Source organism: Paramisgurnus dabryanus, chromosome 10, assembly GCF_030506205.2.
Source record: "Paramisgurnus dabryanus chromosome 10, PD_genome_1.1, whole genome shotgun sequence".
Classification (NCBI taxonomy): domain Eukaryota; kingdom Metazoa; phylum Chordata; class Actinopteri; order Cypriniformes; family Cobitidae; genus Paramisgurnus; species Paramisgurnus dabryanus.
The window spans coordinates 39,669,938-39,742,026 of NC_133346.1; the positions used below are offsets into that span (position 1 = coordinate 39,669,938).

The window sequence follows — 72,089 nt, forward strand, 5'->3', positions numbered from 1 at the left end:
CCAAGTCAAGCCCCAGTCACCTGTAATGTACTTACCTTCTGCTAACAGCTAAGAGCCAGCAGACTGTGTGGTACGCCCGCTTAAAGTGAAAGTAAAGCCCCAGTCACCTGTAATGTACTTACATTCTGCTAACAGCTAAGATCCAGCAGACTGTGTGGTACGCACGCTTAAAGTGAAAGTAAAGCCCCAGTCACCTGTAATGTACTTACCTTCTGCTAACAGCTAAGAGCCAGCAGACTGTGTGGTACGCCCACCTGAAGTGAAAGTAAAGCCCCAGTTACCTGTAAAGTACGTACCTCATGCGAACAGCTAAGAGCCAGCATATTGTGTTGTACGCCACCTGAAGTGCAAGAAAAGTCCCAGTCACTGTTGTATATCCACCTGCAGGCCAAAGGAAACCCAGTGTCCGTCCCTCAGACCCATTGTGTTGCATACTTACCTGTTGTTCCATCGCAGATCTAGTGGTCTAGATTCTCTCGATTCACAGATCTTAAGTAGCATAACAACGACCCTCCCGACACTGGCATCAAAAATCCTAACTACAATTGGGTACATCTTAATGTCATCCATGTCTGTGTTCCCATCTGTGGCCAGGCTGAATGCAGACATTTTCTTAATGTCTGTGAGACACTCATCGTCATGGCTGGCCAAGGTTGTCAGTATGAAAGTGGTCTTCGTTCTACCGCAGCCATACTGTTTTGCTAGCTCACTGTCAGGAAACATTTTCCTGAACAGTGGACCGGCATGATCTGGCACAGCTAAAGGTATATTGTGCTCTGCTAGGTGCGTTGTATAAAATGTTTCTGCTCATATAGTTCTGAGGTCTTGGGTTTGAGAGAAGAATGTATTCAATCTTGGCACTGAATCTGTGGCTTCTACTTTTTTTTAAATGCTTTTTATCCTCCACATGGTGTCGGCAGTCTGCAAAATACGCACGCATTCTAAATCTTTTTATCATAAATTTAGTTTTCACTGCCAAATATTTTTTTTCACCAGATTCTCTTGTTCTTTAATACACTTTAAACTTCAATACACATTGAAATTGAATATTTAGAACACCTGAATAAAAATATTTTTTGGTTTCTACAATATTTATTGAATGTTACAACCCCTGGCAAAAAGTATGGAATCATCCCTCTCAGATGATGTTCATTCAAATGTTTAATTGTGTAGAAAAAAAACCAAGTACATATATGCCACAAAACAATTTTTACTCAACAATCCAAACTTCTGGCTGTATAAAACACTTAAAAAAAAACAAAGAAAGATAATTATAGTCAATTACAACTGTTTTTACAGATCAAACAGAGGAAAAAAATATGGAATCACACAAATCTGAGGAAAATTATATGGAATCACCAAATAAAAACACTACTAGTACTTTGTTGCACCACCTCTGGCTTTTATAACAGCTTGAATTCTCTGAGGCATGGATTTAACTAATGACAAACAGTATACTTCATCTATCTGTCTCCAGCTTTGTCTTATTGCAGTTGCCAGATCAGCTTTGCAGGTTGGAGCCTTTTCGTGGACCATTTTCTTTAATTTCCACCACAGATTTTCAATTGGATTGAGGTCTGGACTATTTGCAGGCCATGCCATTGACATTATATGTCTTTCCTGTAGGAATGTTTTCACAGATTTTGCCCTATGGCACGATGCATTATCATCCTGAAAAATGATGCTACCATCACCAAACATCCTTTCAATTGATGGAATAAGAAAAGTGTCCAAAATCTCAACATAAACTTGTGCATTTATAGGAGATGTAATGACATCTCTCCCATTCCTTTACCTGACATACAACCCCATATCATTAATGATTGTGGAAATTTGCATGTTTTCTTCAGGCAGTTGTCTTTATAAATTTCATTGGAACGACACCAAACAAAAGTTCCAGCATCATCACCCTGCCCAATGCAGATTCATCACTGAATATAACTCTCATCCAGTCATCCACAGTCCAAGATTGTCTTTCTTTAGCCCACTGAAACCTTGTTTTTTTTCTGTTTAGACGTTAATGATGGTTTTCGTTTGGCTTTTCTGTATGTAAATCCCATTTCTTTTAGGCGATTTCTTACAGTCCGGTCACAGACATTGACTCCACTTTCTGCCCATTTGTTCCTCATTTGTTTTGTTGTGCATTTTCTGTTTTCACAGCATATTGCTTTAAGTTTTCTGTCTTGGCGCTTTGATGTCTTTCTTGGTCTACCAGTACGCTTCCCTTTTACAACCTTTCCATTTGATTTGTACTTGGTCCAGATTTTAGACACAGCTGACTGGGAACAACCAACATCTTTTGCAACATTCCGTGAAGATTTACCTTCTTTCAGAAGTTTGATAATCCTCTCCTTTGTTTCAACTGACATCTCTCGTGTTGGAGCCATGAGTTATGTCAATCAGCTTGGTTCAACACATCACTAATGTGTGCAAGCACTCTTTTTTAACTGCAGACTAATTAGCAGTTGTAATCAGATACAGGTGTTTGTTTTAGAAATGCAAAGTGCATTCTGATTCCATATAATTTTCCTCAGATTTGTGTGATTCCATATTTTTTTCCTCTGTTTGATCTGTAAAAACAGTTGTAATTGACTATAGTTATCTTTCTTTGTGTTTTTTTAAAGTGTTTTGTACAGTTAGAAGTTTGGATTGTTGAGTGAAAATTATTTTGTGGCATATATGTACTTGGTTTTTTTTCTACACAATTAAACATTTGAATGAACATCATCTGAGAGGGATGATTCCATACTTTTTGCCAGGGGTTGTATGTGTGCTCATACAAACTGATAACCACACTTACAATAAATTGTTTAAAAATAATGAAAATATATCATACTATGGCACATCCTATAATATAGCCTTTGTTATATTTACAGAAACATATAGCAGACAGTATAAAAACAACATGGTAATTTATGAAAAGCAGCTGCAGCTTATATAGGCACACATAATGGCCTAATTTGGTTAAAAAAATAATGGCCTAGGTATAGAAAAAGCATGTCTATGTAAGTAATATTATTACCTGTAGCTCCTTGATGACTAACGTCAAAATCATAATTGCACACTGTGCAAAACGCATGATTAGGCAGTTTAGAGGGGCGGAGGCATGGCCATTGATCTTGATACTTTGTCAAGAACTTCTGAGGGGCATAGACTCGCTTCTTTTTAGATTTGCTTCCTTCCCTCTCTCTCTCTCTCTCTCTCTCTCTCTCTCTCTGTCAGTATCCTCATCTGACATCATGTGTATTATTAACTGCAAGGCACACACATACACAAACACACATTATCATCCTCATGTTTTTCATAATAGACTTCCACGCGCATTTGCATGAAAACCCTTTGTACGCTGCTCATAAGAATCTCACATGTGTGACATGTAGTTTGGAAGGTCTTAACGCACAGTCTAGCCAATCGGTTAATTGGATGGAAACGTCAGCAGACTACCACATTTTTGTCACTTAAGGCTTTGCAATATTGTTTTGATATAGGTCTGGGTAAAATATCAAAACAAGCTGAAACCATATAGTTTGTTTTACCTCCCTCATCATTTCTCAAAATATGATGCCCATCTACAGGAGCCTGTAACAATTGAGTCAAAATACGATTAATATTATTTAAAAACGTACTTTAGTTTCGTCATGTTTTCTCGCATGAGTGAGTGGTGACTGCGTGTTATGAAATGCATACACAGACGCTCGCGCCAATTTGTCTTTTCCGTTAAAGTGCGACTGCAAAGCATTTACAAGCATGAATTACGTTTCCTAAATAAATACTAAAACTTGAGGCACAACACAGGACACTTGGGGACATGCCCCAGTAAAAGGGCTCTACGTCTCTGGTTAAAATGGATGCAATACACAATTCTTATACCCTGGTCATTTACCTTTGAAACGATGTTAAGAAACGTCCTCACTTGTACAAATCAGTCACTGTATGAAAATTTTTGAAGATGAACCGAGAGGGATGAAAACAAATTTCGTATTGACGGATCTCCGCTTGTAACGTTGAAGAGTTTAAAACTAGCGCTATGATTGGTCGAATTATTATTTTCCCAACAGGTTGCTTTCCAATGCGGTTACACCCATAGACGAGTTGCTTAGTGCGCAAATGCACAGACAGTTGAACTCAAATCCATCAAAGGCTTTCCGCGTATTTTGAAGTGACAAATCGTAGCAGCGTAGTTTGATGTCTAAATGCGTATCTGCTACGCAAAATGCGTAAAGGTCGGCAGGTCTGTATTAAGAATATTAATAAAATGACTATCAATTATAATTAACATATATATACTTATAATAATGAAAAACTGAGAAAAACATTCTTTATAGCAACAAAGGTTTAATATAAGTAGGTTTCACACTGAACAATTCTAGAAAAACTAATTTTACCACAAGGCCATGTTTCTGGTTGGATTTGCATTGCCAATATGAACTTGAAAGTGTCTGACAGCTGTGAGCATAGCAAGTATAGCATTTATACATGCTAAAAACTAGTGGATGGAGGATGCTGTGATTGGAGCTGTATTTTTTGTGTGTTGTGGAATAGTCCTTTTATTTAAAAAATTTTTTTTAATTTACAGTTAAAAAGGATTCGACAATTGTTAAAGAACAATTATTTGGTACTATTCAAAACAATTTTGTTAAGACAATGCAACTAATACAAAGCTTAAGTTTATTTTAAATATTCTTCTGAAAGTAATAACATTTGTGACAAACTTACCGGTCATTTTCTGAAGCTTTGAACTGGCTATGTAGTGCAGGCCTAAAGACTCTAATGGAGCAAAATGCATCCTTTTCCTGAACCAAAGAATCAAAAAAGAATTGGGGGGGGGACCCTGTTTCAGATTGGTTACGTTGTGTAGATAGCAAGCTACGGATTTTATTTCTTTTGCACTTGTGCTTGCCATATCTAAAAGAAATATAATATTTCCAGAGACATGAAACATGTATATAATGAATAGGCAAAGTAAGTTTATGTATCGTATCAATATAATCAATATAATGTGGTTTATCAGACATGTTTTGTGATGTACAATTAACTTTAACATACACCAAAAACTATCAAGAAAATATTAAACTCAGTATTAAAATAATAAAACATAGATATACACTAACCTCTGATAGTAGCCTATATTCAACTTTCAGATAATTAAATAGGGGAAAAAAAACACAATTTTCAGTGACTTTTAAAGTGTTTCATAATATGATTCACCTGATTAAGTTCAGTAATTATCCAGCTAACGTTAGCACTTGGTTCCCAGAACGTTCCCAAAACAGATACCCTAACGTTCCCTGCTGGTTTTTCTAACCTTGTGCAAATGTTAGGGGAATGTTGCACTAATTATCTACTAACCTTGCCTCAACATTCTGATAACGTTCCCCTAACCTCTATATTGTGATATGCCTGAATGCAAATAACACGGTGTGTATTGTTCAGGGAACATGAAATGGAGCTTATTTTTTATAAAAAATAGCTCAGCATCACATATTGTGTTTAGATAACGTTGTATTTCATAAAATATATAAATAATGACTTTAATACAATACAGAGGACTTAAAACTGATATTTATTGACAGGTAAATTGATGTTCATTTCTAAAAAAAAAAAAACTAAATTATGCTAGTTAAACTGGGTAAAGAACATATTAAAATTATTAATTCTGAACATACTGTAATCTTAATGTAAAAATATTATGGTGTTTTTGATACTTGAGTAGTTGAGACCCTTATGAAAGGAAAATATATTTACCAATATATTACTTGAAATATATTCTAATATATTGCAATATATTATTTTACTTCCAATTTTCCAATATATTATATATTGGCAATACATGGAATAATATATTGATGGTACATATATTCTATATATGCGTAATATATTGCAATATATACAAATTATTTCCGCTTTCAATATATTGTACATTAAATATAATATATGTGTTTATATATTAAAAAATGTATGCAATTTTATATTTATAAATATCCGCAATATTGTATTTCGATTTATATGCGAAAATGTATTAACAATATATGTACAGATATAGTGTCACATGTATGTTTACTATATGGTAGAATATATTTCAAATATATGTAAAATTATATGGAAAATACATGAAATATATGTATATATGTGTTCGATATATTGTGGAATACATTTTAAATATATGTAAAATTAGATGGAAATATATGTACATATTTATTGTAAATGTATGCACAATATGTGTACATATATGAGAACATGCACATACAATGTATGGACATATATGGGGATGTATACAGTATATGTACATGAAACATATAAAATATATGAATACTTAAATATGCAACTTGCAATATACAAACATTTACACAACATATTAACACAGACTGATGGGTAATCTATCAAAAGCCACCTTTATTATTATTTTTTAATCAGGCACAGACACTAAACCTGTCAGGAATTAGGACACAGAAAACCCAAATGCCAGATCCTTGTTTGTATTTAGTAGGGGTGACCCCGAATAGTCGAAGATTCGATGCATCGATAGGAGAAGCCTGATTCGACTACCAGTCTCACAGTCGAATCGTCGCAGATGTGTTATGAAATGAGGATCATTCAATTTTGGCCGTATATGTGCACACATTATCTGATTTCACATATAACAGCTTTCTCACAATATATTAATATACTGCATATTATGATAATGCTGCAAATAATATGTGAAGTAGCAGCTTTCAATAAATATTTTTAAAATGCGTTAATAAATCCAACAACCCCTGTGACCGGGCTACACGTCCAAGAGGTTTCTATGTTAATAAATAAACCATTGCCTCTTTGTTTCTACATTTAAAAGACAAAGCTGGCAAATTATATTATGCCTTTCGTTCTTTTAATAATTTCTATATTTTATTTTATTTATAAATCACTTTGGGTTATCTGATTTAACTACTTGCTTGTGTTTTGTTTCCGTGCACTTGAGGCATTTTGCATATTTGTTCTGCACTTTGTAACTTCTGACCTTATTTTATTTAAAAAATTGTATTTATTATAAACGTAAATTTTGATCTAATTTAAGTATGTACATTTTGGATAGCTTTTCGTTGTATCGATGTTGCGCTATTGCGTGCTGGCCATGGTTGCGCATGTAATTTAGCCGAACGGGATAGGTGCTCTGCGTCTCATATTTAGGAGTTCATCAAACTAAACATTAAAAAACGGATGTTTTTCGACGAGTATACGTTTTTAAAATGTATTTAAAACATAGTGGTTATCTTGTCAAAACAGGTAAGCCGTTTTTTTTATTTCGGTGATGAAACGGAAGTATCTGCACCGAACCTATTTCTGCCTGACACGAATGTCTTTCTTGTGATTTAATAGTATGGTGGGTCGGTGTTCACTTTCAAATGATAGCAAAGAGATTCCTGAAATAAATAATATCATCCGGTCTTTCTGTATCTAAAGTTAATACAGAATCATCCGGTCTTTCTGTATCTAAAGTTAATACAGAGATGATCAAAGTCAAAGCAAGCAAGGTATTTCTGTGCTAAATAATAACGCATAGTGTCTTTAAAATCATTAATTTCAGTGTTTTTCTTGTTATAAATTAACGTTTAATTAATTGTATATAAAGATTAGTTTTAATCATTTACAGTCACAATCACAAATTATTTGTCATTTCTCATTTGTCGTTTTTTTTTTTGGTCATGACTGCTTTGACGCGCTATCTCCAAATTAAATAAAAACACTGAATTGTAGCCGGAGTTTCCAAGGCAGGATCACCTTTGTTATTTTTTTAGGTTTAGTTATCAAAATGTATTTTTGTGTGATGTTCTGTAGATCGTGGCTTTAAAATGTTATGAGGAATAATTAAACAAATGTTGCCTTACATTTGACCTTAAATATATATATATAAATGCATCGTCAGTTTTGTCTTCGTTTATTACTTGAAAGACAGTTTTGGTCACTTTATCAGAAAGTTGTTTATGTGTGCTGCTTGTGAAAGAAAATAAAAGTTACCAATTTGTACCTGGTCTGGCCCCCTCCCAACCCATGCACACAAACATAGATGATTCGACTATCGGTCGACTATGGAAAGATTCGACAATTCTGATTCGAATATGTAAATCCTTAGTCGAGGACACCCCTAGTATTTAGATCTAGTTATCATGGCAGGGTTCTGACAAAACCCAATTTGAGGTACAGAGCTACATAGGCCTATTAAAACCACAAAAGGTTTTGCATATGGTCAGTCAAAGGAAATGTTATTGGCTTAACATTACATTACATAAATGAGTTGCATTGCATTTACATAAATTACATTTTGTGTGCCATTTAAACAAAAAAATATACAAAATATAAATTAAAGCAACTCAAATTACCAATGTCCATTTCAAACTTTCAGCAGTGCCGTTATACAATATAAAGACAATATCTATAAACAAAATGCACAGACAATAATGAATAAATAAATAATTAACAAACTTTCAAGAAGTTTTGGGAACGGTGGAAAAGCAAAGAAATAAACTGCCACAAGAACAGTCTGTTATCCTGGTTAGGAGTCTATGTTGGTTCTTCACTGATTTAAACGACTTATATAACCATGCCTTGGCTCTTCACCTGGTGTCACAGCTAGCAGATTCTACTGTTGATGGATTTTCTGACATCAGGAAGTATTGCCCTATGGCAAGCAGCTGCATGTCCGTGTCTGTTTTAAAGATCGCTCTGAATGGGATCTCTAGGAAAAGTCTGTCACAAAAATGGAATTATCTCTGCTTTTTGGTCAAAATATGGTGTTTTTGCAGAAACCTAGCCATATTCAAAAGCTGAATACAAAAGAACTACTGAAGGTAGGATGAAACAGTTTTTTTTGTATGAAAGCAGAGGGTCTGTTCTTTCATTTGGTATATAGTATGTTTATATATTTAAAGTATAAAAACAACATGGTAATTTATGAAAAGCAGCTGCAGCTTATATAGGCACACATAATGGCCTAATTTGGTTAAAAAAATAATGGCCTAGGTATAGAAAAAGCATGTCTATGTAAGTAATATTATTACCTGTAGCTCCTTGATGACTAACGTCAAAATCATAATTGCACACTGTGCAAAACGCATGATTAGGCAGTTTAGAGGGGCGGAGGCATGGCCATTGATCTTGATACTTTGTCAAAAACTTCTGAGGGGCATAGACTCGCTTCTTTTTAGATTTGCTTCCCTCTCTCTCTCTCTCTCTCTCTCTCTCTCTCTCTCTGTCAGTATCCTCATCTGACATCATGTGTATTATTAACTGCAAGGCACACACATACACAAACACACATTATCATCCTCATGTTTTTCATAATAGACTTCCACGCGCATTTGCATGAAAACCCTTTGTACGCTGCTCATAAGAATCTCACATGTGTGACATGTAGTTTGGAAGGTCTTAACGCACAGTCTAGCCAATCGGTTAATTGGATGGAAACGTCAGCAGACTACCACATTTTTGTCACTTAAGGCTTTGCAATATTGTTTTGATATAGGTCTGGGTAAAATATCAAAACAAGCTGAAACCATATAGTTTGTTTTACCTCCCTCATCATTTCTCAAAATATGATGCCCGTCTACAGGAGCCTGTAACAATTGAGTCAAAATACGATTAATATTATTTAAAAACGTACTTTAGTTTCGTCATGTTTTCTCGCATGAGTGAGTGGTGACTGCGTGTTATGAAATGCATACACAGACGCTCGCGCCAATTTGTCTTTTCCGTTAAAGTGCGACTGCAAAGCATTTACAAGCATGAATTACGTTTCCTAAGTAAATACTAAAACTTGAGGCACAACACAGGACACTTGGGGACATGCCCCAGTAAAAGGGCTCTACGTCTCTGGTTAAAATGGATGCAATACACAATTCTTATACCCTGGTCATTTACCTTTGAAACGATGTTAAGAAACGTCCTCACTTGTACAAATCAGTCACTGTATGAAAATTTTTGAAGATGAACCGAGAGGGATGAAAACAAATTTCGTATTGACGGATCTCCGCTTGTAACGTTGAAGAGTTTAAAACTAGCGCTATGATTGGTCGAATTATTATTTTCCCAACAGGTTGCTTTCCAATGCGGTTACACCCATAGACGAGTTGCTTAGTGCGCAAATGCACAGACAGTTGAACTCAAATCCATCAAAGGCTTTCCGCGTATTTTGAAGTGACAAATCGTAGCAGCGTAGTTTGATGTCTAAATGCGTATCTGCTACGCAAAATGCGTAAAGGTCGGCAGGTCTGTATTAAGAATATTAATAAAATGACTATCAATTATAATTAACATATATATACTTATAATAATGAAAAACTGAGAAAAACATTCTTTATAGCAACAAAGGTTTAATATAAGTAGGTTTCACACTGAACAATTCTAGAAAAACTAATTTTACCACAAGGCCATGTTTCTGGTTGGATTTGCATTGCCAATATGAACTTGAAAGTGTCTGACAGCTGTGAGCATAGCAAGTATAGCATTTATACATGCTAAAAACTAGTGGATTGAGGATGCTGTGATTGGAGCTGTATTTTTTGTGTGTTGTGGAATAGTCCTTTTATTTAAAAAAAATTTTTTTAATTTACAGTTAAAAAGGATTCGACAATTGTTAAAGAACAATTATTTGGTACTATTCAAAACTATTTTGTTAAGACAATGCAACTAATACAAAGCTTAAGTTTATTTTAAATATTCTTCTGAAAGTAATAACATTTGTGACAAACTTACCGGTCATTTTCTGAAGCTTTGAACTGGCTATGTAGTGCAGGCCTAAAGACTCTAATGGAGCAAAATGCATCCTTTTCCTGAACCAAAGAATCAAAAAAGAATTGGGGGGGGACCCTGTTTCAGATTGGTTACGTTGTGTAGATAGCAAGCTACGGATTTTATTTCTTTTGCACTTGTGCTTGCCATATCTAAAAGAAATATAATATTTCCAGAGACATGAAACATGTATATAATGAATAGGCAAAGTAAGTTTATGTATCGTATCAATATAATCAATATAATGTGGTTTATCAGACATGTTTTGTGATGTACAATTAACTTTAACATACACCAAAAACTATCAAGAAAATATTAAACTCAGTATTAAAATAATAAAACATAGATATACACTAACCTCTGATAGTAGCCTATATTCAACTTTCAGATAATTAAATAGGGGAAAAAAAACACAATTTTCAGTGACTTTTAAAGTGTTTCATAATATGATTCACCTGATTAAGTTCAGTAATTATCCAGCTAACGTTAGCACTTGGTTCCCAGAACGTTCCCAAAACAGATACCCTAACGTTCCCTGCTGGTTTTTCTAACCTTGTGCAAATGTTAGGGGAATGTTGCACTAATTATCTACTAACCTTGCCTCAACATTCTGATAACGTTCCCCTAACCTCTATATTGTGATATGCCTGAATGCAAATAACACGGTGTGTATTGTTCAGGGAACATGAAATGGAGCTTATTTTTTATAAAAAATAGCTCAGCATCACATATTGTGTTTAGATAACGTTGTATTTCATAAAATATATAAATAATGACTTTAATACAATACAGAGGACTTAAAACTGATATTTATTGACAGGTAAATTGATGTTCATTTCTAAAAAAAAAAAAACTAAATTATGCTAGTTAAACTGGGTAAAGAACATATTAAAATTATTAATTCTGAACATACTGTAATCTTAATGTAAAAATATTATGGTGTTTTTGATACTTGAGTAGTTGAGACCCTTATGAAAGGAAAATATATTTACCAATATATTACTTGAAATATATTCTAATATATTGCAATATATTATTTTACTTCCAATTTTCCAATATATTATATATTGGCAATACATGGAATAATATATTGATGGTACATATATTCTATATATGCGTAATATATTGCAATATATACAAATTATTTCCGCTTTCAATATATTGTACATTAAATATAATATATGTGTTTATATATTAAAAAATATATGCAATTTTATATTTATAAATATCCGCAATATTGTATTTCGATTTATATGCGAAAATGTATTAACAATATATGTACAGATATAGTGTCACATGTATGTTTACTATATGGTAGAATATATTTCAAATATATGTAAAATTATATGGAAAATACATGAAATATATGTATATATGTGTTCGATATATTGTGGAATACATTTTAAATATATGTAAAATTAGATGGAAATATATGTACATATTTATTGTAAATGTATGCACAATATGTGTACATATATGAGAACATGCACATACAATGTATGGACATATATGGGGATGTATACAGTATATGTACATGAAACATATAAAATATATGAATACTTAAATATGCAACTTGCAATATACAAACATTTACACAACATATTAACACAGACTGATGGGTAATCTATCAAAAGCCACCTTTATTATTATTTTTTAATCAGGCACAGACACTAAACCTGTCAGGAATTAGGACACAGAAAACCCAAATGCCAGATCCTTGTTTGTATTTAGTAGGGGTGACCCCGAATAGTCGAAGATTCGATGCATCGATAGGAGAAGCCTGATTCGACTACCAGTCTCACAGTCGAATCGTCGCAGATGTGTTATGAAATGAGGATCATTCAATTTTGGCCGTATATGTGCACACATTATCTGATTTCACATATAACAGCTTTCTCACAATATATTAATATACTGCATATTATGATAATGCTGCAAATAATATGTGAAGTAGCAGCTTTCAATAAATATTTTTAAAATGCGTTAATAAATCCAACAACCCCTGTGACCGGGCTACACGTCCAAGAGGTTTCTATGTTAATAAATAAACCATTGCCTCTTTGTTTCTACATTTAAAGACAAAGCTGGCAAATTATATTATGCCTTTCGTTCTTTTAATAATTTCTATATTTTATTTTATTTATAAATCACTTTGGGTTATCTGATTTAACTACTTGCTTGTGTTTTGTTTCCGTGCACTTGAGGCATTTTGCATATTTGTTCTGCACTTTGTAACTTCTGACCTTATTTTATTTAAAAAATTGTATTTATTATAAACGTAAATTTTGATCTAATTTAAGTATGTACATTTTGGATAGCTTTTCGTTGTATCGATGTTGCGCTATTGCGTGCTGGCCATGGTTGCGCATGTAATTTAGCCGAACGGGATAGGTGCTCTGCGTCTCATATTTAGGAGTTCATCAAACTAAACATTAAAAAACGGATGTTTTTCGACGAGTATACGTTTTTAAAATGTATTTAAAACATAGTGGTTATCTTGTCAAAACAGGTAAGCCGTTTTTTTTATTTCGGTGATGAAACGGAAGTATCTGCACCGAACCTATTTCTGCCTGACACGAATGTCTTTCTTGTGATTTAATAGTATGGTGGGTCGGTGTTCACTTTCAAATGATAGCAAAGAGATTCCTGAAATAAATAATATCATCCGGTCTTTCTGTATCTAAAGTTAATACAGAATCATCCGGTCTTTCTGTATCTAAAGTTAATACAGAGATGATCAAAGTCAAAGCAAGCAAGGTATTTCTGTGCTAAATAATAACGCATAGTGTCTTTAAAATCATTAATTTCAGTGTTTTTCTTGTTATAAATTAACGTTTAATTAATTGTATATAAAGATTAGTTTTAATCATTTACAGTCACAATCACAAATTATTTGTCATTTCTCATTTGTCGTTTTTTTTTTGGTCATGACTGCTTTGACGCGCTATCTCCAAATTAAATAAAAACACTGAATTGTAGCCGGAGTTTCCAAGGCAGGATCACCTTTGTTATTTTTTTAGGTTTAGTTATCAAAATGTATTTTTGTGTGATGTTCTGTAGATCGTGGCTTTAAAATGTTATGAGGAATAATTAAACAAATGTTGCCTTACATTTGACCTTAAATATATATATATAAATGCATCGTCAGTTTTGTCTTCGTTTATTACTTGAAAGACAGTTTTGGTCACTTTATCAGAAAGTTGTTTATGTGTGCTGCTTGTGAAAGAAAATAAAAGTTACCAATTTGTACCTGGTCTGGCCCCCTCCCAACCCATGCACACAAACATAGATGATTCGACTATCGGTCGACTATGGAAAGATTCGACAATTCTGATTCGAATATGTAAATCCTTAGTCGAGGACACCCCTAGTATTTAGATCTAGTTATCATGGCAGGGTTCTGACAAAACCCAATTTGAGGTACAGAGCTACATAGGCCTATTAAAACCACAAAAGGTTTTGCATATGGTCAGTCAAAGGAAATGTTATTGGCTTAACATTACATTACATAAATGAGTTGCATTGCATTTACATAAATTACATTTTGTGTGCCATTTAAACAAAAAAATATACAAAATATAAATTAAAGCAACTCAAATTACCAATGTCCATTTCAAACTTTCAGCAGTGCCGTTATACAATATAAAGACAATATCTATAAACAAAATGCACAGACAATAATGAATAAATAAATAATTAACAAACTTTCAAGAAGTTTTGGGAACGGTGGAAAAGCAAAGAAATAAACTGCCACAAGAACAGTCTGTTATCCTGGTTAGGAGTCTATGTTGGTTCTTCACTGATTTAAACGACTTATATAACCATGCCTTGGCTCTTCACCTGGTGTCACAGCTAGCAGATTCTACTGTTGATGGATTTTCTGACATCAGGAAGTATTGCCCTATGGCAAGCAGCTGCATGTCCGTGTCTGTTTTAAAGATCGCTCTGAATGGGATCTCTAGGAAAAGTCTGTCACAAAAATGGAATTATCTCTGCTTTTTGGTCAAAATATGGTGTTTTTGCAGAAACCTAGCCATATTCAAAAGCTGAATACAAAAGAACTACTGAAGGTAGGATGAAACAGTTTTTTTTGTATGAAAGCAGAGGGTCTGTTCTTTCATTTGGTATATAGTATGTTTATATATTTAAAGAAGAACATTTAACCTCTCTGATGAGCTTAATGAAACGTTCAAGACGGTTGTAAAAGTTGTCAACTTTATTAACACTCTGGGGTCGACTGCAGGCGCCGCAAACTCTTTCTTTTTCAATCACTCCGCAAAGAGACTTCGATTACTCTGCTGATTTTGGACATACAGATATGATTTATACATCATTTAAAACGTTAATGTGTCTAGTTTTTTCCTGTCCACTCCCAGTTAAAACAGAATGTTGTGCTTTTCGCAAAATTAAGAAAATAAACATGATGCGCGTTTTGTTCTCTCTCACTCAGTGAAGAACTTTCAGAAACCCGTCAGAAATTTTTTTACTTAATTGTAACTTAAAACTGTAACTTAACGAATACTTGTCATACAAACAAAAGATAAATGTCTACATAATGCTTTTAACGTCTACTTCAAAATGATGTAAGTGAGATCGAAAACAAATATTGTCATTCGTTGTTAACTGTTTTAAAAGAGGGAGATGTAAAGTCTTTCTCCTGTTACTGCATTATCTTTTATGAGCCATGCCCCGCTCCATTGAAGAGAAGAGCAGAGATCATCCATATTCATTAGTCAACCCCAAAATCAATGGAGACTCCATCTCTGCAGTCATTCAGGGCTAGGTTGAGTTTTAATCCTAATGCTGGAAACATGACATCTAAATAGTTTACTCGCGCCTGTAACTAAAAGTTATCTCCTACACGATGCCTCATTTTTGACACGCTTTGTGGTTAGGGTTGTAACGGTATACCGGGATGACGGTATACCATGATATTAACATGCACGATTATCATACTGTAAACATTTGCTTAATACCGGTTTTAGAAAAAATTATAATAAAGGAAATCTCATCTGTGCTTCTGCGCATATATACTTCATTTCACATGACTGCTAGACACCACTCATATAGCTTTTCTCTGTACAGCAGAGAAAATTTCATGGCCAAAGAACACAAAATCTAACCTCTATCCCCCGCTGAGAAAAAGTTAAAATCTGCATTATGGGAATACTTTGGGTATCCCAAAAATGAGCACGTGTTGTCCTTAAAAATGGATATCCAGTTTGCAAGAAATGTGGACGAAGAGTGGCTGCAAAAGGAGAAAATACGTCGAACATGTGCACCATATTCGCAAACATATCCCTCTATGCAGATAAAGGTGTGTTTTGTTTATATTTTAAAACAGTATTATTTCCGTGATGCAGAGGGAATCCCAAAATCCAGTCATGAAAATCGGCCATAAATCGGAAACGGATGTGTGTTTAATTTTCGGCCGATCTGTTTTTGGACACAAAGCTGTTATATAAATGCACCTCTGAAGTGAACGGTCTTCAGAAAAGTCTTAATGGCATTTTCTTGTCGTTTAATCTCAGTATAATGCCTGATAAAGCGTTGTTTATAAGCGCACATGTCTGTTTTGTTTACATGTGAACGCTGGTAACCTCTCGCTCTCCGTCTCATTCTCTTAAAACACTAAAGCACATTTAAATGATCTATATTACAAGTCAATTTTAAGTTATTTTTTTACTTATTTTGTTCAAATGAGTGATGCAGCTTTATTTTCTTCTTTTTTTTCAAAAGTTTTTTTTATATATCTGTTTTCATTCATTTAAGGGTCATTATAGCTAATGATTATAATACTAATAATAATTTTAGAACATATACCGTGAAACTACGAACATCGTGATAGTTTCTGAGACGATTATCATACCGTGAAAATTTCATACCGTTACAACCCTATTTGTGGTATCTTTATAAAAGATGCGATTGCAAACATCACATCTACTTGTTTACTCGCGCCTGGAAATAAAAGTTATCTCCAGACGCTAATGTTTTCTTTGTGCTTCCGTCAGACAGTGTGACATGATCGAAGGCCAAACGCACAAACAAACACACAAATGCCTCATATTTGATGCACTTTGTATTAAGACGCATCTAAACACATCTATATATTCGCGTATATCTCTGAACAGTAAGTTTATTTAACGCAGGATCTTGCATGGGAAGGCATTTCTTTTGTGTTTCTTTCACAAACAAACACGTAACAATAACGGCGTTGTGGCCTAATGGCTCATTATGCAGCTCATTATGCAAGTGTTTTGTTCTTCAGTTGTCAATCACTGATTATTCAAGAGCTTCCAGCCTCCTTGCATATTGCCTTCCTAACCAAAAAGTGACTTTGAAATTGTAAATCAATATATTGTTTTATGTGAATGAGTAAGCAGAATGACTCTAGACTACTATATCCTGTTTTGAAAACTCTTGGGAAAACATGTTAAGAGAGTTTTGTGGACTTATATCAGTGACTTCTCCTATCCGAAGTGCGCAGGTTATCAAGGGGTCAAGTATTGGTTTGTTTTATTGAACTGAAAGAAAAATTTAATAATTCCTGAGAGTGAACAACGAGAAACTGCTTGATGAAATGACTGATTAATTTCTTATTAGATCATACCTGGCTGACATTTTTAGCCTCTATAACGGGACAAACAAACGCATGCAGAGCGCAGATGCAATTATCCTGGAATGCAAGGAAATCCAGGATTTCTTCAGAAAGAACAAGCCGATCAAACGGGCCCTGCAACACTTTCAGTTACTTTTCAAACAGACTGGGGGAAATTTACCTGCATCCTTGAGCAAAGAGTTCACATGTCACATGATCCTGCTACAGGAGGAGATGCAATCCCGATTCTCAGATGTTGATGAACACGTCGGAAAATGTGCATGGGTAATAGATCTACACAACACACTTTCAATTGGTGCTAATGTCAGATTGCCATATCAACCCTTAAAGGCGCTCTAGGGTTGCTGTTTGACAAAAATTCCGAAAATGCATAGAGTCGCTGGGGAATATTTGCAACTGTCGTAATTTTCCACCCCCACTCTGTAAACCTCCGAAGATAATGACCAGTTAATGTTTCACAATTTCATACAAATATTAGGCTACTGCATAGTCTACTAAACTAGAGATTATATTAATAGGATAATAAGAAGTTTATTCCAAGTGTAGAGTAGACATATAATAATAAAGTAGCCTACCGCGTTTGCTGGCTTATAACGTTTTTACATGATTGCAGCTAAATCACAAGTAAACCGTCTATAGTCTATGTCTACTGAATAATTTTATTTGTGTTTTTTTATTGTAATGTAAACATTACAAAATGCCATGACAAAGTTAATTGTGTACTTTGCATTAAATAACATTGGCCGTTATTATGTCACTATACATGATTATTGCTATTTATCATTATAGTTTGCAAATTGTGCATGTTTATGTTATACTATTAACAACCTCTAGGCTTTATTTATGTCCTGATAATTATGTGAGATATTGACAACTGTTGTCATGATAATCGCATGACATACTACAAGCAAGCGCAACAACATACAACATAGAGCCCAAACAAGTTTACAAATAAGAGATTTACTTACTAGTCCATCAACAAGATCACCAGATCAGCATCCCTGTTGCATCCAGTGCGGTCTTTTAGCTCACGCCAACGAGTAAAAGCCTGACCGAGTGGGAGTGGGACCCTTGTCCGGTTCCTAACGTGGTCAGATTCTCTTTTCCTTTACCTACTCTCTTCCGAACGCGCTTTCTTAACTTTTAAATCGTTTAGCATCACATCTCAAATTCGCGCGTGCAGTTGTTGTTATAGGCTTGATCGACTTCGTGCGGCGCTGCAAGAACCGACAGCCAGATGATGTAAAAGTGCCGTCTTGGATCATTCTCGCTGTAATTTGATGTCATCCGGCGGGCGTTTTTTGCAGCGCCGCACAAAGTCAAACAAGCCTAACGTGTGTGACGTCGTTGCCGTAAAGCAAGTTGTGATTCTTGCAATATTTGTCAAGGAGCGATCCTCTCAAGCTTGCATTGCTGGTTTTTCTAGCGGCGTCCTCCCCGAGCTTCAACAGGAGGATGATTCGCCCTACTATGACTTTGTTTACCACCAGAAAAACTTTGAAGCTGTTATATTAAGGTAAAATAACTGCATAGTGTGTCTTTAAGTGATGACAAAATCAGTTCTCTACGTTCCAAAATGGCATGTTTGCAAATTGGATCATTGATGAAATTTCAATGGTTGACCATTATCTTTCGTCATATCTTCATGGCAGGTTGAGACAAATAAAGCAAATCGGTGACTACTCTGTCTTTGGAAAAGTATGCATTATTGCTGTAGGAGATTTTTATCAGCTTTCGCCTGTTAAAGGTACTCCCATCTAAGTTGATGCAAAAGGAGTGAACCTTTGGGACAAGATGCATCTTTTGCTGAAATGTTAAATCGTCTGCGAGTTCGTAAAAAGAATGAACCTCTGAGTCTAAGTGATGTTAACATGCTGAAGCAATGTGAAACTGTTGAGGCATGAACTGATAGTCATATATTTCCTACAAATGCTGAAGTTGATGAATATAACATGCTTAGCCTTCACAAGTGTTATCCTGATGTGATCAGTATTCAAGCCCGAGATTTTGTGAGGAATCCAAAAACTAGACGAATGGAACCCAAGGTTGGAATGCATACAAACGTTTTCATCTCTTGTTTATCTACGTTTGTTTCCTTAGGTGTTAAAGTGAGTAATGTTAAAGAAAAATGTGGATGTTGGCCTGATGGTCCAGGTAAGTGTAAGTCAGAAACACAATGATGACGATGACAATCATTTCCCATCAGCAATGCACATAGAATTTTATGATGTTGGTAAAATTCAGCGATCAAAACAACAGCTGAGATTTTCCCAAAATGCAACTGTAATTGAAGCACAAGAAGATCAAGTCACAAACGCTGGTGGTATAAGATGTCAGTTTCCACTGAAATTGGCATGGGCACGCACTGTTCACAAAGTGCAAGGGCTCACAGTAGATAAAGCTGTTGTATCACTTGACAAGATCTTTGCTCCAGGACAAGCATGAGTCGGGTAAGAACTATTAATGGACTAATAATTCAAAACTTTAAGGAGTCTGCCATATATTGTAATGATAAGATTGAGAATGCAATGAAAATATGGTAAAGTCTTCAAGCTCCCATTCAAGATGTTCAAGCTCAAAGACAGCTTTTAGATACAAATCAAATCAAATTTTATTTATAAAGCACTTTTTTTAAACCGCGGAGGCTTAACAAAGTTCTGTACACGAATCAGTCAGACATCAATAACAATAATACAAACAATCAACAATACAACAATAAACGTTTTACAGATTGTATTTGTTTAAAGGGGACATTCCACAAGACGTTTTTAAGATATGAAATAAAACTTTGATGTCCCCAGAGTACATATGTGAAGTTTTAGCTCAAAATACCATATAGGTAATTTATTGTGGCATGTTAAAATAGGCACTTTATGGGCCTGAGCAAAAATGCAACTTTTTGTGTGTATCCCTTTAAATCCAAATGAGCTGCTCAGGTGGGCGGAGTCTCAAGCGCTCGCGCTGTAGTCAAGACAGAGCATCAGGGAGATATTCTCACAAAAGAAGTTATGTAAGCGATGCTAAGCATTATATATTTTAACAAGTTTAAAAAGTCAATCATCTGTTTTATGCATACTAAATACATGTTTATCAGCAGATGGGGAACATTGTGGAATAAAAATAAAGACTTTTAGGTCTCATGCTGCCAGTGTTTTAAACAGGCACAATGATTTTCAGCATGTTACAATAAAATACACTTCCACAAGCACTCAGAAGTTTACTTTTTGACCAAACCACATGAGCACATTTAAATGATCTGTAATAAAACAACACATTTAATGCTTAAACTTTAGAGAAACAGATCAAATGACATGTTTAAGTTTATTGTGTACACATATTGAACACATTCGCGTTTCTGTCAGTCTCTCACTCTCTATCTTGTAATTCCTCGTATTCATTTGAAACTTCAGAGAAACAATACACAACATATTTATGCTTATTGTGTATGATAGTGAATACGCGTTGTTCTCTCACTCTGTCTCATGCAGTGCATTAATCCTCATGTTCATTCATATAAACTTCAGAGAAACATATTAAACAACATATTTGATTGAACCGTTGCGTTGCTCTCTCTCTCTCGTTCGTTCGCTCACTCGCTCTCTCTCTTGCACTACGGTAAGGTTAATCCGTTAGAACGTTAATTCAATCTTTAGAAAGATTATTAAAACTACAAGTTATAAGATTGTAGGCTCCTGTTTGTGTTTGAGGGAATACAAACGCGTCGTGCTGTCAGTCATTCTTTCTCTCTGACTCTCGCACTCGAGGCAGCATCATGGTTGGATAGCGCAGATGAAGGGGCGTTATCATTATAATAAGATCCCCTACCTACGTCATCTGGGGAGCGAAATCCGAATGACCTATAAATTCACATGCTTACAGAGAGAGCCTTACCAAAACAAAGTTACAGGATTGCTATTTTTCATGTTTTCTCGGTTGGTAGAAGCACTGGGGACCCGATTGTAGCACTTAAACATGGAAAAAGTCTGATTTTCATGGAATGTCCCCTTTAACTGAAACTTGGTTAAAAGCTGAAAACAAGGAAGACAGCGTAGAGATACCAGGATTTACTTTTAAGCATAATTCAAGACTTAATTGTTATGACAGCAGCAGACCTCTTTTCAGTAATTTAAAACGACAACGAGGAGGTGAAGTTGGAATATACTGTTGTAAAAATATGGTTTCTAATGTCATCATTCCAGAACCTTGCAATTTGGAGTGTCTATACTTGATAATTCCACATGTCTGTTTTAATGTTGCTCTGTATCCAATTAACCTGTTTCAACTAAATGTATTGCATGTCATTTCTGATCTGGAGAAACATCCAGGAACTCAACTGATTATGGGAGACTTCAATGAGGATAGCTTAACATCATCTACAATTAGGATGTTGATGGCATTTCATGGATACAGTCAAAATGTGCAATGTGTATGTTAAAGATGTGCAAAATATTTCAATTGAAATTATTTCAACTTATTATAGTTATCATGAGGCAGTGCTAGTTACAGTAGGGTAATGTGCATGTATATAAACACTATATAACTTTGATTTATCTTATGTCTTTTTGACTTTGTCTGTTCTACCATGTGACACTGACACTAAGATTGATGTCTACAAAATGCTTTACAGGTTTGCAACTGGAAAAGGTTTGTTATTAGATTATTTACATAAAATTATTAACTTAATTGTTTTATTTGGTACTACAACATTAACAAGCAAGATGAAGTCAGGTAAGGTATTTCACTTATATGGAATTTCTGCCCATATGGAACTAAGATATTTGTAGTACTGCTTTGTGCATCATGTTTTTGTCCATTCCATGTACCACTCATGCTGAGATTCCAAGATGTCCAGATTATTAGCAACTGCATCCCATCTTGTACTCAGCAATCAAAGTACTACATTTGACATTATACCTCTTCTTTCTAGAACTCCAAAGGTACACACAGGCAAGGTTTTTGTGTTTAGTGTATACACTAGAATTTCTTGTTTACATAGTTTATAAATGTAATTTAATTTCCAAGTAAGTTGTACAAAATTACAAAATGTTTCTAACTTTTAGTTGACTTCAGCCATATTACTTATCTGTTTAATCTAATTTCTACTATAGCACAAGTCTTTCTACCACAAGCCATCCATACAACATGGGATGCTTCCAAACAGCATAGGAAGCATCCACAAAGCTTGCCTGCATTCCTACAGTTTTCTAATAACAGTGCAAAAGCCCACAATTATAGGTAAATTTAAGGCCTTCTTTTAGCTCTCGTATATAAAAATATATTGTTTCAACATTTTAAATTGTTAAAGTTTTACTTAATCAAGTAGATTTTGTTTTCAAACTACACATCACCTTGTTTATGTTGGTTATTTTGGTAATGTTATTCACTTTCTCACTGGTGAATTAGACATGAGATGTGGACGTCTGATCTGTGCGTGTTCATGTGTTTTGAAATAGGCATGACTTTGAATGGCGATTTGAATGGAGGGTGAGATCGTGATTTCATAGTTTGCTACCGTTATTCAATTTTTCAAAATTAGATGCCCTACCGGTCCGTGTACGTTTTATTCATTTGATATCCTATCTAAAATGAAATAACGAGAAATAGAAAGATGACTTGTTTTTCGTTTTTTCGTTTAGTTCACTAAACGGAAAATGGGATTTCGGCTCGATTTCTCATTTTTTGTTTGCCTTTCAGAAATCGGTTTTATGGTTCAATATTGCATTCGCACATGTGGGCGGCGCTAAAACACCCCTTTCATCTGATTGGGTGAAATCGATCTTCTGTACAGCCTTAATTCTGCCAGGCAGAGGAAGAGTCACTGCCAAGTCCGTCTTTGATAGGCTATTTTTGCAACCTTAAGCGCCGCCTACAGTTAACAGTTATGACATTTGATGCAGAAATATGTTGCTGGGACCTAATTATTGCTTATTACAGTTTGTCACTTACAAAAATTTATCAAGTGCTTGATTTTAATTAAAATATTTTCTTTAACAACCACTCACTGTGAACGAAGCAGCAAAACGTTATCATAATTAAAGCTGCATGTGACTTTGTAAGCGACACCTTTAATGTAAGCTATCGTTGCTGACATTCTTTAAAATAAGTATTTAAAATAAGTCTTTTTTTAAGGTTAAAGTGTAGTAATCATGTTTTTGGCACATTGACCATCTGCAGGTTGATACAATCAACAACCATGGTTTATTGTAGCAAAACGATGTTTATTTTGTGGAAACTTAGCTTAAAAATATAGGTTTGATATTTTGTTTGTTGTAAACCTTAAAAACTTTTGTAAGGAGAATATTTTGTATTTTATATATTGTGTAATTGTTGCATGTATTATTGATAAATACTGTGAGTAGTTCCATCTCTTCGGAATTAATGTGTAAATAAAAACTAATAGGCTACACATTACCATAATAATATGTCCTTGTCACACTCCACTCTTTTATTTCGATTTAAAGATACTAAGTAGGTGGATATAACACGTAATTAATTTTGAATATTAGTTTACATGTACGACCTTAAGGAAGTGGCCATATAAGATTGGACTTTCTCCTGCTGGAGCTGTAATGTTGACCAAATTGACCTGAGAGCTTCAGAATGGTCTGATATGCGTTGGTGTGTCTTATCTACTTGGTTGAAGATGGATGAAGATCAATCCCTAAAATAAATCCCTTTGACTTGCCACCTTATCTGAGCAATGAAGACCGTAATACCGAATGTTGTCCACCAGAGGGGGTAAGATATTTTGATTTACTTGATTCCTCTCCATTTGCGCTACAACTTATGTATACGCTTAATTTGTACTGTTATGAATAGGCTGATAACGAGTATAAGAACAAATTTCACACAACCCAGCTTTGTTCCTTCACAAAAAATTTAAACTTTCCATTTGCACTTTATCAAGTCTAATTCAAAAATTCACACATTTCACTCTAGTTTCCATCAAGGCATTGTTAATTCCTACTGGTTTATGCATTAAATGTTTGTCATGAGCTGTTTCTTAAAATATACTACATACTGATAAATTGCATTAGAATAAGGTGAAGCGCTATTGTCAGGGACACGGTCCTGCAAAGCTTAGCTCCAACTCAAATTGAAAGTGCATTGGAAACTGGGATTGGGTGTTAAAATCTCAACAAATCTGCACAGTTAAGTACCTGCATGCCAGTTAGTACAATGCAAAATGTAATCTGCAAAAACTTTATTAACTGTATCTGCACAACAACACATGCAGCCAAAACTGAACGTGTTCAGAATTTTTTTAACATGTCTTCAATGATATTCACTGAACGGTTTTAAAAAATTTCACATTTGCATATATCCTGCTTGAACCTTACTACGTAAACAAAAGCAGCAAGTGAAAAAAATGCATAATCTTTACACAGAACTATATTAAACTCTTAGTGACTTCAAGAACATTGGATAGCCCTGCAACTTCTGTGAGGACAAAATTTTCAGATCTACATTTAGGACACTGCCTTGAGTTCTCCATCCATTGCTGAATGCAGGCTTTGCATCCAACCACACTCCTACAGCATGATGTGAGAACTGGTTCTTCAGTGATAGCTGAAAGAAAAGTCAATATATGACTAAAATAAGCAGTTACTAAGATTCATACTTGCAAATAAATTAGCAAACATAATTTTAGTGATATCCATACTACTTTTTAGCATCATATTTGTTTCTTCTGGTTTAGAAATTTGTTTAGTGCATTGAGATGCATTTTGTTTTGTGTACCTCTGCAAATTAGACACATGAAAGTTTCCTTTAAGACTATCACTAGGTTTGCCCGCTGTGCTGCTCCCTGTATAGTGGAAACAATCTCCTCAATCTGCCTGGATACATTTTCCAAGCCATTGGAGGCCTCCAAGAGCTCCTCAATTTGTAACTTGAGAGTCTGAAGAAAAGAAGGATCGGTGTCTCTGCAGCTGAAAACAAAATGAAGACATGAAATGACGCATCCCTACATATCATTAACTCTTTCCCCGCCATTGACGAGATATCTCGTCAATTAAGAGAAAACGCTTCCCCGCCAATGACGAGATTTTCCGTCTTTCCGCAATACCGCTATTATCCACCAGGTGGCGCCCTTCCGCAACTTTTTAAAACCGGAAGTATTACCCTATGGCAAGCTGCTGCATGTCCGTGTCTGTTTTAAAGATCGCTCTGAATGGGATCTCTATGAAAAATCCGTCATAAAAATGGAATTATCTCTGCTTTTTGCTCAAAATATGGTGTTTATGCAAAAACCTACCCATATTCAAAAGCTGATTGCAAAAGAACCACTAAAGGTAGGATGAAACGTTTTTTTTTTTGTTTGAAAGCAGAGGGTCTGTTCTTTCATTTGGTATATTGTATGTTTATATATTTAAAGAAGAACATTTTCTGGAAGGCATTAAACTTTGGTGAAAATCATGAAAAACGCTGGCGCTGGCTGGCAACGTTTTTAAAAAATGCTGTCGGTGAAAGAGTTAAAAGAATATTCCACAATTCATGCAAGTTAAGCTAGATGGACAGCATTTGTGTCAATGTTGATTATCACAAATAATCTCCCAAACTTTTCGTTAAACAGCAACAATTAAATTTAGTCACTTGCAACAGAAGTGAATTGGACCAACCTCAAAATCTTAATGGGGTAATTTCTATGGACAAGACCAGGCTTTAGCAAAATTAGAACAGGCAAGTTGCTTTTAAAAATGTTAATTTACACAAAATTACTCTTTCCATCTTGAGACTATGTTTTTTGTTAAAACAACTCCAACATGAATTTTAGTTTGCCTTGTCTATGAAACCAGGCTATAATCTTTTAAGATGAAAAAGATGTAAACATACAGACAAAAGCAAAGATTTGTGCAACCCATGTCCAATTACATTATCAGGGTGTCCGCGGATCCTTAAAAAGTCTTAAAACGTCTTAAATTCCGTAGTATGAAAATAAGGCCTTAATAAGCATTAAAATGTCTTAAATCCGGGTATCAAAGGTCTTAAAATGTTGTCCAACCAACACCGCCAAGAAGATTGTAACTGTTTTATACATGTTCGTCTCATGTGTCAGGAAAAACTGAATAGGTGGAATCTACTAACGCACAAGTTTGCGGGGAATTCGCTAAAGTGCGTGGACCGGGTATAAGCAAATGGAGAAAAGTGTGAGTTTTAGCTATGGGGAAGTGCACATTTAATGAAAACTGGTTACTTAATCCTGATTTTGCTCCGTGGTAAAGACAAGTTAGCGTACGGGGTCCGTTGTTTATTTTGCAAGAAAGCTGTAAAACTCAGAACAATGGGCATCAAAGCTTTAGTGTCACACATGCAATGTAAGAAACATAAAGCCGCTGCAGAAACCTGTTAAAAACATCCGGCATTTCTCCGTTCTGTTGTGCCTGCAGCAGTAGCCCTAAAGAGCACCACGGCATGCTAAACATCTGCATCAGCAGTTTTAAGCACCACGGCTTCTGCTCCATCAGACATCCGATAAACGTTTGGCTCCACTGCCAAGTCCAAAAACGAACGAAGCCTGTCTTCTTTTTTCTTTTAATGGCGGTTGGCACCTAGCTTATAGGTGCATTAGCGCCCCCTCTGCTCCGGAGGGTGGATCTACTACACTCTTTCCCTTAGTCCTGGTCTCATCAATTTAATTATTTCTATTTTTGCCATAAAATATTTCACTGCCAATGTTTTGTCTCAAGATGCACACCAGTAATGTATTTTGTAAGTTATATTTAAAAAAAAAAAAACTCCTTAAATGTCCTAATATAAATAAGACCTAGTCCAGTTTTAATCTGGGTAACCACACCTAATATTTTAACATTGTTGTTATATAAAACCTTGTGTTTATTTTATGCACATTATACATTATTTGAACCAATTATTATTGTCTCATCACTATTGTCATCGTAAATGCTTTGGCCCATTTAGCTCTATTTTTATTACCAAAAAATATCAGATTACTTGATCATCATCCTTACCAAAATAATTGTTAGTGAAACCCCTAGATTGGTTAAAACATTTTAAAATTATGTGATTTTAGTTAATTATAATGCTATTTTTCTTCATATATTTTATCATTGGGGATTTCTTAAAACTTCGTATGACTTTTTAGGTGAAAAACTTGTAATATCAGCAAAGTGTAAAAATCTTGTCTGATCTTATTCCTGTGAACCAGTCTCGTTTCATCTTGCGGAACAAGTGTCTTGTCACACCCCTAGAAAATACTGTTTTTTGTTAATAAAGATAAAAGGTTCTAAAAAACAAATGGATGCTTTCACACTGGACTATAAAATTGGACTTCATTGTCGTGATATAGGTCTTAAATTTAATTCATTATGGTCTTAAAAAGGTCTTAAAATGTCTTAAATTAGACTTGTTGAAACCTGCAGAAACCCTGATTATGGTGACTGTACAAAACCTAGAAAAAAATAATGGCCGTAATATTGGCCCTTTAAATGTGTTGTTTTGTATCAGGATGAAACACAGAAAATAAATAATTTTCACACATTTTAACAGAACTTCAGGAAACATGGATTGTAAATATTAATAGGGACACATGACCAAATTTGAGATAAGACTAGATATTTACTGTACATAAAATCTGTTTGCGATATTAGCTTGTTTGCTAATCACTACTTTGCTGTAAACATGTTTACTTTTTAAAAACACCAATATAGTGCTACAATACAATATTTTACCAAGTATAACTTTAGTTCGTATAGATTATAAGAGTATGTCCCAAACGTTTCATCGGACGCACGTGCGGTGACGCGATCACGCATCTGGTCAGAACTTAAGGGACAAGTTCGGTATTTTACACTTAAAGCCCTGTTTTCAGATTGTTTATAATGAAATAGAACGGTTTTGACTGAAATTTCGACATATCCAAGAATTTACGGGTGTTTGTTGTTTACCTCCCACCTCTACAATGGGTGTATAGGTGCACAGGAACAATCCTTCCTAAAATGCATTACACTTTCGTTTACTAAGATGTGAAACTCATCGAGTGGTCAGGGGCGTTCACTGATATGCTCACACAAAAATCGCTGCAAAAGATGCTTTTCAACAGGTGTTTTAGCATTCGTTGTAAACTTGTGGACCTATTTTTCCAAACGCCTCACACCCGTATATTCTTCCATTAACTCTTTCACCGCCAGCGTTTAAAAAAAAGTTGCCAGCCAGCACCAGCGTTTTTCATGATTTTCACCAAAGTTTAATGCCTTCCAGAAAATGTTCTTCTTTAACACTCTGGGGTCGGCTGCGGCGCGGGCGCCGCAAACTCTTTATTTTTCGATCACTCCCCAAAGAGACTTAGATAACTCTGCTGATTTTTGACATACAGATATGATTTATACATCATTTAAACGTTAAATTGTCTAGTTTTTTTCTGTCCACTCCCAATAAAAACAGCATGTTGTGCTTTTCGCAAAATTAAGAAAATAAACATGATGCCATTTTGTTCTCTCTCCCTCAGTGAAGTCCTTTCAGAAACACATCAGAAAAATTAACTGTAACTTAACGAATATTTGTCCTATAAACAAAAGATAAATGTCTACATAATGCTTAGAATGTCTGCTTTTGGAAGATGTAAGTGAAATCGAAAACAAATATTGTAATTCGTTGTTAACTGTATTAGAAGAGAGAGATGTACCGTCTTTCTTCTGTTGCTTCATTATCTATAATGAGCCACGCCCCGCTCCATTGAAGAGAAGAGCAGAGTTCATCCATATTCATTAGTCAACCCCACAGTCAATGGACATTCCGTCTCTGCAGCCATTCACTGCTGTGTTGAGTTTTAATCCGAGTGCTGGAAACATGACATATACTTGTTTACTCGTGACTGTAACTAAAGTTATCTCCAGACGCGAGTGTGACTCGATCGATGTCCAAACGCACACACAAACACACAATGCCTCATATTTGAAGCGCTTTGTGGTATCATTATAAAAGATGCGATTGCACACATCACATACTTGTTTACTCGCGCCTAAATCTCCAGACAGACGCGAGTGTGTGTGCTTCGTCAGTGTGAAGGGATCAATGTCCGACATCTAAATCCTTATTTACTTGCGGATGTGTGTCAGTATCTCCAGACGCGAGTGTTTTCTTTGTCTTCCGTCAAACAGCTGAGGTGACGGGAACGCACATACACAAACACGCGAGTCAGGAAACTCAACGCGCTTTTTGGTATTCTTATAAAATACACGATTGCAAACAGTACAATCCTTATTTAGTTGCGTCTAAGCGCATATCTCCGCACAGCAAGTTTATTAAACACAGGATCACTCGCATGTGCACACATTCACTGCTTTCATGATCAACACGTGAGGTAATGGCGGCGGCTGTAAACAAACATTGATAAGTTTATCACGCGTGTCCCTGGTTGTGTTTCTACTATAATGATTACAAAAACACAAATAGGAGTCCAGACAACGATAGGCAGTTGTTCTTTTGAACTTTTTACTGCACAAAAGTAAACCTCTCGCCAAACACAAACCCTGTGTTCACTTTATGATGGCCAAACAGTACCTTTACCATGATTAGGCTACTATGGTTTTTAAAAGGTAACTTATACTTGTGATATTATAGAAAATATTTCAATAGAAATATATATATATATTTTACTCTCAAAAATACAAACATGTACATACATGTTGATTATATGATATTGTAGCCCAGTTTGTGATGAACACAGTGTTATGAGACTTTTGCCATTAATATGTTTTCAAGCAACTGAAAAAAGCACAAATGTCAGTGCATGTCAAAACTTCCCCAGGGCCCTAAAAACCCCTTAGACCCCAGAGGGTTAAATATATAAACATACAATATACCAAATGAAAGAACAGACCCTCTGCTTTCAAACAAAAAAACCCGTTTCATCCTACCTTTAGTGGTTCTTTTGCAATCAGCTTTTGAATATGGGTAGGTTTCTGCAAAAACACCATATTTTGAGCAAAAAGCAGAGATAATTCCATTTTTGTGACGGACTTTTCATAGAGATCCCATTCAGAGCGATCTTTAAAACAGACACGGACATGCAGCAGCTTGCCATAGGGCAATACTTCCGGTTTTAAAAAGTTGCACCTGGTGGATAATAGCGGTATTGCGGAAAGACGGAAAATCTCGTCATTGGCGGGGAAGCGTTTTCTCTTAATTGACGAGATATCTCGTCAATGGAGGGGAAAGAGTTAAGAGCTTGAATAATAGACACTTCACCCCAGGTGGTGGCGCTAATCCACCTTTGCCAATTGCAAGAATACAAACGACGTTCCCGGTGCGGGGTAATACCGTACCTCACAGCACATCAAATACAAGTCAATGGAGTTGGACAAAACTACGATAAAACCTGTTGGAAAGCATCTTTTGCAGTGATTTTTGTGTGAGCATATCAGTGAACACCCCTGACCACTCGCTGAGTTTCACGTCTTTGTAAATGAAAGTTTAATGCATTTTAGGAAGGATTGTTCCAGTGCACCTATATAGCCATCGTAGAGGTGGGAGGTGAAACAACAAACACCCAAAAATTCTCAGGGCAGCCGCATATGTCGACATTTCAGTCAAAACTGTTCTATTTCATCATATTCAATCTGAAAACAGGGCTTTAAGTGTAAAATACCGAACTTGTCCTTTAAAGCTGCCATTTTTCGTGATCAAAGTTAAAAAGGCTGGCACTAAAGCAACTGTTTCACTTGATTTACCTGAAACAGTGTGTGCATTCCAAGACTGCACAAATCTCTCAATTCCAATTTCAGCAACTTGACATGTCAGCATAGAGACACAGTACTGTATAAGGCTATCTTGCAAATCAATCTCCTCTTGGTCCACTAAATGGATGAGTGCCCCTTTCAGCGGGTAGTTGACTCTATTGTTGACCTCTGGCCATATTCTCTCAACAATGTGATTCTGTAAAAAAATAAGACAGGGAAATTTCATACAGTCTTTTGCTAAATCTGCTGCACCCACTAGAATATTTAGCTTGTAGTTTTCTGGAACAGTATTATAAATAAAACCTAACCACTAAATTTTAATTGTGTCCTCTATTAGAAGCCTAAATAAAGCACTTTTGCTTTTGCAAAGAAACACACAGCAGCTCCACGACTTTTTGTGGTTTCTGTTATAAATTAACACAGTAGTGGAGGTAGCAGGATTTTACTGCACAGATGGTCAACTGTAGGTCTTGTAGCTATGCTGCAACTTTGTTGTAAAGGGTGTAAGTTACTTGCCATAAAGGAGCCTCCCACAGAAAAGTGAGGAAAAGGTGGAGATGATAGACATAAAAAGTCTGAAAGTACAACATAGCTTTAAAGACTTAAATGCAAAAATAAAATATCCATAGACCTGGGGTGTCCAATCCTGTCCTACACTACAGTAGAACTTGATTTCATAAGTGGTGATTTGTTCATTGCATTTGTTTCATGACATCTCAGAAAGTGAACCAATCATGATTTATTTAACTTTAGTTTAGTTTTCCCAATTTTAAATATTATAAGATCGCATGGAAGCATTTTCTGATAAAAACTCATAAGATATCTATTATTTCATCTTGTGGGATTAGTTTGAACAGGATTGGACATCCCTGAACTAAGTGAAATCAACAAAGCAAATAGCTTGTTAAAGTGGAACCACAGTTTTTGTGTTCAATTTATGAGGGGCCGTGCGGCTAAAAAAACATACTTCACTTATGAATACATATATAAAAGCATGCATACACATATATAAACACTCACATATACATGAATACTATTAAGTTTTTAAACAAACACATATGAAACACATATGCATACTAATGTGAAATTCATACCAATACATCTTTAATTAGCAATGCATGTATATACACTTGTGAATAACTTGCAAATACATGTAAACTTAATACATGCATACACCTTTAAACACTCACACATACACGTTTACTTGATGCATGCATACACCCTTAAACCCTCGCACATACATGTAAACTTGAGGTACGCATACACGTATATACACTCGAACATATATATATATATATATATATATATATATACTATATATATATATATATATATATATATATATATATATATATATATATATATATATATATATATATATATATATATATATATATATGCATATGCATATATATAATTTCAGTGTAAAAGGAAGTCGTTTCAGTATAAACGGAAGGTATTTCAGTGTAAAAGGAAGTCACTTCAGTGAAACCGGAAGTTGCTTGCTGGTGTTAGCCGCGAAGAAGAAGTTACGACTCACTCTACGCAATGATGGATAGTAGGGGTGGGAATCGCTTGGACCCTCATGAATCGATTCAGAATCGATTCTTAGGGTCCCAATTCGATTCAGAATCGATTCTTGACGTACTAATTTGCATATCTGTGACGTCATTACGTCGCATTTGCTTTCAAAGCCAGGTTAATGTTTGCGCTTTTGCTAGTCTCTGAACTGTCATATACTGTACTTTAATGCAACTAGGGATAAATAATGTCATTCTTATATACATACATGTGTTGTTTCTGTTGTAAGACATTAAAACCAGTAAAAATATTAATTTAACGTGACATATTAATTCTATATGTTAACCGGCATTAACTTCCACGAACGTTAAGCGTCTAATCATCATCATTATACACAGTGATTGGCAGTATTACTGTATTTATATAATGCAGCGCACCCAGCGACTGAATAACAAACTATGTGCATATTTTTACAGAAGTATATTCATGTTATATCTAAACAGTCTGCGGATGGTTTAGGGCAGGGGTGTACAATACGTCGATCGCAAAGGCAATGCCGGTAGATCGCACAACTGCTGCTCCACGCGCAAAATTGTCATTATGGGCTTTTGGAGTAATTGTGAAACATGCAGGTTTTTTTGAGTTGCTGCGCCTTTCTTCTCAAATGTGTTTTGCCAGGCCACTGCAGCTCAGTCGTCTTTAACTTCCAAAATTCACATGGATGCGCATTCTTGCCTCACGCAGTTCCTGATTCACACGCACGGTGTGTGTGAGCGAGCAAACGAGAGGGAGAGAGAGGCAGCGTAGCGCTGATTTGTATGCTTCTAATACTGTTAGTTTCACTAAACCGCATCTCCGCTATTTTAAGGAGTACTCGACATGTACTCAAGGATTTTTTTTAAAACTCCTCAAAAAGAATAGAGTAATGGTGACAGCCCTAAATTCAATGTAGAGATATATGCAGTATAGTCCTACAAGCATTTAAAGTGTTCTTTCTCTTCTGCTCTTGTAAGCTCGGCTATGCGCTCTTGCAGGGCGCGCTCTCTTAAGTTGTCCGTGTGCATCACCGCTCCCCCAGTTGAGTTCCGCCTTTTGGTTCTGATAACGTGACGTTATTTTGTAAACTAACATTTAAGAATCGATTCTTGACATTTGTGAATCGATTCAGAATCGGCCCACGTCCGAATCGCGATTCATCTAAGAATGAATTTTGCCCACCCCTAATGGATAGCGATCGTGCTACAACCGAAGCTATTAACATTTAGCGAAATGTTCTCGCTTCACCTTCTATTTTAACAACAATTTCTAATTCAGTGGAATCAAACATCGCAGGTTCTGCGCAACTGCAATCTGAAACCAATACGGAATTGCGCACTTTGTTCCGGCCTTCAACGCCTGCTGTACACCGTACCAATAACGTGCAAACGATGCCAACACCATTCGCCAGTACATTTCACGGACCACGATTTCATGCCAGACAGCAGTATGGTGACTGGAATTCTGGATCTAGAAAAAGGTAACAAAAAACTCTATGACTGTACCACAGAATGTACTCCGAGATCTGCTGTGCGATTATGCTTTAGGATGTTAAGTAGGCTTGTTTATGATAAATGGTTCTAATTATAGTTTACGTTGTGCTTTACAGACCCAGGGCGCAATATCATCGGACTTTCAATAAAGATGTTATACTTTTGACCTCCCCAGACGATAATGTAGTCGTTAAGCAAAAGAAAAAACAGCGCTTGCATGAAATTGGGCACATATTAAATGCGTTTGAATTTGATAAGTCATGGGACAGTACAACAGTACTTAGAAAAATCAAAGAAGGCTTCACAGAGAAAGTGCCACTTGATGTAAGGTAAAGGTTATTTTTTATTTCAAAGAAGATTAGTTATTATTATATTGTAATTATACTGCCTGATGTAGTTTTTTCATGCTGGATTGGTACTGTTTGTTATTGTGTGCAGTTTGGAAATTCTAATGGGATGTGGCAACAAGCTCATTACACCAAAGTTAAGTGAAGGTCAGACATTGGATGGCAGCTTGATTTTAAAAGTGTTCAAATTAAAGGCCTCATATGTAAGACCCTCTAGACCACTACTCTTGGTAAGTCTTGGATGTTCGTTAAAAGATTTTAAAATAAATTTTTATTTATTTATTTTCCTATAAGTTTTGATTTAAGATTTAATGTTAGTTTGAGCCAAATTGTGCTTAAAGGTGGGTAAATAATATTGGTTTATTGTTTTATAAAACATGTTTTTTGCTTTGTGTTTTATAAACCTATTTCATACTTTCAATGTAAAACTGTAAACTCATGTAAAAGGGCAGACATATTACGCAAGGTTTATTACTCTTAACAAGACATCACATAATTGTTGTACCATTTTCCAAGGCTGGAACAGACAGCTCTGATGACAGCTGTTATGAGGTTGACATGCCAGATTCTGCTTCAGGAAATAGAAAGAATGTGACCATGGAGTTGAATGGCCAGTCTTCCACACAAGACTCTGTGAGTCTCTATCTGACTTAGTTCAATTGTTCTTTAGCACTGAAACCTTTTCTAATATACATTTCTCTTTCTCTTATCAGTTTACCACCGGTGCGCAGTCCTCCACCAGTACCACCAGTGCACAGTCCTCCACCAGTACCACCGGTGCGCAGTCCTCCACCAGTACCACCGGTGCGCAGTCCTCCACTAGTACCACCGGTGCACAGTCCTCCACCAGTGGCCGGCCTTGCACAAGACCTCATTCACCAGCCCATTGCTGGAACAGAGACCAATCCTCCAGATCTGCTTCCTGGCAGGGTGATTACAATACCTACCTTTCGCTTATTCAGGCAGTTTCTGAGGATGAGGATGAAGATCTTTGCAATGCTATAATGGCAAGCATTCAGGACCAGGCGTGAGTATTATTTAGCTGTCTTAAATTTTGATTTAAGATCACAGATAATGTACTGCATAACTCAACTTCATTTTGAAACTTTTGGACATGTACAACAAATTACACTATGAATAATTACACAATTACATTTTGGTTTATGTTCTTTGAATTTTAATATTTCAGTTAACTAGGATTCTCATTGAAATATTTTACACTGCTTAAAAGAAGGATTACTAGAAATAACTTATTTACTGATTCTTTCAGGTACTTAAATTTTTACTAAGCAAAGAATTCAGTCAATATTACATTCTATAAGAACAATGCATTGCTGCTACCAGAACGTCAATTTATTGTTATTTAAATTTGCTTACAAAATTTTAAGCTTTTTATCTAATTGTCAAGTGTTACAAAGCTATGGAAAAGCACGACAATTAGACTGGATTTGTAGTTCACCCAAATGTGAAAATTCTCAATTTTATTTACCTTCATGCCATTACATATATACATGACTTCCTTTTCCAGCTGAAAACAAATAATTTAATTTAACAATGCCGCATGGTTTACACCTTTGAATCAACATTCAAAAAATATTTTTACCATGCATTTTCATTATGTGTAACTAATAAATACAATACTTAACTGTACACCCGGTGACAATTTTCTTTAATAAAATATGGATTTTTATCTCTTTTTAGAATTCCCCCTGTAGCTGAATTCCCAATTAAGGAAATATTGGAGGAACTGTCAACAAAAATGAATTGCAATCAAACCTGCAAGTTTAACATCAATCGTGCATCTGTGCTGGATGGTGCCATACGGGGATTTTCAAGACTCTCATACAATCCAAATAACAGAATGGTCGTCAGGTTTTCTGATGATAAGGGGAAGTATGAAGAAGCTGTTAATCTGGGTGGTCCTAGGCGAGAATTTTTACGGCTGCTCCTGGTGGCACTGATGCAGTCATCAATGTTTGAAGGAAAAGAGGGCAGTCTCAACTTGGCACTTGATTCCCAAGGTATTATATTTCTGTCTTATTTTAAATTATATAACTGTTATTCTACACTTATTTGAAAATTGCTGTATTGACTTTTTTCTAATTTTACATCAGCCATCAGGGAGGACAGATATTTTGTAGCAGGGAGAGCAGTTGCAGTGAGTCTTGTACATGGAGGACCTGCACCGGGTTGTTTCTCAAAGACCCTAGCCGTTTCTCAAAACCAAGTACGCCGAACTCAGACTTGTGTCCTTCGTAGTTCGAACTTGCAAGTTCAGACTCGGAAGAACAAACTCCTGACGCGAAATGCATTCTGGGAAACTTCGCTTTCATAAGTCCACACAAGTCTCCTCTGATGCATCCTCGATAAAATGGGCGGATCAAGAACACATCCGGGGATTTTATGTGAACTTGGGCTTGATGCGAACTTTGAATTGGAACAGTACTTGGGCCGCGACTGATGACGTTTCACAAGTCCACAAGAACACAAGTACAGACAAGAACGCATATTGAGAAACGGCTCCTATTTGACAGCTTAGTGCAGGGTCCAGACATGTGCAGACCTGTTTTGGACGATGTAGCTGATTATGAGCTTTATAATAAAATAAAGAAGGTTTGCTTACAAATGCAATATTACAGTTTCATTTACACCATCATGTTTCTCAGATTTAGTTAAAAATATTTAATTATAAAATCCATATATAGCAATATTTCTTTGTCAATGGAAAACTTTCTCTAAAAACCTTTTCTGGAAACATTTTCCAACTTTAAAAAGGATTTGTCATCTCCTTATAGGTTACTGAAGCCACAACTCTTATAGAGCTACAACACTCAACTGAGACCATTATGGACTACCTTGCCAACGCAGGTTGCCTGAGACCATTAAAAAGCATTGCCGACAGGGACAGGCTGGTTGAAGACATACTGATGTTCCAGGTGGTAAATCGTGTTCATGGACCATTTGAAAGGTTTGTTAGGACTTCAATAATCTATTAATTGAATCTTTTGGATCAAACAAATGTATTATCTTAACAAAACACAAAAAGATCCAATAATACTATAGGTCTCGTTTTCTAATATCTGCGTAATTTGTTTGTGTTTATATGTACATTTGACCTTCTAACAAAAACTTTCCACCTAATGTACAACACATACATACGCACATGAATTTGTTCTTAAACGTGTTCTCGTGTTAGTGAATTTGGAGTGTTCTGAATGGTGAAATAACACTTTGCTGCTCAGAGAAGCCCATATGTATCTAAAATAAAATGGAAAGGAGGCTTAAATCAAGTGATGATTTAAAAGCATTTTGCCCTGACTAATTTTAAAGTTGCCATGAAACAGAAGTAGCGATTGACTTTTTTTCGTGGTGACGTATATCTGAGTGAAACGGCTTCTGAAATGAAAAAAGGCTAGGGCTGGACTTGAATTTGCATACGTGTGCTATAAGTTGTTTTTGCATTTCTTGTATGTTTAGAAAAAAAATTGTACAAACGTTTTTGTTAATAAAAATTCCAATACATTTTTTAATCATGTATCATTCTGAATTCCATTAATATAGGTTCCGGGATGGACTAAAAACTCTTGGTGTTCTTGAAAAACTCCAGCAACACCCAGAAGCTTTTAGATCCATATTTTGTCACCAGACAAATCAGCTGACAGCAGACATATTGGATGACCTGTTTGAAATACAATGGTCAGAGAGTGGAAGCAACAAAAGAACAGATGAGAACAGAGTAATTGCCTTCTGGAGAGACTACTTGCAGGATGTAGAAGGTAACCCTTTTAAAAAGCTTGCCGATAACAGTTTGTTGATAAATTAGCTTGATGTTTTGATAACATCACATACATTTTTTATATATTATTACTGATTTAAATCAGGGGTGGGAAACCCTAGGTCCTGGAGGGCCACTGTCCTGCAGAGTTTAGTTCCAACCCTAATCAAACACACGTGAATTTAATTTCCAAGTAATCCTGAAGACTTTAATTTGATTTTTTAGGTGTGCTTAATTAGTAGTGATGAAAAGTCTGATTCATTTCCGCGAACCGGCTCTTTTTGAACCGGTTCAAAAAGCAGATTCACCGGTTCCTGACGTCATCAAGAAATGACATCACTATGCATTAATTTTCTAACTATGGCTGTGTCCCAATTCAAAGGCTGCGACCGTCTAAGGACGTATTTTAAGACCGATTGTGTCACAGCAGCGCGACTTGAGGCTAGTAAGGCCGTCTCAATTCAAAGGATGCTGTCGCGGCCCACATGTAACTTCAGGTAAACTCTGCTAATTATAAATAACAACAACATACTTTAAACGTAGTTTATTTATATAACAAGCAAAAAAACACCTCATAGATTACCTAGGAAACCAATTTTTTTTATTTTCGACGAGGCATTTGTTCAAGAGATCAGTTTAGCAACTAGTCAGACCATTAAAAAAAACAAAACCGGAAGTAAAGTTCGCATCCAGATGTGTATCACGTGTGTCCAATGAAACCGTCTATAAGGTTGCAGCCCTTGAATTGGGACACATCTAGCTTGTATCAATTAAACATTCAAATAAAGTCGTTTGTGTCAACACATTAAAACATTCAAATAAAGTTGTTTTTGTGAAGGCATAGCTGATTTATTGCCTTTCATTCACAACTTAATGTTTGTGGTCACAGTTTCAATCGCGGATCGTAAATGCCAGATACAACTGACCAGTTTTGAGTAGCCTATAACTTGAATAAGATTCCTTAAAGACACTGATGCACAAATGCGGTTGTGTAAGTATAAAGAATAATTGTCTTTTAAACTCATTGGTCTTCCTTTAAAAAAGTACAATATGATTTGCATGCACAATAAATCGTACTGAAGCTTTTTAATAAATCCAGCATATCAGGAAACTAATAAAACAAGAAATCGTCGGCAATCCTCGCCTCGGCAATCATCGACAAACTTCGTTTGGCTCTTTTTGAGTCCGACGTGCTATTTCGGCTAGGTGTCCTGCGTCATCAACCCAGAACCTATGCCCAAAGCTAAGTTGGATTTAGTTCGATTAGTGGACCGATTCAACCGGTTACTTCCTGAGAACCGGCTCAAAAAAACGATTCGTTCAAGAACCTAACATCACTATTAATTAGAGTTGGAACTAAACTCTGCAGGACAGTGGCCCTTCACGACCCAGCGTTCCCCACCCCTGATTTAAAGCAATGAATTCTCATGTCTTCTGCAATATGATATCTACTAGATAGATCATTTTTATAATTGTCATCCTTTCAGAACAAGCTTATATGCTATCTATAATAACTTACATTATATCCTGAGTGTTACTTGGCCGAAAATATGTAGAAATACATGCAAGTAAAAAGTACAGAACAAAAATGTTTAGCTCACGCGGATAGAACGAAAAGCCTTAACGGCTTAAGCGGACTGAGAACGTGCAGAAACAGTCGAGTCGGCAGATGATCATCAATGTTTATAATGTTTCACGCAGGTAATGTTGATGATAAACTTTCATATCTAAATGTCAGGTATAAGTATTCAGTCAGTTAATAATAAAGCCACCGGCGTTATTGCAACATCCTTATCAGGGTTCCCGCGGGGTCTTAAAAAGCCTTAAAAGCATTGAATTTATGAATTTGGAAATAATACCTTAAAAAGACTTAAAAAAGTCTTAAATTTTGATGTCTGGGTCTTAAAAATTGTGCTGTACAGATGTGGCCTTTAAAAATGCGCGTCTCTGAGAGCAGAATGCCGCGGAGACTTCCGAAATTCTGCGAGATCCCGCAGAAGGGGAGTTCGGTGGGGGACGCAGGACATATAAAAACCTGTAGAGGGCAGGCGTGTTTCATGTAGGCCATACTGACGACAATGTGTGTGCTCGACTTCATGCTTAGCGTATACTGTATGATATTGAAGTAACATGACACGGATTATCAATGTTTAGGCGATAGACTTTGATGTCATACAAATGCATGCTTTTTGGCAAACATTTTGTTGGCGAAGTTTTCTTTTGCCAGTTACATAAACAGTCACATATTCTTCATAAAAATCGGACTCAAACGCGCATCATTTGTCTTATTTTTTCCGTGTACTTACAGTAGAAGAGACGTGATGTATGATAATCGAGTCTTATAACAAAATAATTCGCGAAGACCTTTGAAGAGACCGAGCGCATTTACGCAATATCATTAACTAGTTTATCTAATTTTACATTTAGTTCATTTTTGCATCTGAACGTTTTAATAGCTTTAACATGGTTGTGTTGCACTTTTCTGCATTACTGAACAGTAGGCTACTTTTTATATTATCATGTTTCCCTTTACATGGTAGCCTATGAAACACGATAAAAAGTATGTAATGGTGTTTAATACATTTCACTGAGAATTTGTATAATATGTTATACTTTTGTACTAAGGAAATAAAATCATATTGTGAGTGTAAATATTCACAAATTGGAGGAGTTTCTGAGGTGTTTGTCATCGGCAAAATGTGCAGTTTCTTTGTTGCTGATTAAAAACCGTTGGCTATGTGATTGTTTAAAATTGACATTTTTTCTACTTATTATTAATTTATTTTTTGCCTACATTTACTCAAATAATATCAATGTGAAAATATAAGTAATTCATACTTCAAGTTAGGCGTAAAACTTACACATTTTTGATGTCAAATAGAAATAATAATAATTTGAAATATGCAATTATTACAGTTTAAAAAACTTAAATATATTACTCTGACCTTTTTAAATATATTGACTAAAATAATCTGTAAATGTAATACTTATATTATTAAGGCGTATACATCAAATAATATATGTACATTTTACACAAAATATCTGTTCTATTTTAAGTAATTTATTTTCCAACTAAAAAAATCGCATAACTGCATTAAGAGATTTTATTACGTTACTTTAATCATTTATTTTAGAGATATTTACAAAGCCACTGAATCATTTTTAACAGTGTGTACATTATGACCTTACGGTAGACTATTATTAAATGCATATAAATAAAAATATGTAAAACTAAATAAAAAATATATCATACACGGACTGTATGTAAGCATACGTTTTCTTGTTCGGTGCACGTGGGTTTAAATGCCGTTTTTCTAAAGAAGAATTTTAAAACTTTATTGGTGGTAGTTGAGAAGAATTCCTTTTTCCATTTCTAAATCATTTTGAGCGCAATATAAATATATCATATTTTTATTCTTATTATATAAGAATACGCAATTTTTACAACATTTTTAACATATGGAAAATATACGTTAAGCATGTTGTGTGAATTTCCTAATTACAAGCTTTTGATGAAATTGCACCAAAACTAAACGTGCATAAAAACATAAAAAAGTAATTTAAATAAGCGAAAAATCTTTTTTATGAGCTCAAAATGTTGAATATAATGTGCTATTGCTGAAAATTGCCCATCTCTAAAGGAGAATATTCATCTTTAAAGTTGAAGAAACAAAAAAGTACTGATAAGCATTCTCAAATATATATATTCTGCAAGCACTCAGTTGAGAAGAATTCCTTTTTCCATTTCTAAATCATTTTGAGCGCAATATAAATGTATCATATTGTTATTCTTATTATATAAGAATACGCAATTTTTACAACATTTTTAACATATAGAAAATATACGTTAAGCGTGTTGTGTGTATTTCCTAATTATAAGCTTTTGATGAAATTGCACCAAAACTAAACGTGCATAAAAACATAAAAAAAATCATTTAAATAAGCGAAAAATCTTTTTTATGAGCTCAAAATGTTGAATATAATGTGCTATTGCTGAAAATTGCCCATCTCTAAAGAAGAATATTCATCTTTAAAGTTAAAGAAACAAAAAAGTACTGATAAGCATTCTCAAATATATATATTCTGCAAGCACTCATTTATCCATAATGATGTAATTTATTTTTTAATAACATATTGTCGCTGTCGGGCAAAGATACTCTCTGGACACCAAGACCATGTCTATGGGTTCAAGAATAACAAAATATTGGCCATTTGAAACTCGAAAGTCATCACTTTATTTTGTCCCATTGTTTTCCATTTTGCGGGTGATGAAACTCCTGTGCGCGTCGTTCAAATTCATTGAAATTTTGTTCACTTGTAGTTTAGCAAGTATGTATAATACAATTTCAACAATGTTTTTACACTGCACATCGTTTGAGGAAATCCGAAGTTGCGTCGAGGGGAACCAAGCTGACAGCCGCGACAGCAGAGATTGTCACGTACCTACAAAAGGGTACCTGCAGCGATATCATTCTGGCTTGGTGGGATGTCAGCCAACGAGAGTCCTCTGATTCTGACCTTGTTCTTTTACTCCTCAGAGTCTAAAACCAGGAGGGCATATTAAGTATTCATTGTATTTTCATTTTAACAGAGCAGCTATGGTTGCGCGTTTCACACACCTCTCCAAACCACGTTGTTAACACTATGCTTGTTCGACTTCATGCGGCGCCACAAGAACCGACAGCCGGATGACGTCAGAGTACCGCGAGAATGATTCAAGAAATCATATTTCGCCTCGCTCTCGCGATACTGTGACGTCTTCCGGCTGTCGATTCTCGGGGCGCCGCATGAAGTCGAACAAGCCTATTGACAGCAGCAAAAGCTACGCATGCGCTTTTAACTTGTAAAACTCAAAGGTGTATGGGTAATGTAGTCTCTGCTCTCGGTGGGACGAATTAGGTAGCTTGCATTGTGAAGGGCGCTTTGAAAAGCGGCAGCGCAGCCAAAAGATTAAATTAAGCCTCTGATTTCAGATGTGCAAATGAGCGTTCTGGTACGATAGAAGTACGTTCTGGGCGCAGGGAGAGATGGTGGTACGCTCAAGAGCTATATTTGGAAGTGGCGGTACTGAGTACTGGCGCCTACCGGCCCACATTAAAGCACTGGCGGTAGCAAAGGTAGACGGCCCTTTGAAAAGCAAAAGAAAGCTGATAAAAATGAGAAACCCACACTGAAATAAATTGGAGTATTAGGCTACTTAACAAAATCTAAACATTTTTCACTCAGAAAAGGCTAGTAAATATAAACAAAATTATCAGCAGCTTTAACTTTATTACTTTTTTAATTTTAATTCACTCTTTGTTTCAGCGATGTTTATAAATATACTATATTTTTGCATTTTGATTACAAACTGTTCTACACTGAAAAGAAACTAATGTAATCTTCATGATTTAATCACGTAAAACACAAGTCTGAACACAAGCACCACTTTTCTGAATGATGATAATCACAAACATCCCAGAGTTTGTAAACCAATTGTTTGTAAACATATTTAATGCTAACTACTTAAAAATTCAGAAAATATTTTTTACAGTGTATAAATAAAAAGACATGAAGGAAGTTAATTCCAAAATGTAATTAATTGTACATGGTTTAGCTGCTTGTTTTAGCAGCTACCAGTGACACAGAGTCAAGAAATTAAAAACCACCCACCCCTAGGTCTGCCAATTCTTTGCCAACCCCCAATGCTAATCGATCACCTCATCATCAGGGAATCAAAAGAAAACCGGTTTATCCAGTTTTCACCAGCGCGTTGGGTTTTAATTTCAACCCTTGCAGTTTCTTTGTTAAAATGCAATTTAAGCAAATAGGCCTAATACATACGCTGTATGTTATTTTAAATGAATGTTTATAACTTATAAAATTAAGTGGTTATCAGGTAACTTAATTTGACATATGTTGATATAACCTAGGCTCTCAAGTCCCACGCATTCACCATGAGACAGACGCATTTCTGTCAGTTCACACGCTCACACACCAAACCTTGTAAGCTATTTATCACGCTGAGAAGTAAAATAGAACTTTTACTGCTATACAAGTAATAAAGGAGGTGCTGGTATACAGAGCATTTCTGTCGAGTTTAGCAGTACATTTTTTAGGTGTGGTCAACTATACGCAGCGCCACAAGAACCGACAAGCAGATGACATCAGAGTACCACGAGAAATAAAGCGGAGGAGGTTGGTTTTAAATCACCCTCGCGGTACTCTGATGTCATCCACTCATGTTTGAGTCTGTATCAGATGAAAATACAGATTTTGAGGAACAACTTATTGTTTGGAGATTGTCAATGGACGTTTCTGAGTGGTATGTTTGTTTTTTCAGTGTGGACCTGCAAAACGCCAAATGCATAAAAATTAATTAATATTGTAATGTCTTAGCATGATATGTTTTCTAAAATGTTTGAAAATGAACAAATCAGTTGTGCGAAACTACACAGAATTTTTTTTTGTTATGAAACATGTTCAATGGTTACAGTGCCTCATGGTGGGGTTGAACCCCTGGTTCAGTTTACCCCATCTGGTTCACTTTGCCCCACAGCCACCGTTTTGGGAAACTGCCTAGCTTAGTAATTCAGGCTAATCTTTAGCTAAATCATTCACATGGTTTTATACATTAGCCTATCACCAATATTTATGGTATAAATATTTAGACCTGGATAAATCTACTTTGACATAACAGCCATTATACCTGGTATGTATACATTTTACTTTGATAGGATAAAAACTGTTTTTTTTTTTTTTTAAATCATACTTTAATCATAACTCTTTAATTTGTCCTTCTCTTTAACATAGCCAAATATAAATTATGGTTGCTACCTGTATTTGTGGTCACACGGCTACAAATCTGTATGGTTGCCTAGATAAAGGGGGTGGGTCAACTTACTCACTGGCTTACTTTGCCCCACTCTCCCCTACTTGGTATTGAGAAACGGGCATTGTTTATCGAAGCCGGAGCGCGAGCTACAAACTACAGAGCGAGTGCGCGGGTGCACAATGGTGAAAGAGCAACACACGATGTAAATAACTTAACCAGTGCTTGCAGTACAGACACTTTATATTTTAGCGTACTGCGTACCTTCACTTTCTTTTGCGTGCCACCACTTCTCATGTTGCTGGTACTTTGCCTTAAAGAGTCAAAGGGCGTTTCTATGTGGCGCTGCGCAGACAGTTCGGCAACGAAGACATCAAAGTACCACGAGAGCAAGTCGAAATGTCACAAATGGTCCGACTTTACCTTTGCTCTCGCGGTACTCTGATGTCATACGCCGACCAGTCAGCGCCGCACCATTTAAAGTCGAACACACAAAGCGTCAAGGCAGGGCCGCTGGAAGTCATTTTGAACAGGGGGTGCTGTGAATTTTTTTAACCAAAAAACCTATGAGCCTATAGGCCTATTTAAAATACATTTTAAAAATAAATACATTGAGATTTACTACTTTATTGTCATACACTTCAGGGCACACAGCCAGGGTCTGAAACACACAGACATCATCAGTTCTCAGATGAATATGCGCTATTAATCAGAAGCAAAAATACTTATCCCAGGGGGAATTACTTTCGTTACAATTTACATACAACATATAATATTATAACAACATACAATATTAATTAAACTTCACAGTTTTCAATGTCCATGCGGACGAACATATTTTACTTTCGTTTTTAAGTTAAGATCACACGTCGATTAACAGATGTAAAATATTCTCACATTAACATACCTAGTATATTTTTATATAGATCTTTTTTTACTAAATAGTACTATTACTGTCTTTTTTAAACATATAAATAATTCATAATTTGAACAAAAATAATAATGGGTTTAGTTCTGATATTGTATACTTTTATAAAGAAAAACATGGTGTATAATTACATTTTTAGAATAGGCTTTATATAAGGTTTGTACTGTAAAAATACTTTATTTGTTACAAACAAAAGATAAAGAATTTACAAACGTGTGGAGAGCCATTTCAGCACTTGGACAGCGAAATGTTTTTTTTTTAAAAGCATTACTTAAAATGTTTTCTCATCTCACCATATCTACAGGTGCAGAGTCATTATATACAATAAATCCGTTGGGTAGCATTTAAAAAAAAACATTTAAAAGTAGATGCATTTGTTTAAAGCAAAGCATTTATTTACTTAGCTACAGATGAAGCAGCTCTTTGCGCCTTCTAACGTCTCATAATTGGTCATCATTTATGTCCAAGAGACTCAATAATAATCTGTTACATTTTAATCCTTTAATTTTTCATATTAAAAAGCGTTTTTGTGCTGCTGCGCATCCATGTAATAAACAAACCCGCGTTGTCATTCCGTTAATACGCATATTATCAACGCGCTCTTTACTCGAACAGAAAAAACTCGCCTCGCGAATTGCGCCGGTTGTATAATAGAGATTCCAAAGTCTCTCATGAGTTAGAGGACTAATATCCAGGGAGTTCAGTATTTCTGTGTGGGCATGCATCAGGGAAAGGTGTGTGAGTCTTTTCTGGGTCATGGTGCTGCATACCAATGTCTTCAAAAGATGCAAGGCGGAGAAAGTGCGCTCGGATGAGGCCACGGATAGGCACAGTAATGAAATTAAAATCCAAAATACACGTAATAACCTACGTGTGTCAAAAATAATTTCCTAAAATATTCATAAGTAATATATCAATTGTGCAAAATATTTTAACTTAAAAAAAATATATTTCTCGCCTTCCCGCGACCATGCGTCAAGGTCTGGAGGAAAATGATACCTGCCCGGATCCCACGCACGCATCTGCAGTTATATACATTTTACAAAACCAGTATTCATTAGATTTTAAGAACTTTTTTGCCACTTTTAAAACTGTAAAACTAAATAAAAAAGATATCATATGCCGAATAAGCATGTAAGCATATGTTTTCTTGTTCGCTCCTAGCAACACGGGTTTAAACGCCGTTTTTTTTCTTCTAAAGAATAATGTTTACACTTTATTGGTGGTGGTTGAGAATAATTTATATTGCTTGCAGAATAATGTATATTGCATTTTAGCGCAATATAAATGTATCATATTGTTATTCTTAAATTAAAGAATACTAATATATTTTTTACAACATTTTTAACTTTAAAACATACATATAAAGATGCTTTGTACAATAGCTTTGCTTCTGACAACAATTTTCTGTAATAAATCAGTAAATGAATCACAAAATGTGTTGAAAGTGGCGAATAAAATGCTTGTCAATTCAAACAAAGGTGTATAAAACCGCTTTAATTAACAATAACTAAACTGTGCTCTTTTGCATACCTCTACTTTTCTCATGTCTTTCTTTATACCACCTTTATCTTTTTAAAATCTTGCCACTTTTAGAAATAATTTGTTTGCATTTTTTGTATACTGCACACTTTATTTGCATCAACTATACCCATAATAACATTTTCTACGTTTTTCTTTCAATAAAAATAAACATATTTATTATTGTCTTAACTTAAAACTTTGTTTTTTAATTTATAAATTAGATTTTATATAAAAAAGTTTTAAAAGTGTTGACTGCGAACGTCTGAGATAAGATATCTGGAAGGACAATAATAACAAGGATAATATACGCCTATAATATATGTACATTTTTAATTAAAATGTCTGTTCTATTTCTAGCCATTTATTTTGTTTTGACCAACTAAAAAATACATAAGTGACATTAAGAGATTTTATAAAGTTACTTTAATCCATTATTTTAGTAATATATTTACAAAGCCACTGAAAAATATTTTTATTGTTATGAATAACGGCTGAAAGGATAAAAAAAAAATCATAACACTGACTGCCTATATGCGCAAGAAAGGTATTATTAAAGTTTTAAATATGTAAAACTAAATAAAGATATCATATGCCCACTGTACAGTATGTAAGCATAGGCCCATGTTTTCTTGTTCGCTCTGCGTGGGTTTAAACGCCGTTTTTCTAAAGAATATTTTTTTAACTTTATTGGTGGTGGTTGAGAAGAATTCCTCTTTCCATATGTATAGCATTTTAGCGCAATATACATGTGTCATATTATTGTTCTTAATATATTAAGAACAATAATACTAATATATTTTTACAACATTTTTAACTTTAAAACATGTATTTTTATACCACATGAATCTCTTTAAAATATTAATACTTTTAGAAAAACGGACATAATTATTAATATTATAAACAAACAATGAAACGGTGTCAAAATTCGACAACACAAATAATTAAGATATTCATTGTAAATAGAGTTAAGTGTATTAGGCTCACACTAAATTCTTTGTTGCACTTAGTATAAATGCCCATTGCACGTACAGTCATCTTAATATATGTGTGCGCTGTTATGCTGGCAAGAAGGGGTTGACGTCACTTTGCTGTTTTAATAGAAATATTAAATATTCAGCAATCCCCTTATTAACTTCTGGAAACAACCGCAATGACAACGCATATAAAAATGTAGTTTTTTATGCGCCACCTGGTGGATTTTCTGTGAAGCGAAACACATTAAGGGAAAAGGGAAAGTAGCCCCCCCGAAAACACTTGCAGAATTCTGCGTGACTCCGCGAGACGATTTGGCGAATGCCGCGGGAGAAAACGCGCGTTTTTAAAGGCCACATCTGTATGTAACTTCTCCATATTGTATTTTTCCTTAAAAGTTTCTTTGTCAACCACATTTTGATTAAATCAGGGATGCAAACACATCGCTTTTCAGCGCCTGCGCCTTTTTATTATTAATGGCATTTTGGTTGCAAGCACATCGTGTCTCTCCCGATGAGTCTGCTGTACGTTCACATGCTCTCTGTTTCTCGATGAATTGGGTGCGACATGAAGCGAGTTCAGCGTAACATGTTTCTGAACTTGAGCAGAGTTGTATGCATAGAGGTTTTCACGGAGGACCGGGTCCGATTAACATTATGTGTAAAACCCGAGTCGATAGGAAAACGGCCGTGATCAGAGTCAGTCAGCGCTAATGTTCACGTGCAGTTTCAAGCTGCGTGCCTCCGTTTCTATTGCGATAACAACTGGCTTGGTTTGAAAGTCACGACCACGCACTGCACTTTCTTTCTCCGTCCCTTTGTTTAATAATATTCTTATTAATGAACCATCTTTTTATATCTAAAAAGTTTGCTCAAAGATCACAAAGATGGTAGCAAAAAAGCAATGTGAATGTTAATTAAGCCCATTGCATGAGCAAAGCTCAAGCTGACTCTAGATATAAAAAACGCAAAGCTCTAATATAAAGTCACCAGTCACTGGGACAGCAAGTAGACTTTTAAATCTAAAATAATAAGTGGATTAAGCTCTTTTAATCTGCAAAAGAGGAATTAAAAGAGGCACTTTTACTGCTTCTGCTCTATCTAAAAAAGGAAAGAAAACTACATAAACCATAACACACCGATTACATTTATAATCTCTAGACCTGTACTTTCTATCATTAATATACTATACATATTATTGTATTCAAAAGAGTTTGATAAAAGGGGTCATCTACACAAGTATTGCTTCATATGTCAGTGCAAAAACAGTAAAGTGTTTTGTGATGCTTTGACAAACATTGTCAGCTTTGTTCATTTATGGTTGGATTTATGAAATATAATGTGAAATTAATATAAATGAATGCAGCCAGATGGAAGGCCCTGGATACGTTGCAGGAGGTGGCCAGGAAGAAGAGGAAGAAGGAGTAAAGCAAGAAGAAGTGCTAGATAGTTCAATAAGAGTTTTGGTTTAACATAAAAAATTAAATTGAATATTCCAAATTAATGTCGGCGTCTTTTGATTTTCGAATTTCATTTTTCTCTATATACCTAGGTTGGTAGGGATGGCAGGGGTCTGTGGCAATGTAGCCTAAGTATCTGGATATTTGCCTGGGTGTGAGGGCTTAGATTACCTTTCTCTTTTTTGAACATACATGTGTTTGCATCTCTGTTTGTTTAATAAAGTAGTATAAATAAAGAGTGGCGGATCCAATAATTGAGAACGCAACACAGTCCCAGGTCACAGTACAAAATACTGCGAACACGTGATACCTTCAGTAAATGAAGATCACCACAATCATAGACTGCAACACAACACAGCAACAGGCAAAGGAGAAGTGGGAAAAATCAAAGAAAATCTCAGAAATTCCTTAACAACTTAACATTGTTTGGCAAACTTTCTTGTGGCCTACTGACATTTTTTTTTCACACTTGCTTGGCTTATAATCTTTTTACCCATTTCACATCGGAAAAATAAATGAACACAAGTTTAAGAATTTTAGTTTTTCTTTGCTGGTAGGGACGTGAAATGGGTATTAATTTTTTATATAAATGGTCTTAAAAAGGTCTTAAAAAGACTTGAATTTAACTTGAAGAAACCTGTAGGAACCCTGCTTATCCATGGAGCGGACGCTGTATACAAAGAAAAAAAAAGGTTTTTATTTTAAGTGGTTTTAATGCTGGTAAGCAATCAGTTATATTTTGCCACTTTGTATTTGTGTTGATCAGTTAAATTAAAGTAATTTTAATCTTAGAAACTGCATCTAAATGCAGACGATGCTACAGTTTTTCACACATTCACTGTATTTAACGAAATATGAATAGCATAGTATTACATTTTGAATTCAAATTCACACAAAAAAACAAGTTACTATCATAACTATTGACAATCTATTTGGCCTTTATTATACATGTATGATTTGAAAAACAAGAATAGCTATATATTAATTTAACGTGAAAAACGCGGTTGTTGCAATTGGTTTCCTCCTTGCTCTAAAAGTGTGGTGCATCTCGCCATGCTTACCTCTACTCCCTGCGGGTTTTTTGGCGCATACAAGAAGTTCCTCTACTCAAAAGACCAAGATTCCTTGCGAATAGAACATGCGCAGTACACAAATCAATGTTCCTTTTGATGGGGATATGCCCATACGCGTTTACATGACCAAAATTTCGGGTTAGAAAAGGGGTAACACCCAGGGGTAATATTCGGGATTTTAAAAACAGGAATATGAGCATATTCGTGTTTTTGCCGATGTTTACATGGACGTGCGCGACCGGGTTATTGCTAATATTCCGGATTTGAACGGGTTATTGGCTGCATGTAAACGCAGTCATTGTAACACTAAAATATGTTATTTTCAAATGTCTATGTCACAGGCCGGAGCGGACCCGAAATCTCTAAAAGGGTCACGCCCCTCTCTAGTTGCCACCTCGAGGAGTTTCCCAAGACCACCCCAATGACCAGACAGACAAGTATACTACAATTAAAATGTAACTTTATTTAAATATTTAAATGCAAGGGGGGAGGGGAAAAGTTTAAAACAAATTTCTTCTTCTCGCCTCCAGGGCGGTTTGGACCATGAAACGGGGGCTGGGACTCCTTTCCGGTTTTGTCCTTCCATCCGTGGCGCCCTCCGCTTCTTCCTGGAGGCAGAACAGGGAGAACACAATTAGTGGCTTGTTTCCGTACTTGGTCGCTACTTGCCTAATTTCTTCTGTCTCTCGTTCACCCTTAGGTTTCCTCAGCTGGGACTTCCTGGTAAGTGATTCACACTGTTGACACGGTTCGATCTCCTTAAGACGTTGCTGTAAGCAAAGGTAGGCGACACATCACCAAGGTAAGTTACTCACAAGACTTGGGCTTTCCATTCACTTCGGGGCGCTCACTGGGACACAGGTAAGTGGTTCGCACTATTGACACGGTTTGTTCCTCCTTAAGACATTGCTGTAAGCAAAGGTAGGCAACACATCACCAAGGTAAGTTACTCACAAGACTTGGGCTTTCCGTTCACTTCGGGGCGTTCACTGGGACACAGGTAAGTGGTTCACACTGTTAACACGGTTCGTTCCTCCTTAAGACGTTGCTATAAGCAAAGGGAGTTTAGTTTCCTCTTCTCATGGGGCTCGGGCCACAGCGTGTTCTTTCCTTCTCACGACCCGTCCGGGGCCAGGGCAGTTTTGGTTGCTACAAGCACAGCATACACAGCAAGCTTAGTGTAAACACCAATGATAACCACAACTCACCCATGGCACTCTGCACACACACTTTACGTGAATTTACGGACTTGACCGCCTGGCCTCGACTACCTCGTGAGGCGGGTTGAGCGCAGCCCCTGTATGTTCCTGGTTACCTCTTCGGCTCACCCACGCTTCTTTTCTCTGCGGGGCCAGATGACAATCGGCAACGGTTCCCCAGTTGAGTTTCCTGCCCGTGTTTCCGGCTGATCCGCGGCTCGCCCACACTTTTCTCTTCAGTGGGGCCAGGGACCTTCAACACACTTAGAAAAGTACACCAAGCAGCTCTTCTTATAAATACTTCATAAACACACATCAACTGTTACTCACTCTTCGTTGTCAGCATAATCCTGCAACCGTGCACTCGATGACTCTGTATTAGCCCACTCACAACTGAAACTGCCCAATAATCTCTTCGCCCGGTCACCTTCTACCTCTTTCCTCCCCAAGGGATCGATGTAGGTCGGTACAACGAGTCTGCACAGCAGCAACACAGCGCACACAAAGTACACCAAAAGCACACTCGCCAGGAAATTAAAGGTAGTGCTCCTTTAATTTCCACCACTCCGTCCTTTTCGCCTTTCTTGGCTGCCGCCCTCTTTCCATGCGCTATAAGCGCTTCCGTGGATCAACGGCACCTTCCGGCTCCTCTAAGGACGGAGCGTGTGATCAGGTCTGCCCTAGGCAGTAAAGGAGCTCGTGCCCGAAACAACTCTACTCTGTGTGTTGCTACAGCTCTATTTATGTTGCCCGTCCTCATTTCCTCTTCCAATCGTGGATCGCCACCTTAATCCTGCGCACCAAGCCCCGATTGTGTTGTTAGGGAGACTAGGAAGTACAAATGATTAAAAATCGGGTCCGGGCGGAAACCATATCCAAGCGGAACCCTTCTCCGCCACTTTTGGTTCCTGCCCTACCATAGTCACCTGGTGACATCTACGTATAAAAACATCAACTTTTCAACTGGACACAATACATTTTATTTTTAAGCAACATACAACGTTTAGGTGAGGGTGACAGCTAAGACCTTTGTTGCAACGCTCTTAAATAAATCCCTTACCTCAGGGATTTTTTTCTCCCTCAGGGAAACCCTCACTTAAGAGTTTCATGCAACCGGGCACAGACCCTGTGCTTTTAAACAAACAAAAAACCTGTTTCATCCTATCTTTATTTGTTCTCTTTTTATCACCTCTCAAATATTTTTGTAAAGGCTAAGAGCGGAAATATGCATTATCGTAAAAACTAGTCTTTGCAAGGATGAAGCTGTTTCTCCTAATTGATGAGATAACTTGTCAATGGGGGAAAGAGTTAATACCTTGCCTTTACGAACAAACAAGCTATTTATTTGAAATTATAAGTGAACTGCCTGCTTCTTTACTGCATTATCTATTTGTATTACATCCTGCTCTGGAATCCTTAATTCTGGAAAGTCACGACAGAATTAATGTCTGTTATAGGCCTTTCACCCTCAAGAATGCTTATATATGGTTGGCTGACAAATGTTCTAAAGGGTCGTTCACATTATTACAATAGCTATAACCAGAGATGGGACCAAGTCACACATGTGCAAGTCTCAAGTAAGTCTCAAGTCTGAACCTTCAAGTCTGAAGTAAGTCCCAAGTATTTTTTTTTCTTGGGCAAGTCAAGTCAAGTCGAGTCACAGGCTATGTCAAGTCAAGTCCTGTAGTAGGTCAAGTCCAGGTCAAGTCACCTTATTATTGTAATTTTACCTGCAGAATCTGATCTTAATAAAGTGACAAGATATACAGTAAGTAACTATCAGTAAATTACAATAATTTGGATTTGCATTGTAAAGACTCATGTTCAGTAAAATACATCATGGAATCAAACAAAATTGTTACTTCATAAATTATTTATTTTTCACTTCTGCCAACTGTGTTTGAAATTTTCCACATTGAGTCCATAAAACAAATAACAGCTTAACATCCAACAGACCCCTCTCTGAACACCTCCCTCTCTCTCAAACACAGTTTACGTACAACATTAAAGAGCACCAATTATGCTAATAAATTAGCACGTTAGCACGTTATTGTAATATCCCATAGTACATACATGTTATTAAAACTTTAATTAATGCATTGTGAGTCTTATAAATTGCTTACATACCTCACAGATTTCTGCCTGTCTGGAAAACGCTCGGTTTAGTTCCTGTCTCCGCCTCCCAAAATGTCTAGTGTATTCGGATTGGTCAGATGACTACTCAACTGTTATTGGTCAACTTGGTTCGGCGTGTGTTTGAAGGGTTACGCCCCTGACTAGGCGTGGGTTTTCCGGTTCTGACTGAGAGTTACAGGCAACGTAAACAAGCGCTATATTTCTCTATAAACGATGGTGTCTGTACTGCCTTACCACTTCGAGCTCGATCCAGAGAATTCAGACGGCCGTTACGATATAAACGATCTCCGTCAATGAACGCGAATGGATTTAACTTTTTTAGGTGTCCTTAGTTCTGCCAGAATGCTAAACGAAGACGAAAATGTGTTGCAAAGACATCCAAAAGGTAATTATAACGTACTACATTACTTTGCAAACTATATGGAAACACCAAATGTAGCACATAGAAAGTATTTGTTGAAATGATTATAAAACTATTTCATTTGTTAACATTATTTTACTATAGTAAACTGTATTATAAAAGACTGCTTACATACTATATCACTGTGCAAACTATATGGAAACACCAAATGTAGCACAAAGAAAGTATTAATTGAAATGAATGTTCTACATTATTTCATTATGGTAAAGTTTATTATGAAAGACTGCTTACTTAAAAGTGCTCTTTTTACTTATTAGGTTTTAAGGAGAATGTAACAGGTTCCAGGGCCTCTTACCTGCGTGATTCATCATCCAGGTTTTGCACAAATTGTCTAAATCCCTACACACAGAACATTTATTGTACCGACTATAAGCCTTTGAGGTACATGACTAGAGTAAGTTTTAATACATTTTTAAACCAATAACACTTAAGTATCATTATAGTAACAAAGTACCCAAAAGAACAAAATATGTAACTTTAAAGAAAATATAGTAGTCAGTCAAAAGTTTTTTATTTATTACAAATATATATTTAAATGTTAAACAATATACAAATAAACATACTTTAGTAACCATATTGTGCTCTTCTTTCAAAAATTGTTCAATTCATTTCTTACAGCTATCTATTCAGATAAATGGCATATCAAAGCTTTGTCAGCTGGTGCTATTTAAGACGACACTATAAGGTTATCATCCTGTCGTGTGTTGTTCTCCAGATATGCTTGGAGCTTCCTGATCAGATCGGTCACAATTTTGGCTTTCGACGACCCCTGCACTGAAGATGGCATGCAATCACGTCCTCCTTTGAAGGTCTCACAAACTGTGATGCCAGGTCCATTGGAATCGGGGTTTCCTTCAGCTTATCTTCAAATACCTCATCAAACACAAGCCTGATCACATCATCCACATAACTGTACAAATATTGCAGTCAATAAATCTTTTGTTTTGATCATTTATTTCCCTGCTTCATACATTAAGTTTTTAATTATGAATGTATTTGAAATAAAACATTACTGCTTACGGTATGTCATTTGTGTTTTGGGAACATAGCCTTGTACTTTCCCTCTCCTGCTTTTGTTACGGCTTGGTGACATTGTAATGGATGGCTGCAAGGTACAACCTGTAAAAATATAAGCAAGCATAAATTTATTGTAAAAGTAAATACTACTTTATTTAACACAGTTACTAAAATACTTAAATACCTGCATAGCATTCCAATAAATGAGAAAATCAAATTTTTTTGCTGCAAATCTGAAATCTCAGGCTACGGACGGCAAAGGCATCCACTGATGATGGTGATGGAAACATTGTGAAACGATGCTACTGCCTGGGTTCCTATGATTATGCAGAGAAAAAAAACTTTGTCATCATCAATTATACATTTAAGACTGGTAGTGGTTTCACTAGCTAAATACATCATGTGTGTTACACACCTTTGCTCCTCATATGCCAGTCTGACTCCTTGTACTGTGTGTTATGATGTTGCATGTTTGCATACAGTGTAGAAGGATGTGTCCAGCTGCGAATCTAAGATATAGACAAATAAAACAAACATGTATTCAGTCAAAAAGACATATTATAACAATAGAGTACCATGACTATAAATCGTTAGACTATTCATTAAAACGTTAATGTATTACATATTACATGGCCAACAGTAAATACAACAGTAAAATACATATAACTTTAAACAAATCATCTGTACTTAGAGTTTCTTGAGTTTGATCATGAGAACAAATTTTACCGGTAACAGTTTAGCTGGTAACTTAGCAAGTTTGTAAACATGTCTAAACCAACATCGATAAAAAAAACGATAGTCTGCACTGCATAATTCAACATACACGTGTGTAAATATGGTACGTTGTTTATGAAATACAGTATTACAACACAAAACAGTTCGCTTGCAAGCTTAGCTCTACACATAGATATATATCTGAGCTCTACAAGCACATAATGTTAATCTCCGGTTACCGGTTACGTAATGTACAGTAAAAGGCAAATAATAAACGTGAATACTTACAGCCTGTGATCCAGAAGTGCACAGTAATCCAACTTTCAGGAGGAGACGTCCAGCTTCGGTTCATGAGAAGCAGTTATTGTGAAAACTCCGTGAACAACTTCTGACTGGATTTTTCCGGAACCGTATTAAACATGATGTCCTCTGTGGAAGTCCATAAAGTGCTATTTTGCCCTCGCATCTAAAGAGACAGCGTTTACTCGAGAGATTTAATCGCTTAAACGATGAAACAAGAGTTTGCAAACAGAGTCAAAGCAGGGACTCCCAACCTCCGCCATTTTAGCTCTCTTCTGACTCGGCGCTCCCCACCCTCGTCTTTGAGGGCGTACCCAAGCAAAGCAGAGAGGGCTGAACTATGATAATGTTGGTCTTATCTACGTCACTAATCCCAGGAAGTAAACTGTTGCCTACAATCCGAGTGTTTTTTGTTGTCCTCGAACGTTAGAGACGATAACTCACGTCATCGTTTTCTTTGAGGTATGTACTTTTTGAATATCGTTAGCATGTACTAATACACACTTACACACAAAATGATGTTTAAAAACGTGTATCCCATAATAGGTGCTCTTTAAACTTTGTTACATTTCTCTCCCCTCTCTCTCTCTCACACACACACTCTCCCTCTCTCTCTCTCTCTCTCTCTCTCAAACATGCGCCAAGAAAAAACAAGCGCGTCGCATCTCTTCCGTTAGCGCGCCTACATTTGAAATAACGAACTTGAGCGCGCAAAAGACGCAACATGTGAACCGCCCCTAGCATTGTAGAATTAAGTAATTTTTCTCTGTGTGTGTGTGTGTTCAGGTGGCAAACTTGAAAAATAAGTATTCAAAAATAAAAATAAGTATTTAAAAAAATAAATCACAATTATTTTGCCCATATTTGTCCCCAACACGGTATGATGAGGGCTACATTAGCTATTATTACATTAGCTAACTACCAACTAACCAGATACTAACAAATTGACAAGCACTTACTGGGCATAATGGCTCTTCAAATGATGAACGAAATTGTTTGCCGTCTGGCTGCCTATGATTTTAATGTTGCATATCTTGCAACGCACTGTTTGTCTTTTGCCATCTTGTTGAAGCCGAAAGCGATGATCCTCGGTACCCCTCCGGCTTACATGTTGATATCTGATCTAAGTGGGCGTGGTGTGCGTGTGCGTACGAGAGGGCATGACGAATGATAGTGTCCTGATTCAGTCATGACAACACCATTCTCAGCCTGCGCTCCAGCTGGGTCAACTTTATTTTTAAATAATTTATATATTTTATATATTAAACTGAAAACATTATGTGATTAACAATCAAGTCATTCAAGTCATCGTGTCTCAAGTCAAGTCAAGTCCCGAGTCTTTAACTTCCAAGTCCGAGTCAAGTCTCAAGTATTATTTTTTGTCAAGTCAAGTCACAAGTCACAAAAATAGCGACTCGAGTCCAAGTCACCAAGTCACAAGTCCCCATGTCTGCTTGAGCCCCATCTTGGAAAACTAACTCCAATATTGACTTTGGTCTTGATGTTTTTCCTGTCGCGTTGTCGTTTAAAATCCCCGCTTCGCTTCCTTGGCGACTTGTTTTAATGTCCTCGAGAATATGACTTCAACAGGCTTTCAAATCAAAGCATTAGATCGCAGGTTCATCACGGTGTGCGGCTGTTGTAAAATCCGAAGGATTCAGCTACGCAGGTCGCAGGCTGCATACGTCATCAAGCCTGGTTTATTTAAATTAACTGAGAATTACATTCACAAGTCATAAGCATATTACATCAATTTACAATTAACTAAGAATAATTGTCAGCTTTATAATTGTTAATATTCTGAAATAAGACGTCTTGATGACGTATACTGCCTACACATGCAACCTCCGGAGGCTTCAGCTAGCGGCCAGCGTGAGTGTAGAGAGAAAGCGCGAAAGGCGGAGCTTGAATTTCAGGAATGTCCCTCGTCGGCGAATGTATTTCAAAGATGGAGGCACAACATGAATTCAGCCAGAGAGCGCTTCGACGGTATGCTTTTAAATAGCAGATTCTACAATTACGAGAATACTTTGATTAGTGGGGTGGAAGAAATTACACATGAATGAGCACATACTTTTGAAAGAAAACATGGGTTTTTGCTAAGAATTAACTCAAAAAAGTACACAGTGGAGCTTTAAGTTCTTTGATCCCCTAATGATTCAGTCTGATTTCACAATCAACTGACAACAGGTTAAATGTGTGTATAACTTGCTTTATTTATACAATATTAATAAAATAGATTTTTAAACAAGCCCTTCTTGGGTTTAAATATGTACATAGATATTTGCACTGTAAACAACCTTAGTTTAAAAGTACTACAAGTAGTTAAGAGCAATGTAGTGCTCAAATAAGTAAAATTAAAATAGGTAATATAACTTTACTATACACACACACACACACGTTTTGAACAGAAATTTCTTAAAAACAACAAATCTTTAATGTTTTAACATTGTGAAAGCAACAGTTGAGTGCTGTTATATTATTTACATACAAATATTGTGCACCACGCCCTTAGAGTAAAACAGTCCAAAAATTAACTAATTTTTAAATGTCTATCTAGTCCGTTGTAGGCAAGACTTGGATACTTGGATAAATCAAGGTAGTACGGCGAGGTGGCACATAGTATGGTGTGGCTGACAGTGGTGTGGTTGATGGGGATGAAGATGGCATACGGCGAAGAAGTTCGCTTAAAGGTCACGTTCTTCCTGATCCCAAACAAACTACACAATCAGAGCTCGTTACGTATTTCTGAAGGAGGGACTTCATAGAACGAGGAAGACATCAGCTCATTTTGAGGACTGTGAAAACAGCCGTATACAGATAAGTAAATTTGCGAAAAATACCGATTTTTTTTACACGTGAAACATGAACACATGCTATATTGCAAACTTTATAAACACAAGCAAAGCTTCAAAATCACAGAAAGAACGGGAGCTTTAAGAAGCAATTTTGTGACTCTGCAACTCTCGAATCATCGACATCTGTGTTGCAAATTCTGCTTCCCTGGCTTGATATGCCTCCCTCCTCTGTCTCTCCCCAAAGTCCCTGTCTATTTAAAAAAAAAGGTCCTTGACCTCTTTAACAATAAGTTGTGTCCTGGAAAGGGACATTTTGGCATCTTAGCAGGAGGGGGTTGATGGCATTCTGAAAAGACAGAACCAGGTTTTATTGTTATTGAATTGTTTAATCAGGAAAACACACGTAATACATGCCAGTCAAGCCCAAAAACACAAACCATGTGGACTATTTTAAACGCCCACATGTTACTTAATGTGTGAAAACAAAAATAGTCTATCAAAGATTTTTATTTCTCGTTTAAGAATGTTAATATTACAACACAGAACACCTAATGTATAAAAACTAGGGCTGTCGATAGATAAAAATATTTAATCTAGATCGGCCATTCCCAAACTGTGGTCCGCGGACCACTAGTGGTCCGTGAGGGTACTGCAGGTGGTCCGTGAAAAGGCAAAATAAGAATATGTATATTTTAATATACAAACTCGTTCATATTTTGGGCGAACGTGTACTGCTGCATTTAGCTTCAGTGTTAAAACTGATCAAATAATTGCTGTCTGTGGTGGTTCTACTGTATATGGGCTATAATGGCAATCATTTAAAAAAATAATATGGGAAAAAAATAACTATAAATTAGTTCATTTTTGGAACTGTGACCTAGTTTAACATTTTCAAATATGAACTATGAACTGAACTAGTTCATTTTAAAATTTGTGAACTGTGAACTAAACTAGTTCATGTAGAAAGTGAACTTTCCCAACACTAAGAATATGTATATAAATAATTATGATATAAGGTTAAGAAACCTGTTGTACTGATGCGATGAACAGTTATAGTTTTAGTGCTAGTAAGACTATTTAGATGTGCAGATTTATTCAGGACTTTGTGTGGACACATTTTATTATTATAAAATATTATTAGTAAAATAAGGTGGTCCGCGAAAATTCTTGATTACAAATAGTGGTCCACACACACAAAAAGTTTGAAAACCCCTGATCTAGATTAACTCTTTCGCCGCCAGCGTTTTTTTAAAAAAGTTGCCAGCCAGCGTTTTTCATGATATTCACAAAAGTTTAAAGCCTTCCAGAAAATGTAATTTAAATATATAAACATTTCATCCTACCTCCAGTTTGTTTGTTTGTTTGTTTGTTTATTGTTTGTTTCGAGCAATATCTATGATACATCACAAAACCAAAACAGCAAAATCAAATGCATACATTGACAATACAGCACGTATTAATCATCATACAGCATCAAACCCTCTATTGCTCGAAAAGGAGTGGGTAGAAGTAGAACTTATTTAAACCCACCCCCATGAATTACAATTTATAGGAAAAACAACAGGAAATAAGAAAAAATGGTATGTGCTTCTATATAAGTTAAGAAAACCCTAACATCAAATAAATATATATTCCTATACAATATCATAACCCAAAAAGTACACACCCAAAGAAAAGAAACATAACAAGAAAAAAAAACTAATGCAGAGACCACATCCCTTGCAAATTGCACACGCAATTGACAATATTAATACCAGCAATGGTAAACAGAATACCTGTACGGTAAAATATTACAACCACACTATATATAGCCGTATTAATACACTTCTGATAATACCAACAATGGTAAACTAAATACCTAAAAGGTAAAATACACAACCTCATCAACCCATAAATATTTCAGTACAGTATCATAATACCAACAATGGTAAACCAACTATCCATAGGATAGAAAAACTTAACCTACAACTAATGCTACGCACACAATTGTGCCCCACTCTCCTTGTAATTTGTTAAGACCATTTTTTTATACAATACTTTAAATTGATTTAAGCTTCGACATTGTTTGTATTCATGCCCGAGACTGTTCCATAACTTAATACCACGTATCGTCGCACAGAAACTCCTCCTAATAGTATTTATCCTTGGTATTAAGAAATTGCCATGCCTCCGTAAGCTATGCAGTTGTTCTCTCTGTATAAATAACTTTTGTAAGTTCACAGGTAATAGATTGTAATATGCTTTATATGACAATTGTAGTGTATGTAATTTAATTAAGTCCTGTAGTTTCAATGACTTTGATTCAATAAAAAGTGGATTTGTATGATCCAAAAATTTAGCTTTATTTATGATACGTATAGCCCTTTTTTGTAACATACATAATGAATGGATTGCATTGTTATAATTATTTCCCCATACTTCCACACAATAAGACAAATATGGTAGAATCAGGGTACAATACAGTGTACGTAGTATATTGACATCAAGGACCTGTTTAGCTTTATTTATTATTGCAAGGCTTTTATTATTTTAGTTTGTATGTGTCTAATGTGCGTTTTCCAGGTTAGTCTATTATCTATTGTAACTCCTAGAAATTTAATCTCAGAAACATAATCAATTTGTATCCCTTCTATCTCAATCGTTTTGTCCGTTTTACTCATATAATTACCAAATAATATAGCCTTTGTTTTATCTAAATTTAAAGATAGTTTATTACTATCCATCCATTTTTTTATGTTGCTTAATTCCGTATTAATGATATTAATTGCCTTGTCAAAATTGTCATCACAATAAAAAATATTGGTGTCATCTGCAAACAATACACACTTAATTAATTTAGAAACTTGAAATATATCATTGATGTACAAATTGAATAATTTTGGGCCCAATACTGACCCTTGAGGGACACCACAGGAAATTTCACAACACTCTGAGGAGAATTCGCCCATCTCTACATATTGTACTCTGTCACTCAAGTAGCTCTTTATCCAATTTCCAGCCACCCCACGTATTCCATATCTTGTTAATTTCTTAAGTAGTATAGCATGATTAATAGTATCAAAGGCTTTTTTCAGATCAATAAATACACCAATAGTAATTTTTTTGTTGTCCAAAGCCTTTGATAATTCTTCAGTTGCATCAATTATGGCCATAGATGTAGACCTTTTATTTCTAAATCCATATTGGCCTTCATTAATCAGATTGTATTTTTCAACAAATTTTTCTAATCTGGCATTGAAAATCTTTTCTAAAATTTTTGAAAATTGAGGAAGCAATGAAATTGGTCTATAATTATTAAAATTGTGTTTATTTCCAGTTTTAAATAATGGAATAACTTTTGCCATTTTCATTTTCTTCGGGACACAGCCATTTATGAGTGACAGATTACAAATATGTGTTAATGGTGTTTTGATATTATGTATCACTTTCTTTATGATAGCCATGTTAATGGCATGGCAGTCCATAGAATAATTATTTTTGGACTTATGGACAATGTCCACTAACTCATCTTCACATACTACAGAAAGAAAGATTGTATTAGAATGATTCTCAATTTTTTCTATATTATGCTCAATTTGTACGTCTGGGATTCCTGTTGCCAAATCACGACCAATATTTACAAAAAACTTATTGAAGCTGTTGACTATCCTATTCTTACCACTACATTCACCATGTGCATCTATAAAGTATTCAGGGTAGTTAGTTTTTGTTGAGCCCTTATTAAGAATACAGTTTAATACATCCCAGGTTCCTTTTATATTAGATTTATTATCAAACAGTAATTTCTTATAGTAGGATTTCTTTGCTTTTCTTATTATATCAGTTAGCTTATTTTTATACAGCTTATACTTATTCTCTGCTTCTTTTGATTTCAATTTAATGAATAATTTATATAAATAATTTTTCTTTTTACATGCATTTATTAACCCTTTTGTCAACCATGGACTTTTTAAATATTTGTTGTGCTTACTGTAAACAGAAATGGGGCAATGCTTATCATAGGAGTGTAAAAATATCTGTAGGAGGTTGTTATAGGCTCTATCTGTGTCACCTTCTCTATAAACAGAACTCCAGTCTTGTAGTCTCAGGTCGTCATTAAATGCATCAATTGCATCTTGAATTAGTAATCTTTTATGCCTCACATTACCAATTTCCTTTGTTTTAGACACCTTACAATCATACACAACAAAAACAGGTAAATGGTCTGTAATATCACAAATAAACAAACCAGCAATTAACTTACTAGACAAATCATTTGTGAAGATATTATCAATTATGGTTGCACTGTGTGATGTAATTCTACTGAGTTTTGTTATAATTGGGAATAAGGACATTGAGTACATTCTTTCAATGAATTCATCCGTTGGTTTATGTTTGTTAGGATTTAAAAGATCAATATTAAAATCCCCACAAATGAATAAAAACTTATCACCAACTGTTGAAAACAAATTCTCCATCTCTCCATTGAAAGTATCAATACTTGACCCAGGGGATCTATAAACACAACTTATAATGATATTTTTTTTCCTTTTGTTACTTATTTCTATACTAATACATTCTATTACATTATCAAGTGCAATTGACATATTAATTAGAAGAGAATATTTTATAGTTTTATGCACATATAATGCAACCCCACCGCCTGTTTTATTTAGTCTATTCACATAATGCAGATCATAATCATCCATTTCAAAATCAACTATTTTCTCTTGTTTAAACCAGGTTTCAGAAATTGCTATTACACTGAAGGGATGCACAAAATTTTGTAAATATTCTCTTATTGCAATAAAATTAGTGTACAAACTTCTACTGTTAAAGTGAATAATTGTAAGTTTATCATTAGTCATACAGTTATTAATATATTGATCATTCGTATAGTAGTTACAGCTGTTATTAGTAATAGAAAGGAAATTGTTGTCGGGATCAACATCCGTCTCTAAGTCATGCATACTGTACTCAGTGAATTCCGTAGCACTCAAATCCGTTTGACGTAGTTGTTCAATTCTCTGTAATAAATCTGTCATTGTATAATTGTCCTTTGATCACTTCTATATGACTCAAGGATCATTGTAATAGTGTAGACAGATGTTACCTTGAATGAAACCAGATGATTCATGAGCATTCTAATCACTGATACTTGTCCAACTCCTCCATGTTCCTTATTTTGATGATTTTCGCTTCCTCCGGAGACCCCGTTAACTTAATGTAGATTTGACCATTGGTTACCCACGTGTGTTGAATTTTTCCTTGTTTCTTGAGGTATCTTGCTTTCCTGGCCATATCCGCATTCTTTTTTGTTAGATGCTCGTTTATATACACATTCGTCCCTTTAAGTTTGCGTCCTTGTTTTAACAGAGCCATCTTGTCTTTCCTGTTGACAAATCGCAAAATGACTGCTGCTGGTCTGTCAGTATTCTTCCTTCTAGGTAGCGGGTGGCAAGCTTCAATACGCTCCCTGTCCAGCTCCACTCCTTTGCTCTGGAGAAAAGCTGCCACTTGTTGCTCCACTGAGCGAACTTCCCTCTCCCCCAGCTCATCGCCTTCGTCCGCTGCTACCGCGCGCGCGTACGAGCGAGGTTTGATCGGGATACCGGTAATGATTAAATCATTTATCCGGGAGTATTGCTCCAGATCATCCACCCTCCGTTCAAGCTCCGCAATCCGTTTATCCTTTTCAATGTTTAGGAGGCGTAGCTGTTTAACTTCCTCCAATAATTCCATAAGCCGGTTTTGCTGTGTCTTAACTGTAGTCATTTCTTCAGTTATGAAGTCTAAAGACTTTTTAATGTCCTCGACTTCCTCAGATTGCACGTTCTTTTTTGGACCCATTCCGACACCCTCAGCGTAATGCTTTTCAACACACGCGTCAGTATTAAGAACTAGGCAAAACAATACGCAAGTTTAGGCAAAACACTCGTCAACTCCGAGCGCAGCACACGCGTGTCCACCCAGCGCGGCCATCTTGAATCACGTGACAGAATCAACCGAATCTTCCTATACCTCCTGACCCGTAGTTCTTTTGTAATCATTTTTTGAATATGGGTAGGTTTCTGCAAAAACACCACATTTTGAACAAAAAGCAGAGATAATTCAATTTAGATAATAATTTTTGTGACAGACTTTTCATAGAGATCCCATTCAGAGCGATCTTTAAAACAGACACGGACATGCAGCCGCTTGCCATAGGGCAATACTTAAAAAGTTACGGAAGGGCGCCACCTGGTATTAATAGCGGTATTGCGGAAAGCCGGAAATACTCGTCATTGGCAGGGAATCGTTTTCTCTTTGGCGGCGAAAGAGTTAATCGCATGATTTCACGAGTTAACTCGTGAATAATCGCAAATTAATCTCACATTTTTATCTGTTCTAAATTTACCTTAAGTTAACAATTTTCTGTTTTGGACAAATATAGATGCTTTATGCAAATTTATGTTACACCAGCCTGTTAACATTTTCAACAGAACCATCAGCCATTGTTTTGTAGATTAATTTTCCTTTCAGAAGACCCTTTTCTTTCTCATTTCTGTTTGCTGCTGCATCATTTGTCTAGTCTAAATGAGCAAATTTTATAAAATGAGTGTTGTATATTTTGACAATCTCTTAAAAAAAAACTTCAAAACAATGCATGACTTGTTTGAATCTAGGTAATTTTGAGAAAATCCAAAATTACCACATCCATACTTTAAAATAATAGATTTAATAAATAGATTTAGCACACACAAAGTCAACTTTTTTCTTTCTTTTTGTTTGATTGACATTGAAACAGACAACTTTAAGATCTATTATATAACACATCAAATATTTTTCCACAGTTAACCAAACATTCACTTCAGATATAACAGATTATAGGTCCTACCTGCGTGAATTCTTGTCAAAACAGATATTTGGTGAGGCTGTGAATTGCAACCAATGGCTCAGTCCACTGCTCACCTCTTGCTTTTGAAACACATAGAGAAGCTACGGTAGCCGCCACTGGACAAACATGTCATCGTTGGAGACAACTTAGTAAAAAAGTTTGTCTGTTAAGGGCTTCTGTAGAAACATGGCTGCACAAAATGGCGACGTCCATGTAAGGGGACCCTCTGTGTATGTAGATAAAATGTCTCATTCTAAGGCAATAAACACATAACGGTTCATTATAAAAAGGTCTTTATACACCCCTAATAATATAGTTTTGTATATTATTTTGCATTTCTGTCAAGAGATCCTTTTAAAAATTACACACTGCACCTTTAAACATTAATCAGGTCCCGAACTTTATCTCTCTTAATAACCCTTTTAACATCAATTTATTTTTAAATTTCTGCATGCTTTAAAAGCGAAACCAAAATACGCAGATGGAGACCCATCTTTGCAGTAGATAATTTATGACGGTTCACCTCTCAGAAAATGTACAAATAAATCAATTTAAGATGTTTAATGACTATTTAGAGCATTGGATAGAGCTTAATGTTCTTATTTTTATGAAAACCTCTGACTCATTTAGACAGGACGCAGTCTTACTTTGACCCGTGCTAATATTTTTCTAGCATAGGCTGGACCAAGGGCATTGGGTTAATCACCGTTAATAAAATTAGTGGCGTTAAAATTAATTTGCATTAACGCGTTAATTTTGACAGCCCTAATAAAAACACCGAACACCTAATGGTTATGTTGCTCACCTGAACGGTTTTCGATGTTGGGTGATACTGGGCTGCCCACTGCGCAAAGTGATTGTTCAGATTGTTTAAGGCGTTTTTATTGTATTCATACAACATATGAGAATATGTGAGAATATTTTCATGTTAAATTGTTAGTATGGTCATATACTTTTAATATAACGAACTACATATTTAACCTGATAAGGAACACTGTGCCGTACACGGCACACCCCCTCCCTTCCACGTGAGGCTGCATTACGTCATTGTAACTTTGAAGCATTAAATCTATAAAATATACGGTCATGCGGCACATCGTTGTAAAGCTTAGACTTTCGGGATTCCAATAAGCGCACACAGAAAGCATAATATGATTTTTAGCAGTCATAAAACTGTAATCTAGTTGTTAGTTACCTGAACCGGGCGGCGCCGATTTAGGATATTTACTTACCTTCAAAATCTTTCCTTTATCCGCTTCGGTAAAATTGTCCATAACAAATTGTTCATAAATCCCCAAAAGTCCAAGGAAATGGAATATCCAAGCCTTTTAATCCAAAACGATTTGTTCATCTCACAATCTTGACGTTTCTGACCGAATTACGATATAAATAGTGTATACAATAAGTTCACTAACAGACATTCGTTTGAATCTCACTTTTCATTCACGATTTATAATGAATATATTCGGATGTCATGTTTATTGTGCAACGTCTGAGGAACAAATGCGCCCCCTTGTGGATTTTCAGCCGTTCCATAAGAGGCTACTTACAGATTTGTAATGGTACATTTAGATTAATTTGTATGTAATTCAAGAAAGCAGAAAAAACAGTACTGTAATAATAATATAGACTATTCGTATGTATTAATCATGTTGGTACAATAATTCTGATATTTGTAAATAAACACAATTTTATAAGCCTAATCCTGTAATATAGACATAGGCCTGTCATAGACGTCCAAATGACTTCCAAAAAATTACCCAGTTTAAACGTCAAATGTTGCCCGTCAATATGACGTTCAAATAGGGTCATGGTTGGACGTCCAAACAGTGGACCTACTTTGGACGACGAATAGATGTCCAGAATTGGTCATGGACCGACGGACCCAATATAGACATGATCTGCACGTCTATCCGACGTCCTGTAGTTACTGGGTGAAAGCACATGTGGATGCCGAAGATGATGATGCAATTACACCGGGACATGCCAGCTCTGGCAGGGGTGAAAATTTCATCTAAATGTTGGGGGGACAATAAACATACAATTTTTCAAGAAATATTTTTGAAGGGGACACCAATAATACAGGCAAAATTGTACTTGCAAGGAAATGTGTACAGAGAAAAAAGCCTACTATTATTAGTGTAGCATGGAGACCATTCCATTATCCTTCTCAAAGTTTCTTTCTGGTCAATGGAAAAGCTGACTAAATTGACCAAAAAAATCTTCAAAATCATACAATTTTTATTGCAATGTTTTTTAAGTTGTTTGCACAGTCAACCCATCAAAATACAATGCAATTTGAACTTAACTTCAACATGTATTTATTTATATAGCAAATTTAGTAGCAACATTGTTGTTTCAGAGTTATAATTAAAACATACAAAAACACTTACCATCCCTAGCAAATAAAGGCATTTCTACACTCTTATAGAAATACACCCTCACACAACTGTATAGTGAGATCAGTATAGACAAGAAAGAGAGGAAAAAATAAAATAAAAATAAGTTATTACTTCAAGTTTTCAACTTTACATTTATGAAATTTACACAAAACTTTAAAAGTTATCAAATTAAATTATAATAATACACAAAAGGACTGTATCAACAAAATATTTGCAATGGAGAGGAAACACAGAAGCTGCATTTGAAGTGGCATTTAGATGCTTTTACACAGACATAAATAATATTTTATATTTTTAAATATTTATATTTGAAATTATTTAAAACATGAAAATTAATTAATGTGAAATTAAAACCGCCAGTAGGAGGCAGCAAGTCACTGTTTTACAGTTGGTAAACATTGTGACGTATTTGTGTGGGCGGGGCTTAGCTGGAGGCAGAAAGAGCCGCAGAGGCTATGTTGACAAGCTTAAACGAGCATGTTTTAGGAGGGATTTATTAAACATGGATGCAGAATTCGTTTCGGATCTGTCCGAATATGTACAGTCACTGATTCTGCGGGACCGTGACAGGTATTTTTGTAAATTAACTCTTGCGATTTTAACCAGGTTTTAGATATTTCCTAGACAACATATGAATTACTTTCAGGTGGATTTGGGTAATTTTGTCTAGGCTTGCTGTCTTATCATAGTTAGCCCAGTGATAGGTTACATAAGCAATGTGGATTATTTTAAGAGACTATTCAAATGATGGCATACACATCTATCGCTGTATATTTGTTTAACATTTAAGCTAAACAATAGCGCGGTTGGCGACTTTTCACCTATAAAACAGAAACTTGCTGATTTGTACTAGATAAAACCAACACACCAGTACATATGCATAGATAATTTTACCTGATATGAAGTGTGCACTGCAAACACGAGTATTATTTATGATCATCTCCATCTAGTCTGTACGCCGTATTGCATTCAACCACAATTGTCTTCTTGATTTCTGTGAAGAAATGTCTGACGTGATCCGGTAAAACTTTATTTTTGAACCAAAAGTAATGTTCCTTCTAATCTGGTAGCCAAAAACACAAGATGACATTTTAAAGTCAAAAACTCAAAATTTTAGCGCGTCGGCTATGAGTTCCTACTTATTTTTTGCCTCCAGCTAGAGCGGTGACATCACAGTGACGTGGGTGATAAAGGGGTCTATAGAGTTCTCAATGGGTCGGGCCGGCTCGACAAACCCGATGGGACCCACGGATTCGGGCCGGGTTCGGGTAAAAAATATAAGCATATGAGTCGGGTCGGACCTCTGGCTTAATCTTTTACGCTTACGATTAAAATATTAATCATCACTGCTGTTCACCGTAAAGAAAGTCTGGTCTGGCTGCTGCAACGTGCATCACAGAGCGGAGCTTGGGATAGCAATAAGCTACGGGGCGGATTAGCAACGGATCCAGACCGGAGCTGCCGGCTTCAGAGCGGATCCGCCCCGGAGCTTATTGCTATCACTGCGTGCACGCCTGTTGCCTGCCCAGCAAACACAAAAACGTTATAAAAACTTTTTTTTCACGTTGTGAAAAAGTTTTGATAACGTTATTTTCCGACGTACTTAATACGACCAAATGTCGGGTTTTTTGAACGTTATAAATACGTATTTTCACAACATTGCAATAACGTAATCTAAACGTTTTTGCAACGTTGTAAACATACGTATTTATAACGTTCAAAAAACCTGACATTTGGTCGTATTAAATACGTCGGAAATTAATGTTATCACAACCTTTTCACAACGTGAAAAAAACGTTATTATTACCTCTCATGTTGCACTTGCCGAAACGCGTTGAGCGTTTACAGAAAGAACACGTTAATCATCAAACCTGTGAGCTCTCAATCCTTCTGGAGGTAGCCTTGAACTGTAGGTTCCGCAAAATATGTAGTAGATTTCCAGTAGGCTTTGAACTCATGTTTCACACAATTCTTCTAAGGACCCGTTAGCTACACTGACAAATCACTGGAGAAAATATCTTATGCTAAGAACTACAAGGATTTAATTTAATGCAAACTAATATGACAAAACGTCTAACTGACAAACATATAATTATAAATATTATGAACAATGAAATAATTGACAAGCTATTAAACGTTTTTTTTTGTACAAGACGTCATAACAGATATATCAAGTTAAAATAATTGTATACAAACACTGGAAATGTTTACTAAAAACAAAACAAAACTAAACAAAATGCCAAAGAAATGTAACACTTTGCATGCTAATTAAAATCATTGTAAGGTGTTAAACCAAATATTTAATAATACCACTTATCTCAGTTCTCAATAATGATATATTAATTTGTCAAACAAGTATGAGGATTTTAATAATTATTAAATTTATACAATAGTCCAGCAAACTGTAATTTAACGCATTTGGTTTATTTTCTGGGCTAATCTGCTTGGTATGTTTTACCAATAAAGTGTAAACCGAATTTAATCTTTTAATTCAACTTACATATCTTAATGCATTAAGAAAATGTATAAAGGCCTGGTTTCACAGACACGGCTTAGCTAAAGCTACTAGACTATGCCTTAGTTAAATTAAGATGTTTAAGCATCTTTAATAAACATGCCTTAGAAAAAAATTGTTACTGGTGTCTATCTTAAGACAAATCAATGGCACTGGCTTATTTTAAAATCTCACATTGAAAGTTCTTTTCAATTGAGACAGCTCAAACCTGTGTCTTAGTCTAGGACTATAGGCTTAAGCCTTGTCTGTGAAACTAGGGATACGCATTAATCTCATTAAGTAACAAAGTAATGTTAATACAGCAATCATATAGCTCTAAGATAATACAAGGCATGTGTTTCAAGTCATGCTCAGTTAAACAGACAATTATGATTATAAAGGAAGACAATTATGATTATAAAGGAAGTTTACAGATTTCCAACCCACTTTGTATTGTTACACTGTCTGTAATATATGTAATCTGGCAGAGTATTGTCAAGAACTAATTGGGAATTTAAGTTTAACTCAAGAAAAAAAAGCGTTAACATTGTCCATTCAAATACCCCAATTTATTGTAAAAATATAACGTGGGTTGAAAATCTGCAAACTTATGCTTTGAGGCAGTGAGTGCAATATATATATAATGTTTGGCAGTTTTGTATGTCCATCTAGTTGCCATCATCTGAAGTCTCTGAGAGTGTAGGCGTCATCTGAAGTCTTTACTGTGAGGCTG

At 35.7% G+C, this 72,089-nt stretch overlaps 1 protein-coding gene and 1 long non-coding RNA gene across 3 annotated transcripts; one reads left to right on the forward strand and one right to left on the reverse strand.

Annotated features, from left to right (window-relative positions):
* The first annotated feature begins 17,416 nt into the window (after positions 1-17,416).
* LOC135718311 (uncharacterized) lies at positions 17,417-51,763 on the forward strand. The gene is made up of 11 exons (XM_073816131.1): positions 17,417-17,647; positions 18,772-18,899; positions 34,569-34,707; positions 34,994-35,110; positions 35,191-35,504; positions 36,179-36,498; positions 36,592-36,689; positions 36,992-37,090; positions 37,273-37,445; positions 38,039-38,253; positions 51,720-51,763. The coding sequence occupies exons 1-11, from the start codon at positions 17,417-17,419 to the stop codon at positions 51,761-51,763; spliced, it is 1,878 nt and encodes a 625-aa protein (XP_073672232.1).
* A 3,580-nt stretch (positions 51,764-55,343) lies between these two features.
* LOC135718397 (uncharacterized) lies at positions 55,344-57,359 on the reverse strand. 2 transcript variants are annotated; one of them, XR_010520754.2, is made up of 5 exons: positions 56,795-57,359; positions 56,208-56,301; positions 55,977-56,109; positions 55,796-55,894; positions 55,344-55,685 (listed from the first exon to the last, which is right to left on the reverse strand). It is a non-coding gene; the product is annotated as an uncharacterized lncRNA (long non-coding RNA). The 2 variants fall into 2 exon arrangements; XR_012337744.1 differs by having other exon boundaries at positions 55,344-55,894.
* Positions 57,360-72,089: the final 14,730 nt, after the last annotated feature.

Excerpts from the sequence above, each read along its gene's own strand:
- LOC135718311 (XM_073816131.1), top strand. The coding sequence starts at position 17,417 with ATGCAGAGCGCAGATGCAATTATCCTGGAATGCAAGGAAATCCAGGAT. Across the intron at positions 18,900-34,568 it reads TTTGAAGCTGTTATATTAAG|TTTGGAAATTCTAATGGGAT; the intron begins GTAAAATAACTG and ends TATTGTGTGCAG. Across the intron at positions 36,690-36,991 it reads GTTTCTCAAAGACCCTAGCC|AAACGGCTCCTATTTGACAG; the intron begins GTTTCTCAAAAC and ends ACGCATATTGAG.